This window comes from Euphorbia lathyris, chromosome 4 (genome assembly GCF_963576675.1).
Source record: "Euphorbia lathyris chromosome 4, ddEupLath1.1, whole genome shotgun sequence".
Lineage (NCBI taxonomy): Eukaryota > Viridiplantae > Streptophyta > Magnoliopsida > Malpighiales > Euphorbiaceae > Euphorbia > Euphorbia lathyris.
Genome location: NC_088913.1, coordinates 77,879,725 through 77,951,813, shown reverse-complemented (window position 1 = coordinate 77,951,813; position 72,089 = coordinate 77,879,725). Strand labels below are relative to the sequence as shown.

The following is a 72,089-nucleotide window of genomic DNA, read 5'->3' as shown; positions in this document are numbered from 1 at the left end:
TTAGATCCTATGTGGTACACTGGACAATCAGTTTTTCCTTCTCACCTACTGTATGCTGATGATATGATGATCTTTGCCCGCGCGTCGGTAAAAAATATGAAATGCATCCGTGACCTTTTCAATATGTATGAAGCCTTTTCTGGTCAAGCTATCAATTGGAACAAATCTCAGGCTCTATTCGGAAACTTCATTACAAATTTGCGCAGAAACAACCTTGCTGTGATTTTGAACATCAGGCAAGCCACACTTCCATTTATTTACCTGGGTGTTCCGCTGTTTCAGGGGGCTCCTAGAGCTCGCTACTTAAATCCTTTGCTTGACAGATTCCTCAGTAAGTTCAGTCTTTGGCGAGGACACACACTTTCATTTGCTGGTAGGCTCACTCTCATTAAGTCGGCTCTTACTGGAGCTCTTGTGCACTCTTTTCTCCTGTACCGCTGGCCTGCTGCGCTTATTGCCAAGGTAAATAGAGCTGTGTGTAATTTCCTTTGGACAGATGACAGAGATCGTAGAAAACTAATAACGGTTCCCTGGAAGATTTGTTGTCAAAAAGCTGAAAATGGTGGCCTGGGAATCAAAAACTATAAGCTGTTTAATTCGGCACTTCTTGCAAAATTTAACTGGGAGCTGATTCAAGGTAATGGTTTTATCGTTAATCTGCTTCGTCTTTGGTTCCTTGAAGCTTCTGGTTTGGCTAAAAAATGCTTGACAAACTCCTATATCTGGTCTTCTCTAAGAAGGAACTATGAAGATATTCTAACTGACTCTGTTTGGTGGATTGGAGAGGGGTCAGTGCGGAACTTTTGGGTTGACAGGTGGTGTGTGCATACGGTTGCTGATCAATTGTGTATTCCTGAGAAAGAGCAATCCAATCTCTATGAACCTGTTCACTCCTACAGGCAAAATGGGGGCTGGACTAACTTGAATGTGCTAACTGCAATTGTTCAAGACAGAATTCAGCAGATTGATATTTTACACGGGTCTGATGAGTGCATTTGGGAGCCGTCGGAATCAGGACAGCTAACGGCTAAGGCGTTCTACGATAGTCACAGTGCAGGGACTCGTGTTTGCTGGTGCAAGTTCTTGTGGAATTCGCACGTTCCTCCTAAAAGGGCTGCAACATGCTGGAAATTGTTGCAAGGGAAATTACCGCTGCAATCGCTGCTGCAAAACCGCGGTCTGCAGATTGCGCAACGCTGCGAGCTCTGCCACTCCAGCGATGAAACAGCTATCCATCTATTCGTTAACTGCACGACTGCCAGGGAGCTTTGGCTTTTGATCTTTAATCTGTTTGGTATTGTGTATTGTTATCATTCTAACGCTGCAGACTTCATTTTATGGTTAAAGAACAAGCGCATCACCCGAAACCGACGAAGTAAATGGAATTTTGCGGTTATAACTTGTATTTGGTTCATCTGGTCGGTCAGAAATCGTGCTATCTTTGAAGCAGATCTCCCTTCAATCCAAATCCTCAAGCACAGACTCATGTTACTGATTAGAGAAGGAGGTAGGAATGACGCCACTTCTGCTCGTCTACCTGTGCATCCGGATTTTATAACTGTTCGATGGCTGGCTCCCCTATAGCAATGGATAAAAGTTAATACTGATGGGGCACAGGTAATGCCGGTGCAGGAGGGATCTTTCGCAACTCAAGGGGCTTCATAGTCGGTTGTTTTGCTTTCCCTATCCATTGCTCACCTCCTCATATAGCTGAAATGAAGGCAATTACTTTTGCTGTCAAAAAGGCGTGGGAGAGAAATTGGAGGTCAATTTGGATAGAATCAGATTCGGCCTATGCGGTTCACCTGCTCAAGAACAACCGGACTAATGTGCCGTGGAGAATTCGAAGAGAATGGCAATCCTGTTTACTCACACTATCTAAAATGTCATGGAATGCTACACACATTTTCAGAGAAGGGAATCAGGCTGCGGATCGGCTAGCAAATCATGGTCAATCAGCAACGGATACCTGCTGGTGGAACACTGCACCATACTTCTGTCAGGCTTTTGCGTTTGATGATTTATGTAATGTAGCACACATTCGTTTCTTGTAGAGCTTTGTTTTTTTTTCTTTTTGCTTTCTGTTCCTCCCCCTCTGTATTTTCTATTTTTTATTAATAATATTCGGGTTGTTGGTTGTGTCGGAGGTGCCAGCCTAGCTGGGATGTCTGACCTTCCTTCGCGTCCCCACTTTCATTCAAAAAAAAGTTAACAAAACATTATGTGCAGGGATAAGTTACCAAAATAGGCCTATGGTTTTTGGGAAGTATCGATTTAAGTTCCACGTACAAAATAACACAAATATAAGTTTAACGTTTAAAAAAATGTATCAATTTAGGTCTCGATAACGGATTGTAAAGGGTGAGAAATACCACTTTTATGGAGTTAAGGGGGTAAATAAGACATTTTATGAGTTAGAGGCATAAATGGACAAGTTGAAGGGTGAGAAATACCATTTTTATGGAGCTAAGAGGGTAAATAGAATATTCGATGAATTTGAGAGATAAAATGACCAATTTAAACAAATTAAGAGGGCTGAGAGAGCATTAGACCATTTAAATTTTAATAACTTTTTAATGATGTTTATCTAAATAAAAAAATAATATTAAATAATATTTTAATTATTTAACTTATAATATTATTATTTTTTTCTTTCATATTAAATAATATTTTAATTATTTAACTTATAACATTATTATTTTTTTTGTGTTTCTTTCCTTTATTTGATACTTTATTTTTTATTTATTTTTTTGATTAAAGATTGGTTAGGGATGAAGTTTTTCATTTATTTATATATTCAGGTTTTATAGTATTGAGTCAGGGGTATCAATCTAATTGTGATGTCTGGCTTTTATTTCTGTATTGTCCCTATTTCTATAAAAAAAATAGTTAATAATAAACATTAGCAAAATGGTAGTGTAGTGGTGGGAATTACAATCCAAGGATACATGGTCGAAATTTTAGCTTTGTTAAAATTAAAATTTATATTTTTTTTAAGTAAACATGTCTAAAATCAAATCAGACCAAACCGCTCAACTGGCACTGGCTCAACCGGTTTGCGATTGAACCGGTTGGTTTGAGCTATTTTGAAAGATTTAAAAATCGGACCACCTCCGGCTTCGATCGAACTGGGTTGAATCGACTGGTCTGGTCCGGTGCGGGTTTGATAACCTTGAATATAAGTCATTCTAGTATTCTAAGAATTTTTAGTTTAGTTTTTTGGTCCAAACATTAAACTTTTTTATTGGTCCATTTGTTTTTTAACATTTCAAGGCTTATTTCACAACCATGACATGAGAGAGAAATTTTTTTAGGGTAAATTACACCCATGGCCACTGAACTTTACCAATTTTAATATTGTAACTACTGAACTTCAATTCTTAATGATATGACCACTAAACTTTACATTTTTTTAACATCGGTGACCACTTAACTTTAAGTAACTCCTCAAAATGAACGTCAACGACCTCAAAATGAAAATCTTCAAGAATTAAAGTTGTTCAGAACGACATGTACCATGAAACCATATTTTTTATTTTCCAAAATCACATTTTTTGGAGCTTTCTCTCTCTAAAAATGTACTTTCTCTCTCCTAACTAAACAACACCTAAATGACCTCAAAACGAAAATTTTCAAGAATTAAAGTTTCTTAGAATATCATTAAATCCTTGAATTTTATATTTTGAGGCCGTCAATCTCGTTTTGAGGCATTGAGTTGCCACCGGTGTTAAAAAATATAAAGTTCAGTAGTCATACTGTTAAGAATTGAAGTTCACTGACCACAATGTTAAAATGGTAGAGTTCAGTGGCCATGGATGTAATTTACTCAATTTTTTTAGTTAACCAATCTAAATTCATTGATTTTACTCTCTATTATTAATTGTATTTCTTAGTTTGTATGAAATATCCTAGAGTGATTTATATAATTGAATGGAGGGAATAACAAATTTACATGCTGAATCTGTTTATTACTTTGATTGTTATGACAACAACAAACCTTAAAGTATCTCTAATAGTTTATTAGTTGGCTCTTAAATTAAAATTTAAGAATCTGCAACAGTCCCTTAGTTGGGCTTTTAAGTTAAAATTTGAGGAGAGAAAGTTAAAAACCAACTCCAACTGTCTCTTAATAACTCCTCAAATAACTAAGAGTTTTCGTTCTCTCTATTATTGAGAATCATCTCTCAACTCCTATTCTTCTTCTTATTTCATTTTTTCTTAATAATTTATTACTGGGGAGTTTTTCTTATCTCACTGTTGGTAAATATAATAATAATTAATAATTTTAATAATAAAATAATAAATTAGAAGTGAATATGATGAGTATTATTATAGATGATATATATTAATTACTTTTCAAATTACTAAAAGTATTATTTTTAAAAAGTTAACTAAAAATCTATTGGAAATAAATGAGAGGACAGAAAAAGGACTCTCTTAAACCCAGGTGCACGACTTGAGATTCCGTGCGAACTTACCAGTTACTATTTTTGATGAAAGGAAAAAATCCATGCTTTTTCATAGGTCAGGGGTTGCTATCTGTGAAATCGAATATGACTCTGTGCGGATTAGTTCTTTCGGCGTAAAGACTCTTTTTCTTTTAAGGGAAAGTTAAAAGAGGTTCCCTTCCAGATGATTGAAAAATAACCCTAAGAGTACCATACCACCGGTTACGGAACAAGTCTTACATGTGAAACATGTCATGAGTTATTGTTGATGTAACAAGTAAGATGCGATGATTTTTTCCAGAAAATCCCAGCAAAAAAACATACTATTTCTTCTTCTCTATCGAATCGATCATAACTCCCACCCACATTCTATAAAATTATGGACTACAAATAACAACTAATAAATAGACCAGCAACCTATGAAATCCAGATACTAGTGACTTTATTGATAAAAAAATTATTATTTTATAATGACTATTGGGTTAAAAGAAATACTTTAGTGACAGCTATATACAAAACATCTAATTTAATGACGATAAAAACTTCTTATAGATGTTTTTAATGCTTTTAAAATTGAGTTAAACCCTTGTTTGGTCTTCCATCTATTATCTAAAATTTTGTCATTTGATCACTGATCTATTTCAATTGACAAAAATTTCACCCAATTTGAATAGAGAATTAACAAAATATGTCTAAGTCTGTGTGTCAAAATATAATAATATATAAGGTGAATAACGATTTTGACAAGTCTCCATCAAAATTAGATGAAATTTCATCAATTGAGATAATTCAGTACTAAATGTAACTAAATAATATATCAGGGGTCAAATGACAAAATTTAAAATAGATGAAGGCTAAATAATAGGGAAAATTATACAGAAATTCATCTTTTTAGAAACTATTTACAACTATGTTAACTTATAATTTTAGATTATGTCAAATTAGTAAAATCAGTACTTTTAATATATTTTAAGGATTATAATTTATAACTTAGAAGTCTAGAATATATTTTTGGCTTAATAGACACCCAACCCCCTAAGCCTGTAACTTTTTTTCACCTGGCCCCCTCAACTTAGGGGACAACCTCTCAACCCCCTCAACTCTCCAAAAACATCACATACAACCCCTTACACCATTATGTTCGGTCAAAATATTGATCCGTATAGAAAATGCGCTTGACTGTTGACCACACTAATGCCACGTGTCATTTTTGTCACAATCGCTTGGATACGTTTCACCTCGACGACCACTATCGCCAACCTCAACACCTCGATAAGGCTGCGACGACAAACAACGACAGCACCTCGCACGAATATGGAAAAATTTAATAAAAAAATGACACGTGGCATTGGTGTGGTCAACAGTCGAGCGCGTTTTCTACATGGGTCAATATTTTAACCGAACATAGTGGTGTAAGGGGTTGTATGTGATGTTTTTAGAGAGTTGAGGGGGTTGAGAGGTTGTCCCATAAGTTGAAGGGGCCAGGTGAAAAAAAGTTACAAGTTTAAGGGGTTGGGTGCCTATTAAGCCTATATTTTGTAGGGTTCATGATTTATGAATTGGAATCTAAAATTTTTAAATTAAAGTGTAAAATTATAATATATATAGAAAATAATGATATATTAAGAATTAAATTTGATGATATTACTTAGTTGTAATTTTATAATTAAATATTCATGTATTTGACCTAAATAATAATACTTGAAGCCTTCAAAATTCTTTCATTCTAAGATTAGTACTTAGCATTACTCTGATTTGACCCATACACTTGACATTTACACTCTTATTACGGGGCTTTTGAGGCCCAAATAGATCCTTACATGCACTAAATCTTTGGAAAAATTACACATAAATTCATTTTGAAAAACTATTTACAACTATGTCAAGTCATAATTTTAGATTATATCAAACTAGTAAAATCAGTACTTTTAATATATTTTAAGGATTGGAATTTATAAATTAGGAATCTAGAGTATATTTTCTAGGGTTTATGATTCATGAATTGAAGTCTAAATTTTTTAAATTAGGGTGTAAAATCATAATATATAGAAAATAATGACATATTAATAATTAAATTTGGTGGTATGACTTAATTGTAATTTTGTACTTAAGTATGATATTCATATAATTGACCCTAAATCTTTTTACAATCCAATCGGTCCAATAAAATTTAACTTTCAAAATAACTTATCTAAAAAGTGTTTTAAATATAGTAAAAGATTAATATATATGGCTAAAACAAAATAACGATAAAAAACACTATATATACCCAGCTCGAGATTTAGAGAAAACTAAAGTAAATTAATCAATTAGGCACTTTGAAATTATACACATTCAAGATAAGTTTTATATCTCCCTATATAAAATTTATTTTTCTAGATATATTTAATGCAAATTCTTAATTAAATTTTCATATTTAATTTCTTGTAGTAAGGGCCTGTTTGTTTTACCTACTGTTTGCTGTTGCTGTTTACTGTTTACTGTTACGGTTTGCTGTTTGCTGTTACGGTTTGATGTTGCTGTTACAGTTTGATGTTGCTGTTGGAAAAAGCTGCTTTTTCAAAAAGCAAATATTCTCTACTTTTGTAAAAAGCTGCTTTTCGGGTGTAAAAGGCAAACAGGAGATCACTAACCAAATACCTAATGCTGATTTTCAATTGTAAAAGACAAACAGGAGGTCACTAATCAAACACCTAAAACTCTCCATTTTGAAATGAAAAAGCAAAAGAAACCTAAAAATGAGCAACCAAACATCCCCTAAGTCTTTTTCTCTGATGGATGTTGTACTGTTATATATTGTGACAGCTAAAAGAACAACGAGTTGAAGAGGCTAATATTGTTGTAACATGTAGAAAAAAAGAAAAATATAAAGAGACTAAAAATTAATATTTATTATAAAAATTATAAAAAGCCAAATCACTACTAATGTTAAATAATTTATTATAATTACATAAATTCGTGGATTTTTCTAGGTAAATGTTAATATTTATTATAATAAGTTATTATTTTGAACTTTTTTTTTTGTTATGACCCTTAAAGGAAAAAAAAAAGCTTTATATAAAATTGATTTACATAGCACCACAATCATGTTACTATTATATACATATTATCAATATCCTTTTTTTCAAAGCAAAAATTTAAATACAACACACCCTAACTAAATAAACAAAAGAACACTCCAATTTAACCACTAACTAATAAGAGTTCTTCTTTCTAATGGAATTACTTATCTACACATAAATTTAAACAATATCCTACGCTACATAGGAATGCTACAAATCAGAAGATCTCCTAACACGTTTAAACGATCTCAATTCACGCTCCTCCCCCATTCACTTGGTGGCGCTGAGAAGGTGTAGCATCAACATTATTTGCTTTATCGAGTAGAACAAGACTAGGCACATGTTTATACACACGACCAAATGTCCATCCACAACCCTTATCCAAATTCATCAAATTCTTAACCTCCTCCACGTTATTGTTATTATTTTGTGAAACAATGCATCGACTTGTTCTAACTCTTTTTTGTCTCAATCTAGTCAACACTTCATCTTTATTTCTGAACCCCAACACTTGTGAATTTAGCGTTGCTAACTTGATCCATGATTCTACTGATACAGATTGAAAGCGATAAATGAAGGTTTTAATCGTAAACCAACAAAGATGTTCTTTTCTAACTAAACTAGAAGGAGTGAATCCCTATAAACAAGGTATAAACCTTAAACTCTCAAAGAGAATGAATTTGATTGATAAAAAGTTGCCGTCATTCTTACAAAATGAGGGTTTAAATACTTCCCCTTAATGATAACAAAAAGACAAGGATTACCCCTACTAGGGTTACAATAAGGCTATCCCTAAAAGGGTAAAATAGGTGATACGCCCCGACAACAGTACATTGGTACAGGTACGGATTGTCAGGGTTGTTGGTGAATTACTTCGGGAGGAAGTAAACCTAGAGATCCGCCCAGGGTAGATGTTGATACGCCTCCTTGCGTACTCCTAGATTCGCCCCATTTGCTTGTCTTGGGGATCCGCCCTCCTAGGTATAACCTCCGTGGGTCTGATGTTTGGGGATTCGCCAGAGCGCCTGTATCAGTGATCTCAGTTAGGATGTCCGCATCATTCTCTCCTTCTTTAAAAGAACTCGGCACCGATTCGCCCTGTTTGAACTCCAAAGGACCATCCGGCTTCCATGGGCTAAGGTCACGGATGTTGAATGCTGGTGAGATTTTACCAAGCCAGTTCGGCAATGCTATATGATAGGCATTGGCATTGACCTTCTTGGTGATCTTATATGGCCCGTATTTCCTAGGCCGAAGCTTGCTACTTGCGGCGTTGGCGAGTCTCTCTTTGCCCAAATATACCATAACCTCATCTCCGACTTCAAACTATAGGTCCCTGCGGTGCTCATCCGCCTTAGCCTTTAATTTCTGATTTCTCTCCTCAAGAGTCTCTCTCACCTCTTGGTGCATCTGTACATAATCCTTGGCCAGCTGGTTGGCAGTCACGTTTCCTTTAGGAAGATGGGCTATATCAAGGACGTGATTCGGGGTTTTTGTGTATACCACCTCAAATGGAGATCTCCCGGTTCCCGAATGTACAGAGCCGTTGTAGGCGAACTCAGCTTAGGCTAGAACCACATCCTGGGCTTATCCTTACACTTGCTGCGCAGTAAGTTTCCCAAGGTTCTATTGACCACTTCTGTCTGTCCGTCTGTTTGAGGGTGCGCAGTGGTACTAAACTTCAGAGACGTATCGAACAAAGCCCACAATGTCCGCCAGAAGTGACTGAGGAACTTCGTATCACGATCCGAGACAATGCTCTTAGGTACGTCATGTAGTCTGACAATCTCTTTGAAGAATAGCTTAGCAGTCTCTGAGGCATCATTAGTCTTGCGACATGGTATGAAGTGAGCCATCTTTGAAAACCGATCAACCACGACAAAGATGGAATCCATGCCCCTCTGAGTTCTGGGTAATCCTAGGACAAAGTCCATGGACATATCCTCCCATATGGTTTCTGGCACAGGCAAAGGTAACTGCAAGCCCGCATTTGTAGTGCGTCCCTTAGCGGTCTGGCAAACATATCATCGTTCTACTAAGTAGGCAACATCTCTCCTCATCTTAGGCCAGAAATAGCGGGAACTCACTGCTTCATATGTCTTATCTCGCCCAAAATGCCCTCCCAGGGATCCGCCATGTAGATCCCGAACAACTTTCTCGCGAATGGAAGTGCAAGGTAGGCAAAGTTGGTTGCCCCTCATGAGATACTCATCCATCAGGTGATATGCTCCATCTCCATGTTGGTTCTTACACTTTTCCCAGATACTACCAAAATCAGGATCCGCCACGTACTCTCCTCGAATGTGTTCAAAACAATCGGTCTCCAGGTTAACCGTCTTGATTAGTGACACGCTTCGACTTAAGGCGTCCGCCACCTTGTTCTGTTTTCCAGCCTTGTGGATAAGCTTATAGGGGAACTTATCTATAAAGGCGGACCACCGGGCATGCATGGAGCTTCGAAGTTGCTTCTGACTTCCCAGGTACTTGAGAGCTTGATGGTCAGTGTAGAGGATGAATTCTTTTCCCACCAAGTAATGTTCCCATACTTTCAACGCCCTCACTACAGCATAAAATTCTTGATTATATGTTGCCCACTTTTGCCGGGCCTCACAGAGCTTCTCACTGAAATATGCAATGGGCCTCTTTTCTTGCATCAAGACACCACCAATCCCAATTCCACTGGCATCACACTCAACTTCAAACAATTTATCAAAGTCGGGATACGCCAGCACTAGCGCTGTACTCAGCTTTTCCTTGATCAAGGCGAAGCTCTCTTCTTGGGCGTCCGCCCACTCGAACCCCCTTCCCTTCTTCAAACATTCCGTCAACGGGGCCACTATGGAACTGAAGTTCTTAATGAATCGGCGATAAAACGTTGCTAGCCCATGAAAACTTCTGATATCCCCCACGTTCCTCGGAGTGGGCCATTCTCGGATGGCTCTTACCTTCTCCCCATCAACTCGGATTCCATTCCCACTGACCACGAATCCCAGGAAACCCAGGCTCTCCATGAGAAAGTCACACTTCTTGGTGTTGGCGTATAGCTGGTGTTTCCTTAACAGGTCAAATACTGTCCGCAAGTGCTCCTCATATTCCGCCAAGGTCTGGCTATGAATCAGAATATCATCAAAATACACAACTACGAATTTCCTAATCACCGGGCAAAGCACCTGATTCATCAGCCTCATAAAAGTACTGGGGGCGTTGGTCATTCCAAATGGCATAACTAACCATTCATACAATCCATCTCTCATCTTGAAGGCGGTCTTCCACTCATCCCCAAATCGGATTCGTATCTGATGATAACCACTCCTGAGATCAATCTTGGAGAAGACTCGAGATCCGCCAAGTTGGTCCAGCATGTCATCCAACCTTGGAATCGGGAACTTATACTTGATGGTGATCTTGTTAATAGCCCTACTGTCAACACACATCCGCCAAGACCCATCCTTCTTCGGTGTAAGTAATGCTGGAACGGCGCAAGGACTCATACTCTCCCCATCTCGATGAGTTCCTCCACTTTCTGTCTCATGATGTCATTCTCCTTTGGGCTCATTCGATAATGTGGGAGGCTTGGTAAACTAGCCCCAGGCACAAGATCGATATGATGTTGGATGTCCCTCAAAGGTGGTAACCCACTTGGCAGCCCTTCAGGGAACAGATCTTGATATTCGCCAAGTAGGCGGGTCACTTCAGTCGGCATCTCCCTTCCGTCCCTTTGGGCGGATTCGTGGTTCGCCGTAACCATTACCACATACACCATCTGGCTCTCTTCACATTCACTGACAAAAGATTTGTGTGTGGGACAGCCTACCAAGGTAGACTTTTCATCGGCCTTTGGCTCTCTCGTCATTGGCGTAAGTACGAACTTCACTCCATTCTTCACAAATCTGTAAGTGTTTTCTCTTCATGCATGGATGGCGTCGTTGTCAAACTGCCAAGGTCGGTCCAACAATGGGTGACAGGCATCTATATCGACCATATCACAACAGACTTCATCACTGTAATCTCCAATCACAATAGGTACCCTGCATCTCTGGGTCACCCTAAGTTCACCCACGTTTTTGATCCATCCCACCCTATAGGGGTCGGGATGCGCCTCCGCCAACAACCCGAATTTCCGAATGGCGCTGCTGCTCACAATGTTCTCTTGACTCCCACTATCTATTATCACATTACATCGCCCGCCTTTCACAAGACAGCGAGTCTTGAATAGTCGGTGCCTCTGATCTCCCTCTATTCGGCTGGAGACTAACAAACGTCGTACCACATGTATGGCGTATCTCTCTTCATCCGCCTCATCATCATCTTCTCCCACGGGTTCACAAAATATTTCATCCCCTTCGTCATAGTCATCTTCATACCTCTCCACCATGTTGGCGCTCTTCCTCCTAGGACACTCGTTGGATCTATGGCCCGGTTCATTGCACCGAAAACATTTGAAAGGTGCTGGCCTCGTATATGGGTTGTTGCTCTTAGGTGGTATAGGTGCTTCCTTGTATGGCCTAGTATCTCCGACGGATCCCCTTCCCACACTGTTAACCTTGGCCCCACTGGCACTTGCCACCTGCTTGCCTTTGTCATAAGACCTCACGTGATCTCTTCCCCCAGGCGTATACTCAGTAGTGGCGGATCTCCTGGATCTCCCGGTCAGTTGGGATTCAGCCTTGAGGGCTAAATTCCTAGCATCTTGTACCCGAACCACCATCTGTGTGCCAATACGATCCTGGATGTTGTATCTCAACCCTTCTAGATACCTAGAGGTCTTTTGGCTTTCAGTTTCTGACAAATTGGCCCTTGCTGATAGCCTCAAGAACTCCGAGGTATACTCATGGACACTTCGGGTCCCTTGAGAGCATCCCCTGTAGGAACTGTAGATATACTGCTCATAATCCGGCGGTAAGAACCGCTCCCTCAACATCGCCTTCATCCGTAGCCAAGATCGAATCGGATCTCTGCCCCCTCTTCTTCTCTCTTCCCTCATCTGATCCCACCAAACTGATGCGCCACCCTTCAGGCGATACGCCACCAGCCTCACCTTCCTCTCATCAGGAATCCCAGCATACTCAAAGAAACGTTCAACTTCCGATAACCAGTATAAGAACCCCTCTATATCCAGTTCGCCTCCAAAAGACGGTAAGTCTATTTTTAGCTTAAAGGCATCATCCCTATCAAAGTTCCCTAGACCTAGGTATCCCCTAGCAACCTCCACACGTCGGTTGTCAACATGCCCAACATCCCTCATAGTTCTAACGGTATCATCATTTCCGATACCCTCAAAGTCATCACTATCACTATCAGCATTATGCACAATGACAAAGTTGGGTCTTCTTACCTCAGGATCCCTAGGATCCATTTGGGGAAGCGGTTGTTCAAGGGCTCCTTCCTTTCTCTGAGTCGATCCTCCCGCGGTTGGTCGGATTAGCGCTAGAACCTCCAGCTTGAAGTTTTCTAAGGAGGTGGTTAGCTCCAGAAACCATTGGTCGGTTTGCCTCTGCCGTTCATGGCTGGCTTGGATCTGCTCCGCGAGGTGCTCCCTCAGCTCCTCATACCTCCGGTCACTGGTTTCCATGGAATCTTGCGGTTGTCGGGGTTGAACCATTGCCAAAAGAAGTTTCGGGTCAGGAAACGATCGGCTCTGATACCAACTGATACAGATTGAAAGCGATAAATGAAGGTTTTAATCGTAAACCAACAAAGATGTTCTTCTCTAGCTAAACTAGAAGGAGTGAATCCCTATAAACAAGGTATAAACCTTAAACTCTCAAAGAGAATGAATTTGATTGATAAAAAGTTGTCGGCATTCTTACAAAATGAGGGTTTAAATACTTCCCCTTAATGATAACAAAAAGACAAGGATTACCCCTACTAGGGTTACAATAAGGCTATCCCTAAAAGGGTAAAATAGGTGATACGCCCCGACAACAGTTGTAGACACCGAGTCGGAGGACCTGTTACGAAAACCTGAAAACAAGATGGTTGAAGCGATTGATTCCGAAAGTTTCAAAAATAATAAAATAAATAAGTTACATTCGGTCGCTGTTGTCGATCGGATAGCTCGCGAATGCTTAACGGCACGGTGCGAGTGCTTGGCGGCGGCCGGCGCGCGTTCGACGACAGTCGGACGCCCGCTCGACGACGCAAAGCGCGCACTCGACGTTTGTCGGGCGCACGCATCCAACCATGAATGGTACGCGCTCGGTGTCCGAGCAAGACACGAGCTTGGCGGCACGGGACGCGTGCTCGTCGGCCACGAGGCGTGTGCGCCCGGCAGCGCGAAACACGCGTTCGGCGGTCACGACGCGTGAACGCCCGACGACGCGGAGCGCGAGCTCGACGGCCGCGGGACGTGCACGCCCGACGATGTGAGACGCGCCCCGACGGCCGTTGAGCGAGTGCCCGACCGCGTCGGGCGGAAGCCCAACAATAGGCGGGCGCGAGCGCCCAACCGCGTCGGGCGGACGCCCAACGGCAGTTGGGCGCGCGCGCCCAACCGCGCGTTGGGCGCTCGGCCAACGCTGTTGGGCGACCGCCCAACGGCTTTGGGCGACGCCCGATTTTACTCGGGCGTCGCCCATTATTCCGGGACCCGTTTCCCTATAAAAAGGGGCACGGATCCGAATGAAAGGGAGAACAATTTTGGAGTCTTTCTCACTCTAAACATTTTTAGAGAGAGAAAGTGAATTTTTTTGAGAAAAATATTTTTTTTTCTCAAAAATTCCGAATTTCCTAAAGTTAAATTTTTACTAAAATATATAAAAAAACGGAAGAAGGCAACTCGTGGAATCAATCGGCTTCGACTGTCAGATACCGAATTTAAGGTATTATCCGAGGACTAGACTCTTTTCTTTTATTTTATTTATTTTGTCCTTCTATTTATTTTTATGCTATAGTTTTTATTTATTTAGTTATTCATTTATTTTGTCACGTTTTATTTAATTAGCGTGTTTATTTAATTTTCGTTTCGTGTTGAATAAAATTCGGTTTTGTTTTAAAATAAAAAACCTCGTTTTGATATCCCAATATGAACCATGATCCGATAAAAAGGTAGTTCGGGTATCGAAAAACGTTGAGATTATAAGTTTTTTAAGAGAAATTTCCAAATAATGTCTTAAAATAAAAAACATCGTTTTAGGAACTTCCGGTATTGACTATGATCCATTTTTGGTAGTTCGGAAATCCAAAACGGTTGAATTAGATTTAATTTAAAGCTTTTGAATAAATCTGAAAATAATTGGAATGCTGTTGTAATTTGCCATTTCTGTCACTAATTGCTGTTTACACGGATTTTCCGTCGGTAAATCTGCTGGAATGTAAAAAATGCTGTTTTGGTCCCTCTTTCTTAACTTTTAAGCTTTTAATCCTTCATATGTATATGTATAGTTATGTAATATATATTTTCAAATTATTTTAGACATTTAGTATATATAATTATTTAGGATGTTTGTATATCATTTTTTTATTCCATTTTTAAATATAAGTATATGTATATATATATATTTTCTTTTTCATTCCTTTTGGGTTATATTGAATTTTATTTTAAATATTATTTACTTGAGCATTTTGGAGATAATTAGTAGATATTTTGTGGATAATGGGTATTATTTTGATAGTTAAACTACATTATGTATATGTATACATATAGTTTTTGGGGATATTTGGGCTATATTAGTTATCGTTAAATAAAATTATTTTGGGTGATAAATGTCATTTTCTTATTTATGAGTTTTATTTACTATTTTCACATATTTAAAGTATAAATGTATTATATTTAGTATTTTCATATATGTATTATATAGTCTCTTTTCATTAACTTTTATTTCATGTTCCTTTTTATTTAAAATGTATATATATCTATATTATTTTCTTTATTCTTTTGGACCATTTATGGGTCCATATTTCAAATGGGCTTTACTTGGGAGTGAATTTTGATTTAATGTATTTATTGTTGTAATTATATTCAAGTAAGGTTCCACTAAAGAAAAAAAGGGAAAATTAAATCACAAAAAGAGTTTTTAATTTAATCATTTAAACTAATGAATTTTTAGAGGTTCCTAATGTAAATAAATAGTGTTTTCTTGACATTTCAAATCATTTCCCAAAACATCACGCTTTAAAACCTTAGTCCGTTCCAACGACGGATTAAGCGAGCCTTGTAATTAAAATCGTTTTCATTGTAAATAATAAAGTTTTGAATCGTTTTCTTAAATGATTTGTACAAAATCAAATTGACTTGTATGTTTAACCACGTTTTCTTATTAAAGGTTTTTTATCTCAAGGTTTTCAAACACTCGAGTCGTTCCAACGGCGATTCGGGTAAACTTCATCAAATGAGGTTTTAAAACGCACCTAAATCATTCCAATGGCGATTAAGGTGCGAACCATGTAAATAAACTCGTTTTGGGGAAATAAGTTAGTATAGAATAAACACACGGCATGACATTTAAATAAAGTTGTAAATAAATCACTTCTTTCTTCCCCCTTCTCTGTGTATGTATAATATAAATGGGTGATTCTTTACCAATATAGCTTTTCAATAATATATGCTCAAAACGGTTTCTGAAAAAAGAAAGAAAAGGTTTCAAATGAATTTTAAACTTAAAGAAGTATACGATTAGTCCGTTATCGCCTAACATGCTGAGTAAGAGGCCGGTGGTTCATAACCGGGCGATGTCGGGGTGCCTTGTAGCCTTTTTCTAGAAAGGAGCTAGCCTTCTCGGCTCGTACCTAAGTTTCCCGAACCCACACCGGTCTCCCGCAAGGGATCGGTGTTCATTTTCCCATTCGTGGGTGGCGACTCTTCCATATCTCCGAGCTCCGGTCCTGCCGAGCAGCTTGATTCCACGATTGGTTGCTTTCGGCGCCAATCACCGCTTACGTCGCCATGAGGTGTCCACCCCCCGGTCCGCTCGGGAGATTAGGCCGCGACACCTTGTCTAACAAGTGGCGACTCCGCTGGGGAAGCGAGAAATTTGATTCCGGAAGGCGTGTATTAAGCCCTTAATGGGGACGGATCGTTTTACTTCTTTTCGTATGCATTCATATGCATTATTGCAAACCCTTTGGGTAATTTCCGCGAAACCTCTAGCGAGAGTCCATTCGTCGCTCGAAAGAGGCTAGCGTAAGTTCCCCCTTACAGTAAGGCGCCAGAGGGTCCCCCTTAAATTTGTGCGGTCCTGTGAGGTCCCGCGGTCAGCCGTGTCAGCATATAGTAGCCTTAGAAGTTTCCATAGGATTACCCGTTACTATTTTTGATGTGATAAATGAATCGGTTCGTGTTTTCAAATCGCCATGATACGTGTCTAATCCTAAATTATGTAAAGAAAATGAGACGATGCGTTAATATATACTTGTAAATCGACGTACTAATTACCCTAAACACCGAAACGATCTGAACTAAAGACGACTTAGTCATCTCATATGAATAAACATGTGCGGCCCGCCTTGTCCCTTTCAGTGTCCCGACGAAGGCACATGTTCAGAAAATGCGTTATGACGTAAGCACGTATTAGTATAAATTGGTTTGGTGTTAAGGATAGTTATATCTCGATTCAAAAGACTATATTAACAGTAGCCGTTACTCACATTCTTTAAATAAATTGGGATAAGACGAGATCATAACGAAACGAAAACGAAGAACATTTCTGTTTCAGATGACTCTGATATAACGTGAAAAATTTCGCACAAGTAGCCCGTCCCTTCCGAATAAAAGACGAGCTTTTACGTTATGCCTCGTGTCGTCCTTAAGAGAAATGGACGTATCCGCAGAAGTGACTAAGAAAAGAAAAGCGAAAAATAAACTAAACGACCAAAATCATTCCAAATCTACGATATATATTAATCCCGAGGGTAGTTAAAGAAAATAAACCAATGCCGTTGAATACGGGCCTCGAACGAGTGTATACCCCGTTTAAAATCTCGAAGCCGAATTGAGCCAAACCATATAATTGCGCCATATGGACGAGACTGCGGGTTTTGACTAACGACTCGATCATTTCGACCGTTATCAAAACTGCAAGAAATATGGCCCGATATACGTGTTTGCTTAAATTCGCGCCTAAAGGAAAGAAAATGGTGATATCCTCGCTTCGAACAAACACGCGATTTAACGAAAGGTTGATTTTCTATAACCACACTAAGATGATATATCCCGTAGGATTGGGAAGAACAACGAACTGTTGCTAGCCGAAAGGTTACCGTGCGCTCAAAATAAGACTCGCCGTCTTTCACGTAGCAAAAATGAGCAAACGGATCCTCGACGCTAAGAACAAACGCGTTACGCGATGAGTCCGTTCCCTAAAATAAAATCCAAAAGTGATTTCATCACTAAATAAACGCGTGGTTACGTCTCTCGATAGATCCAAAAGATCCCGTTGTAATCCAAAAATCGAGACACGAATCCACGTGAATAAAAGGGAACGAGTCATGGACGATAACGAACGATTAGACTAGAAGAATAACTCGTACCACGTCTAAAAACTGAGATGCGCTCAAAGGGAGTCAAAACCCGAATTAATGCGTCTCGTGAAAGGACAAAAGACGAGTTATTCCGAAAGTACAATCCAACTTGGTCGATTTCTTAGTCACTGAATGTTGATACGTCAAAACGAACCGTGTTGTCTGATGAATGATTTACTTTTCCGCAATAATCGACGGCATCATGCGTCCCCTGGACCGCAATGTGAGCCCAAAACCAAAATCCTAGGAAAGAGACCTGGACCAACGAGTGTGTGGAGGAATAAGGGTGGAAGAGAGATGTTGTGATACGTGTAATTAGACTGACGTTTGTTCTTCTTATCTTATATATCCGTAAATAAATAAACGCACACACCACGAATCATGCATATAAAATCATGCATACATACTAATGGATACCGTTCGCGCAGACGTCATCATTAAGCGGTTGTGGTTTCGCGAGAGTAATCGGCTTGTCAGACAGTTTGATCAGCTACGAGTAGACAGTTCCGAATCGGTAGTTGTAGCTTCTGAATCATCTTCATCCAGGTATACTCAGTCTTCCGCCAGTATGTCGGTGACCGACGAGAAAGTGGCTGAATTGGAAAACTCTGTCAACAATATCAATGATCAGTTGGCCGCAATCTTGGACCAGCTAGCTGAGTTAGCACTGAAGGACAACAAGAGTGGTAGTAAGCGTGCTGAGAATGAGGTGAACGATGGCCCTCGCTTTGGGAATGAGGAGGATTATCAGGATTATATCCGAAAACAGTTAGAGAAAGAGAAAGCTAAGGAAGAGGAGTGGAAGCAACACATCACACAGGAAGTGCAGGACTTGCGCGGAGGAAGCTCCGGAAGTCAGGATTTCTATAACTTGAAGAATTGTTTGTCGGCAACAGCTTTGCCTTTGAAATTTCGGCTCCCTGACATGAAAAAGTTCGATGGAACGGGAGATCCCACCGCTCACATGAATCAGTATGTTGCGGTAATGAAGCACACGATCCTGATGGAGGATAAGGTCCTAGGGCTGTTTAACACCTACTTAGAGGGGGCTGCCCTCACATGGTTTCATGCGTTACCAATGTTGACAAAGAAGGATTGGAAGGAATTAGCGAAGTCATTCATCGCTTAGTATAGCTTTAACACCATGCTGGAGGTCACTTTGAAAGAGTTAGAGAGCACTAAGCAACAGGCTGGGGAATCCTTTTCCGATTTTGTGAAAAGATGGAGGGCTAAGGCCGCAGTGATAAAACAAAAGCCGCTCGAGCAGGATCAGATCCGAATGGTGGTTGGCAACACTTTGCCATATATCAAGAATGAGTTGCGGTATATGCCATTTACTGATTTCAATCAGATGTATAGTTGTGCCTTGACTGTTGAAGGGGATGGAGAGCCAAAGAAAGCTTATACCAAGTGGACAAAGTCGGGATATAGTGCCGGAGGGCCTAGTGCAAGTACGGAATCCGCAGCAGTGAAAGTGGTTGATCTTAATGCTATTGAAAAGAGGCGGTTCGCCAAGTTCGATCAGACCTACGCGAAAGTTTTCGAGCGTCTGCAGAAAAAGGGATTGTTGAAAGCCCTTACCCCGTATAACAAAGCTCAACCTACTCCGCAGATACAGGCTAGAGGGTATTGTGAATTCCATAGCAGTTATGGGCATACAATCGAGAATTGTGAGAGGCTGAAACATGAAATCCAAGATTTAATTGAGGAGAAGAAGATAGCTGATCCTTCGTCAGCGAACCCTTCCATTAGGCGCAATCCATTGCCTAATCATAGAGTGAGTACAATCGGAGTTGGTTTAACAGAAACTGTAGTGATGGAATCCTTCGAGGAGAATGTAGAGGAGTTGTTGGACTCCGATGAAAAGAGCAATGTGGGAAAGGGGCTGTATGTGTCCTTCCTGGGTGAAGAACAAGAGGATGAACCGATGGGGGAAGGGTCAGACGGTGGAGCACCGTATGATGAAGATAGTGCCGAAGAGATCGGAGAAGGGTCGTCTCGAACTATTGTGCCAGAATTGGGCCTGTTTAGTGGTGGAGGAAATCCCGAGGTGCACTTGCGTGAATATATGCGCGACATGTTTATTGAATCCTTCGGAGTAGATGAAATTGCCCAGTGGTTCCACCATTCGCTGGTAGGCGAGCCTCTGGAATGGTTCCATTCATTACCCGACTCTTGCAAGCATGATTGGGATCGGTTGTCGGATTTGTTTCTAGAAAAGTACCAAAGAGCTGAAGATAGAACTGCGGAGCGCTTTGCGATGCAGATCGGACCCATCAAACGTCCGCTACCGAGGGTTAGTAAGTATAACGGCAATAAGGACCCTATGGAGCACCTTCACTTCTACTTGTCGGCTATGGCACCCTTGGGTTTTAAAGAGGAAGAGATCACTAGCTTGTTTTGCAATTCATTGGTGGGTGAACCGTTAATGTGGTACATGTCGTTGCCGATGTATGTTAAGACCGATTGGGCGGCAATGACGAAAAGATTTATCAAGGAGTATACAGTATGGATGCTGACGGAGCAAACCCCTGATTCCCCGTCTTACCAAACGCCTGATGCGGTATTAGCGATGCCTAGGTATGGTGGATACCAGGATCCTGTTGAGCACGCGAGGTTATTCCGCAATCATATGTATGACGCCGGATTTCCACAATGTGAGTTGCATGAACATTTTCCAGAAACCTTGATGGGTGAAGCCTTATTATGGCATAAGGTCTATCAGAGGAAGAAATGGGTCATTGGGTACCGCTTAGAAGTGCTTTTGTGGCGAGATATGAGATGTATGTTCCATGGACGGGATCCCTGGACGATCTGGATAGGATTAGGCAATTCCCCGAGGAACCGTTTGTGGATTATGCTAGAAGGTGGAGGCACCGTTATGAGCAGTGTCATGAAACAATGAGCGATAAGGTGCAGCTTATGTGCATACAACGAGGTTCTATTCCGTTGGCCGCCAGAAGGATGAGCAGAGTGTCCCTCCGGGACTATGAAGAACTGATAGGTTGGGCCTTGTATGGATCGGCGGATCCCTTTTACTTGAATCCGAATGTTCCTCACGTCATGGATTTAATGGTTGTGGACATTTGGGAGAGTTCTTCGGACGAGGAAGGTGCCAATCGGAGGGTTCCTATTAACATTTGGGACGAATCAGATGATGAGCCGGAAATTGCGGTAATGACGAGATCAGGCCGTGTGGCCGAGGGGAAGGCACCTATGATAGAAACCGAGATTGGAGAAGGGTCGGCTCCTAAGCCCGATGACCAAGTTCTTGAGCAGTTGAAGAAGATGCAAGCTAAGTCCATAGTCTGGGAAGTCTTATTCCATTCTAAGTACCATCGTGAGAACCTGATGAAAGAGTTGCAGAATCTGGTTATTTCCACTGATACTGAGCCGGCAGCGCTAGTGGGAGCAATTATGGCCCGAAAGAAGGCTGAAATCACATTTACTGACGAGGATCTCCCAGAAGAGGGGAAGGCTCATAATAAGCCTTTGTACATCCGAGCAAAAATCAACGGGAAGAAGACTAGCTGTGTGATGGTCGATGATGGATCGGCCATTAATGTTTGCCCGTTGAAACTCTTGTCAAAGTTGGGAGTAGAGAGAGGAGATTTGACAGCTTCTGAAACTGTGATTAGAGCATATGACGATAGCCGTAGGCACATTGAAGGAGTCTTCAAGGCCAAGTTGAAAGTGGGGCCGCATGAAGAAGAAATTGAGTTCACGGTTCTGGATATCCCGGTAACCTTTGCTGTATTGTTGGGACGCCTATGGTTCCATAAGTTGGGAGGTGTGCCCTCCACGCTCCATCAAATGATCAAGTTTCCCTTCGGGGAGGAGATAGTGACAATCAGAGCTGAGAAATTGAGCTCGGTGGCAGCGTTGGGAATTGAGCCTCAGCTTTTCTCCGGGTTCCAAGTGTCCGGGATTTACGAGTCAAGCATGACCACCGACGTGGTGAAGATGATGAAGGGAGGTTTCATCCCAGGAATGGGCTTAGGAGCACACCATCAGGGGTTGCCAGAATTTCCGGACTTTAAGAGTCAGAAAACCCGGAGGGGTTTGGGATATGAGCAGGGAGGTCCATCCAACGCAAGTGGCGAAGGAAAAGTGGGCTTGAGGAAGTACTTCGTGAATGAGGGGCATGGAAAGGTGTATTCAGGGACCCCCGAATCATGGATTAGCACAGAAGGAAAGATTCTGCCGGGATTCGAAATCTTCAATGATGTGGCCTACTGGGGCAAGGGAAAGACGAGCTGCTTTGTCGAGGAGATTATGATGCTGGATTTAAATGCCGAGGAGCAGGTCATCACCATCAAAACAACTGCAGGAGCAGGAGATGAGCCTAGTACCTCCAAGGTTCATGAGGAGCACGAGAATCTTGATGATGAAAATTGTATTACTGCTTTGTTTGAATCAGATGATGTAATCACCCATGCTATCAATGAAATGAATTCTGATTTTGCTTACTTGCTTGATGTCGATCATGATCATTCCATGCATTCTCATTCATATAACATGCCTACATTTGAAATCAATGCAATAGAAATGTCAACTTTCAATCTTGGTACGGATGAAAATCCTAAACTTATACAAATTGCTCAAGCATTAACTATTGAAGAGAGAAAAGAATTTGAGAGAATAATTAAAAAATACGAAATTGTATTCGCTTGGACATACGAAGACATGCCTAGAATTGATCGATCAATCGTAACTCACCGTATTCCAACATATCCCGAGGCGAGGCCCGTAAAGCAGAAGCTCCGACGCATGAGACCGGAATGGGCAGATAAGATCAGAGAGGAAGTGAAGAAGCAGTTAGAAGCAGGTTTAATCGAAGTAATCGACTATCCCCCTTGGGTCGCAAATGTGGTGCCCATCGCAAAGAAGGATGGCAAAGTAAGAATGTGCGTCGATGAATTCGCGTTGCCTCATATTGACGTATTGATCGACAGTGCAGCTTCAAGCGTCTTACACACGAATGTGGATGGTTTCATGGGCTACATGCAAGTCCAGATGGCCGAGAAGCATAAAGCAAAAACCTCGTTCACAACTGAGTGGGGAACATATTGCTACAGGGTGATGCCGTTTGGTTTGAAAAATGCCGGGGCAACTTACCAGCGAATGGCCACTGCACTGTTCCATGATATGATACACAAGGAGGTAGAAGTCTACGTGGACGATATGATGGTCAAATCAGAGACAAGAGAAGGGCATTTTTCCACGCTCGAGAAGTTTTTGGGCCGAATTGCAGAATTCAAGCTAAGGTTAAACCCGAATAAGTGCTTTTTCGGCGTTTCGTCGGGGAAAATCTTAGGCTATATAATCGGAAATAAGGGAATCGAGGTGGATCCTGATAAAGTGAAGGCTATACAGGAGATGCCGGCGCCGAGAAATGAGAAGGAAGTGAGAGGGTTTCTGGGGCAGGTTCAGTATATCAGTCGGTTCATAGCGAGACTCACCGCAATCTGCGAGCCAATCTTTAAGTTGCTAAGGAAAGACCAACCCGCTACTTGGAATGATAAGTGTCAGCAAGCTCTGGAGAGCGTCCGAAACTATTTGTCTAATCTGCCAGTGCTGAGACCGCCTAAACTGGGAAAGCCGCTTCTCCTCTATGTAGCAATTGAGGAGCGATCTATTGGGGCAATGTTGGCTCAAGAGGGAGACACCGGTGTGGAGCACGCGGTGTATTATTTGAGTAAGAAATTCCTGGAGTACGAGCTCAAGTACAACATGATCGAAAAGACATGTGTGGCAGTAGTATGGTTGACAAAGAAACTGCGGCACTATTTCCAATCGTATAAAGTGATCATTATTTCTCGGATGGACCCCGTGAAGTATCTATACCGAACTCCATCCTTAACGGGGAAGTTAGCCAGATGGTTGTTGCTTTTGTCCGAGTTTGACATTGAATATGTGATGAAGAAGGGAGGGCCGTGGCAGAATTTCTGGCCAACCAACCCCTGAATGCAGAGGAAGAAGAGATAAGCTATGATTTCCCCGATGAGCACTTGAACGCAATCGAAGTTATACCGTGGAAAATGTTCTTCGACGGAGCAGTTAATTCGAATGGAGCCGGAGTAGGAGTACTACTTACCTCACCGGAAGGAGAAAGGATCCCGATGGCCAAGAAGTTATCCTTCCCTCTCACCAATAATATGGCCGAATATGAAGCGTGCATTTATGGTTTAGAGTCTTTAGCGGCACTGGGAGCATCATATGTCGAAATTTGGGGTGACTCAAAGTTGATCATCGAACAGGCACAAGGAAACTGGGAGGTAAGAGAAAAAAGACTACGTCCGTACCTCGATCAGCTAGAAGGGTTGGCACAAAGATTCAAGGAATGTCGTTTCTATCATATTCCTCGAGCACAGAACCAGGCCGCGGATGCCTTGGCCACTTTGGTGTCAGTTTGGGACAATCCCCGGAACCTTGCCTCGAAACCGTTGGTATTGAGGAGATCTCACAAACCATGCTACGAGGACGTAATGCTGTTAGGGGCTGATGAAAAACCGTGGTATTTCGATATCGTGAACTTCATGAAGCATGGAACATATCCGGCAGAGTCAGAACCGAGGGATCAAGCTGTGATTAGAAGGTTAGCTCGGCAGTTCGTCATCCACAACGACTTACTTTACAAAAGGCACATCGATGGGTTACTACTAAGGTGCTTGGATGCAGGAGAAGCCCGCGAGGCAATGGAATCAGTACATTCAGGAATTTGTGGAGCCCATATGGGGGGAGCAGTACTAGCCAAGAAAATTATTAGGCAAGGCTTCTATTGGCTCACCATGGAAAGAGATTGTAACGAGTATGCAAAGAAATGCCATGATTGTCAAATCCACGGCGATTGCAGTCATCTTCCGGCCATGGAACTACATGTGCTAGCACCTATTTGGCCATTCGCTGCTTGGGGCATTGACATCATCGGCGAAGTAAGACCTAACGCTTCAAATGGACATAAGTTTATTGCTGTCGCCATCGATTATTTCACCAAGTGGGTAGAAGCAGAGTCATTTAGCAAACTGGGATCCAAGCAGATGAGAAAGTTCATTGCAAAACACTTGATCACCAGGTTTGGAGTGCCTCATCACATGATTACGGATAACGGGGTCCAGTTTCAGGGGGAAGTAAGAAATCTTTTCCGAGAATATGGCATTGAACATCACTGGTCTTATCCGTACCGTCCACAGGCTAATGGAGCAGTAGAAGCAGCTAATAAGAACCTTAAGAGGATTCTCGTAAAAACGGTGGAATCACATCGAAACTGGCATGAGCACCTCCCACTCGCGTTGTGGGCTTATCGCACGATAATTAGAACCTCAACTGGGGCAACGCCATTCTCTTTGGTGTATGGAACAGAAGCGGTCTTGCCGATTGAGATCGAAAAGCGATCGTTGAGAATCGCAGTGGAAGCAGAAATCCCCGAGACGGAATGGGTGAAGAGGCGATGTGAGCAGTTGGCTTTAGTTGACGAAAAAAGGATGGAAGCGCTTTACCATGTATAGTTATACCAGAGAAGAATGGCTCGGGCTTTCAATAAAAAAGTCAAGACCAGCCCTATCAAAGAAGGAGATTTGGTGCTGAAACAGATCCGTGTGACGCACACCGACCCAAGGGGGAAGTTTAGGCCTAACTGGGAAGGGCCATTCGTCGTGAAGAAGATACTAAGCAAAGGAGCGGTGAAGTTAACTACAATGGACGGCATGGAATTCTCCGAACCTACCAACCTGGATAGGCTTAAGAAATACTTTTCGTAAAAAAAAAAAAAAGAAAGAAAAATTCCCGATAGGTTGAAAACCCGCAAAGGGCGACCTATGCAACAATAAGGGAAATCCCAATGGGTGAAAACCCGAAAGGGCACTCATTTAAAAATTTCGGGATAGTAAAAGGAGAGGAGAAAAATCGCCGGGATCCGAAAACCGAAAGGCGGGTCCTGATAACAATAGTTATGACTTGAGCAATTACAAAAACAATGTATAAGAGACTAAGTATTTCTGTTGTTTGTAAATAAATAAAGGCATGAATATATTTGACGAGAATGATTGGAATCATCATAATCTACTGAATGCATGGTAATATGAATCACGAGTTATACATTTCCTATCCTACTTTTCACAAAAAGCCTACCTAATATCCACCCCACTCCCTATACATCAGCTATATATCGGGGAAACTCTAATGAAAGCTACAAAGCAATACATAACGAGCCTAATACGGAGGGAAATCCCAATAGTCCTCAAAATCTCTCAAGTGGGATGCCCGCTCCGCAGATAGTGCCTCCTCGGCAGCTCGCGCTCGCTCATCAGCAACTCGTGCTCTCTCATCGGCGACCCGTGCTCTCTCCTCGGCGGCGAGGCGTCCGATCGACTCATCGCGCGCCATCTCCTCAACAGCAAGGTGACTCTCAGTCTCCCGTCGCATCATCCCTGACCAGTGGTCATTTCTCTCCTGATACACCTGACCGACCCGGGCGTCGGCCTCCCGCACCAACTCGCTCTGCCTCCGCTCGTGGGCATGCAGATCGCTCTAAAGCAAAAGAAAGGAAAAACAGATAAAAATAAGAAGCAGCGTAGGCACGAACATAAATCATGCATACATTCCACTACACTAAAGTAAAATAATGATACATACCAGGTGATCGGTGCAGCGCAAGCTGAGGCGATCTCGGAGATAACCAGACAGCCCCACGTAATCCGTGCAGGTCTCCCTCATAATCAGAGAAGCATCTGAGGGATCAAATGGGACCCTCGAGGTGAAGATAGGAGGAGCTGTCTCAAATCCCGCATAAGCTGCCCCGGACTCGTCATAACAAATCGTGGCAAAATCTCGCCCGTAGTCTGGTAGGGGCACACCTAGGGATGAGCTCTCTGCTCGGGCAGCGCTAGAGGACTCGCCGACATAGTAAGGCTGCTCGCACATGGGTGTCTGAGCTCGAGTGCCATCAAAGAAATCAGATAAATAGGCACTCCTCCAGGATCCCTCCTGCAAAAAAAAACACACAATAAATACCGGTAACCATCTCATGAATAAAGGGTAAAAAAGCGGAACCACTCACCGGGACCTCCTCCTGACCAAAGACTGCCGCAACAGCCTCCCTCGAAAATACATCTGCCACCGGATCCACCTCCATCGCTGCCGTCGGGGCATCCCTCGCGCTCAGCAGAGTAGACAAGTAAAGCTCACGGCCCCCGGCGTGAACCCACACCGCTCTACCAACGAACCGACGAGACCAGTCCCGATGAACGATCGATAGGGGCATGGTCCGCACCGCAAACATAGAGACGGGGATCTCACCCGGTGTCCAATGTGCGTCACTAACTCCGGTGATGCCTCGGTCCCCTAAATACCACGCCCGCACGCAGGGGCCGGTGAGCACACACTGCTGCTCCTGGATCATAGATACATATGTATAATCGGGACCGAAGTCGAGGCCGTCCCACTTGAACTTAATCTAAAAAATGCACAAAGAGAAAGTCAGAAAGACTCAAACAAAAATCTAGCACTAGGCAAAATCTACCTGTCTGAGGGTCAGCGAGTCTATCCAATCTAGAAGTCGCGGCACCGTCCGTGTCCTCTCGGCACCCAAGTCGAAATCTCTCCACCGGGTCATGAGAGGCGGCCTCGGTACTCTCGGTCGAGGTCGAGACCGGCTGGGAAGAACATGCCTCTCATACGCCCACACCTGCGGTAAAAACAAGGATTAGGAGTGTGAAAGACGCAAAGAAGATAAGACGGGCAAGTCAAAAAGGCGTCGCGTACCAGCAAAGCGAAGGTGTAACCACCGAAATCCTTGCGCTTCCGGCAAGTCAGATCCAAAAACTTGTAGAGAAAGGCTAAGCCTGCCCCCGCCCAATCATAGGAAGCCGCCGCATCCAGATCGCTGAGTGCCTGAATGAGACCCGCGTGTACCTTCCCGCCCTTCATGCGGAAAATCGTCTCACTTAGAGTATATACCAAGAAACTACGAACCGCCAAGTCGGTATCGTCAGTCTCGCAAAAATCTCGTCGACTCAAAACGCTCGCGGTGGAAATAAACTTCGCCGGAGTAGATTTGGAGCATGGGCGAACTCCCGGTCCAATCAAAGCAGCGAGCCTAGCGAGGTCGACCCGCGGTCGTATCATGTCGAAATGAAGGGGAACGGGAGTGCTGCTCCCTCGTAATCCGGTCAACAGTGAAAAATCTCTGGGCGAGATGGTCATCTCCCCGAAAGAAAGGTGGAAAGTGTGGGTCGAGTCAACCCACCGCTCACATAAGGCCCGTAGGCCAAAACGATCACATACCCCGTTGGTGCGGGGCAACGCTGCAATAAAAGGCTCGAAGCCCAACTCACGCACGCGGGCTCTCGCCGCGGCACCCAGCCTAGCATACCACGAGTGAATCTCGGCGGTGGTCCCAGAAATCTCAATAAACTAGAAAGAACAAGACAAGAAAATTTAAATACAGTTCCTAAAGCATGCAATTAATGGGGACGCGTTAAGACTAGGCATTCTTTCATTATCTAACCTAGAGACATCCGGTCAGTTAGGACCAGCTTGCTGTAAAAATCTCTCCTTTAGGGTCGTCCATGTAAGGTTTAGTCAATTCTTTAACCCACTCTCGTCTGCATAGACGAAGGGCATAGATAGGGTTTACACTCACATGCATTAGTTAAGTTTGCACTATTCACGTTTTTTTTACTACTCACGTGCATTAGTGAAGTTTTTGCTATTCACGTTTTTACTATTCACGTGCATTAGTTAAGTTTTTACTATTCACGTTTTTTTACTATTCACGTGTATTAGTTAAGTCTTTACTATCCACGTTTTACTATTCACGTTTTACTATTCACGTGCATTAGTTAAGTTTTACTATTCACATGCATTAGTTAAGTTTTCACTATTCACGTGCATTAGTTAAGTTTTTACTATTCACGTTTTTACTATTCATGTTGTTTTTACTGTTAGCATGCATAAATTCGTAGTGTCACTATTCATATGCATATAGCGCGCATTCTTACGCAGAAGTAAACAAGTGTTACTTATAAGTGAAGAAATTCATGTTTTCTAGCTAAAGTCCTCTAAGGCAATCTAAAGGTTAGCATGCAAATCATGTTCGGATAGGAATGCTAACGCCTAGAGTTTGAATCAAATAAAGGTGAGAAATTACTTACCTCGTTGCAGCGTGTCCGGCTCAGATGCGTTGTAGGGTCGTGGAAGGGATCCACTCTATCTAGGTTTACGTAAACCTCGTCCATGCCTCTAGTGCCATCTCATTCATCTAAATCCATCCCGAGAATAATCCAAAATCAAAGTCTAGAGAGAGAAAGAAGAGAGAGAAGGTGTGGGGTTGAAATGAAACCCCACCACCTTATATAGTAAGAGGGAATGGCATTCCCGTAAATAGTGAAAAATGTACGATTTGACATAAAGGTAAAAAGTAAATAATTAATTACTAGGTGCACAGACCTCCGATTCGCAGTCCGTTTCAGCCTGCATTTCTCCCAGACAGCAGCCAATATTGTTAAGATATGAACTCCAGACAACAGTCAATTTTTACAGAACAGTGACACCAGTCAAAATACAGACGACAGTCAACAGAAAAACAATCATTAGTCTATATCATTTCAGACTAAAACATGTTCCCATTGAACCTCCGAGATGATAGCTCTAGTGAGAAAATACAGACAATAGTGTTGTACGAAAATCCAGAAACAATCCCCGCTTTTGAGCCACCTGACTCATGGTCGCAGACCTAAATTGCTTTTGAGCCATCTGACTCACGGTCGCAGACCGGAGTTGCTTTTGAGCCATCTGACTCAAGGTCGCAGACCTAAGTTGCTTTTGAGCCATTTTACCCGCGGTCGTGAACCAGGGTCGCTTTTGAGCCATCTTACTCTCGGTCGTAGACCAGAGTTGCTTTTGAGCCATCTTACTCAAGGTCGCAGACCTGAGTTGCTTTTGAGCCATTTTACCCGCGGTCGTGGACCAGGGTCGCTTTTGAGCCATCTTACTCAAGGTCGCAGACCTGAGTTGCTTTTGAGCCATTTTACCCGCGGTCGTGGACCAGGGTCGCTTTTGAGCCATCTTACTCAAGGTCGCAGACCTGAGTTGCTTTTGAGCCATTTTACCCGCGGTCGTGGACCAGGGTCGCTTTTGAGCCATCTTACTCTCGTTCGTAGACCAGAGTTGCTTTTGAGCCATCTTACTCAAGGTCGCAGACCGGAATTGCTTTTGAGCCATCTTACCCGCGGTCGTGGACCAGGGTCGCTTTTGAGCCATCTGACTCACGGTCGCAGACCGGAGTTGCTTTTGAGCCATCTTACCCGCGGTCGTGGACCAGGGTCGCTTTTGAGCCATCTTACTCGCGGTCGCAGACCTGAGTTGCTTTTGAGCCATCCCATTAACGGTCGTGGACCGAAATTGCTTTTGAGCCATTCTTACCCATAACCAACGTACGCTAGATTCCGAGAAAGGAACATTCATCAACGGCCACTCCAAAGGTGACGATGGAGGGAATCAGAGAACGACACCGGAGCGCGCAGCGCGAAGGTCAGGTATGCTGCCTCCTACTCTTTACGTGTCTTTTACTTTTATATGTTTTACATTGCATGTGTTATGTTAGCAAAAAACGTTTTCAAAACACACACATCACTGTCAAAATAGAAAAGTAGGTGCAACTGTAGACACCGAGTCGGAGGACCTGTGACGAAAACCTGAAAACAAGACGGTTGAAGCGATTGATTCCGAAAGTTTCAAAAATAATAAAATAAATAAGTTACATTCGGTCGCTGTTGTCGATCGGATAGCTCGCGAATGCTTAACGGCACGGTGCGAATGCTTAGCGGCGGCCGGCGCGCGTTCGACGACAGTCGGACGCCCGCTCGACGACGCAAAGCGCGCACTCGACGTTTCACGCATCCAACCATGAATGGTACGCGCTCGGTGTCCGAGCAAGACATGAGCTTGGCGGCACGGGACGCGCGCTCATCGGCCACGAGGCGTGTGCGCCCAGCAGCGCGGAACACGCGTTCGGCGGTCACGACGCGTGAACGCCCGACGACGCAGAGCGCGAGCTCCACGGCCGCGGGGCGTGCACGCCCGACGACGTGAGACGCGCCCCGGCGGCCGTTGAGCGAGTCCCCGACCGCGTCGGGCGGAAGCCCAACGGTAGACGGGCGCGAGCGCCCAACCGCGTCGGGCGGACGAACCGCGCGTTGGGCGCTCGGCCAACGCTGTTGGGCGACTGCCCAACAATTGTTGGGCGGCCGCCCAACTATTGTTGGGCGGCCGCTCAACAATGTTGGGCGGTAGCCCAACGTAGTGTTGGGCGGCCGCCCAACAAGCCTTGGGCGGCCGCCCAACGGCTTGGGGCGACGCCCGATTTTACTCGGACGTCGCCCATTGTTCCGGGACCCGTTTCCCTATAAAAAGGGGCACGGATCCCAATGAAAGGGAGAAGAATTTTGGAGCCTTTCTCACTCTAAACATTTTTAGAGAGAGAAAGTGAATTTTTTTGAGAAAAATATTTTTTTTTCTCAAAAATTCCGAATTTCCTAAAGTTAAATTTTTACTAAAAAATATAAAAAAACGGAAGAAGGCAACTCGTGGAATCAATCGGCTTCGACTGTCAGATACCGAATTTAAGGTATTATCCGAGGACTAGACTCTTTTCTTTTATTTTATTTATCTTCTCCTTCTATCTATTTTTATGCTATAGTTTTTATTTATTTAGTTATTCATTTATTTTGTCACGTTTTATTTAATTAGCGTTTTTATTTAATTTTCGTTTCGTGTTGAATAAAATTCGGTTTTGTTTTAAAATAAAAAACCTCGTTTTGATATCCCAATATGAACCATGATCCGATAAAAAGGTAGTTCGGGTATCGAAAAACGTTGAGATTATAAGTTTTTTAAGTGAAATTTCCAAATAATGTCTTAAAATAAAAAACATCGTTTTAGGAACTTCCGGTATTGACTATGATCCATTTTTGGTAGTTCGGAAATCCAAAACGGTTGAATTAGATTTAATTTAAAGCTTTTGAATAAATCTGAAAATAATTGGAGTGCTGTTGTAATTTGCCATTTCTGTCAGTAATTGCTGTTTACCGACGGATTTTCCGTCGGTAAATCTGCTGGAATGTAAAAAATACTGTTTTGGTCCCTCTTTCTTAACTTTTAAGCTTTTAATCCTTCATATGTATATGTATAGTTATGTAATATATATTTTCAAATTATTTTAGACATTTAGTATATATAATTATTTAGGATGTTTGTATATCATTTTTTTTATTCCATTTTTAAATATAAGTATATGTATATATATATTTTCTTTTTCATTCCTTTTGGGTTATATTGAATTTTATTTTAAATATTATTTACTTGAGCATTTTGGAGATAATTAGTAGATATTTTGTGGATAATGGGTATTATTTTGATAGTTAAACTACATTATGTATATGTAAACATATAGTTTTTGGGGATATTTGGGCTATATTAGTTATCGTTAAATAAAATTATTTTGGGTGATAAATGTCATTTTCTTATTTATGAGTTTTATTTACTATTTTCACATATTTAAAGTATAAATGTATTATATTTAGTATTTTCATATATGTATTATATAGTCTCTTTTCATTAACTTTTATTTCATGTTCCCTTTTTATTTAAAATGTATATATATATATATCTATATTATTTTCTTTATTCTTTTGGACCATTTATGGGTCCATATTTCAAATGGGCTTTACTTGGGAGTGAATTTTGATTTAATGTGTTTATTGTTGTAATTATATTCAAGTAAGGTTCCACTAAAGAAAAAAAGGGAAAATTAAATAACAAAAAGAGTTTTTAATTTAATCATTTAAACTAATGAATTTTTAGAGATTCCTAATGTAAATAAATAGTGTTTTCTTGACATTTCAAATCATTTCCCAAAACATCACGCTTTAAAACCTTAGTCCGTTCCAACGACGGATTAAGCGAGCCTTGTAATTAAAATCGTTTTCATTGTAAATAATAAAGTTTTGAATCGTTTTCTTAAATGATTTGTACAAAATAAAATTGACTTGTATGTTTAACCACGTTTTCTTATTAAAGGTTTTTTATCTCAAGGTTTTCAAACACTCGAGTCGTTCCAACGGCGATTCGGGTAAACTTCATCAAACGGGGTTTTAAAACGCACCTAAATCATTCCAATGGCGATTAAAGTGCGAACCATATAAATAAACTCGTTTTGGTGAAATAAGTTAGTATAGAATAAACACACGGCATGACATTTAAATAAAGTTGTAAATAAATCACTTCTTTCTTCCCCCTTCTCTGTGTATGTATAATATAAATGGGTGATTCTTTACCAATATGGCTTTCCAATAATATATGCTCAAAACGGTTTCTGAAAAAAGAAAGAAAATGTTTCAAATGAATTTTAAACTTAAAGAAGTATACGATTAGTCCGTTATCGCCTAACATGCTGAGTAGGAGGCCGGTGGTTCATAACCGGGCGATGTCGGGGTGCCTAGTAGCCTTTCTCCGGAAAGGAGCTAGCCTTCTCGGCTCGTACCTAAGTTTCCCGAACCCACACCGGTCTCCCGCAAGGGATCGGTGTTCATTTTCCCATTCGTGGGTGGCGACTCTTCCATATCTCCGAGCTCCGGTCCTGCCGAGCAGCTTGATTCCACGATTGGTTGCTTTCGGCGCCAATCACCGCTTACGTCGCCATGAGGTGTCCACCCCCCGGTCCGCCCGGGAGATTAGGCCGCGGCACCTCGTCTAACAACAGTACATTGGTACAGGTACGGATTGTCAGGGTTGTTGGTGAATTACTTCGGGAGGAAGTAAACCTAGAGATCCGCCCATGGTAGATGTTGATACGCCTCCTTGCATACTCCTAGATTCGCCCCGCTTGCTTGTCTTGGGGATCCGCCCTCCTAGGTATAACCTCCGTGGGTCTGATGTCTGGGGATTTGCCAGAGCGCCTGTATCAGTGATCTCAGTTAGGATGTCCGCATCATCTACTGAACCATATTCTTTCATCACCCATATATGAGTCACATTCTGCAGAGTTCATTCAATAATTGCAAGTGATGATTCCCCAAATTCCGTTATAGTTATATCAGCATCGTGTGAATTTTCAAAACATCCTGGCAATGATATCTCGCTAAAAGTCTCATCCTTGAGATCAAACACTATAATGGTATTGATAGACAATTGAATGGGTGGTTTATGGGAGGCAAGGAAATGAATCCGTCCATTCACAAAAACTTCTGAATGCCGAAAGAAGTTTGCAGCAGGAGTAATAAGCCTCCTCCAACAATTAGAATTAAGCGAGTAAACAAAACCAGCGCCACTGGAGTTGATCAATAAGATTTTGTAATCTTGTGTCTTTTCATCAAATCCAAAGCCGGAAACAGACCAACCAAAAGATGAGTTGGAGTGAGGCAAAGGAATTGAGAGAAAATGTTGAATTGAAGAGTTGAGGATGATCAAGTTATCTATGTGAACACTAATGCCTTGACCAATAGAGATACAAATTAAACCATTGACAGAGCCGAGGATTCGAGGGTTGGTTTGAGTACCAACAAGATGAGGAAGATGGAGTGACATGGGGCGAAAATTATCTTGATTGTCATTGTTAAAAAGAAATGAGTAACTTCTAGTTCTATTATCCCACTGCTGTAAATATATTTCAGTCTTGGTTTTGGTATTGCGGACGTGGGTTGAAATGAAATGAGGAGTTGTAAGGAGGGAACACCATGATTTACACACGGCCCTGCACTGGATAATAGACTTTATGGGTAGCCTCCATAAAATCTCCTCTGCCAAAAAAATCATCTGATAAATAACTCATCATCTTTCTCAAATTCAATACTTGATGTCTTTTGACTTTGAATGAAAGTTATACGGATAAAAGAAACCTATTTATAATATATAATAGGCGCAAGCAAGCAGTAGCTTAATGTTGGAGTTATTATAAGAAACTGATTTTCTAAGGGCTCTAATGGTTACACTAACTTGATGTTAGGAGTTATATTAGAAAACTGATTTTTACTAATAATTGAGTCAATATATAATTCCATTAATAACAATTAATAAAAGTATAACGGTGTCCGCTATGGTTACTTTACTTTTTACAAAGTACCGTTACTTGGTGTGGTTTTCACCATTGGATTAATTTTCTGCTCCATCATCCAATGGTGAAAACCAAACCAAGTAACGGTACTTTGAAAAAAACAAAGTAACCATAACGGGCACCAAAGTATAACTACTAAAACGTTTTGTAGTTAATATTAAATGTTAATTCCATGGTATTTAATTTTTTTGTAACCACCATTCAGTTTTTATATGTTGTTAATAAATTATCAAAGAGTTAATTACAATTAAAAACAACTTCAACCACTAAAACGTTTTATATCATTAATGATGAACATAGGTTTGATGAGATCAGTTTATCAAGCAATAACAGAAGTGTGAGTCAAAATCTAATCTTGTGTTTTGAATTATCACCAGAAAACCAAGAAATATGACGAACAAGTAGAAATATCATCAGATGAATTGTTTATATTTTTTAATTATTCATGTGTTGATTTTTTTATTAATTAAAAACATATATTGATTAAAAAAATTGGCACCTTACAAAATATGAGACCTAAAACCCTTGCTTTAATAGCTCCGCGGTTAAGTCTGCTATATATATATATATATTAGCTATTTTCTTATATTTATTATATGTTATGCATAGAAATCATTAAAACACATAAAATTAGCTTAAAATTATAAAGGCAAAAAGCATCCTAAGGTCCCTGATCTTTTATTGTTTGGTGCATTACGCCCTCGATCTTTTATTTAGACACATTGAGCCCCTGATCTTTCACCATTTGGTGCATTAAGCCCTCGATCTTTTATTTAGACACATTGAGCCCTTGATCTTTCATATATGGGTGTATTAGGTCCTTCCATAAATCAATTAATATATAGGTTTATTAAGGGCATGTTTGGCGTGACAACAAATGATGTTCTAAAAATAACAAATTCTAAAATAAAAAATATATTATACAAATTAATAAAAATAATTTAAATAAAAAATAAAAAATTTATTGAACACAATAAAACCTTGTTTTTCGATAATTATGTTCTAAAAATAAAAATAATATTAAAATTGAAGCACAATTTGTGAAAATAAGAAGGGTAATTTTATCAATAACAAGTAACTACAAACAACTGTTCATGAAAAGAGCTTTTCATGAAAAGCTCCAAAATGTTACAGTGTCCAGAGAAAATGCGAAACGCTGCAGTTATATAAACCTAACCAAACATGCCCTTAATAAACATATATATTAATTGATTTATGGAAGGACCTAATACACCCATATATGAAAGATCAATGACTCAATGTGTCTAAATGAAAGATCGAGGGCTTAATGCACCAAATGGTGAAAGATCAGGGGCTCAATGTGTCTAAATAAAAGATCGAGGGCTTAATGCACCAAACAATGAAAGATCAGGGGCCTCAGGATGCTTTTTGCCAATTATAAATATCATATAAATTTGAACACAAATAAAAGGCGGTCCGGTGCACTATACGTCCCCACTTAGGCGAAGATCCGGGAAGGGGTCCCACCACAAGAGTGTACTGGGGGCAAGCCTTCCCCTACCAATTTTTGGGCAAGAGACCGCTCCTAAGACTCGAACCCGTGACATCTCAGTCACACGACAAAAAATTATAAATATCATAAAATCTGAACACAAATACTAAAAAAATTGTTATAATTTAATTATTATTGACTCAAATTTGTACATTAAATAAGGATATATCAAAAATAAAATTACGTGTAAAAAAAGTTAATTTTTTTTTTTTAATCAAAGATAACGATAAATTAATGAGCCAAATCTTGGCAAAATTGTAACAATGAAACAGAAACAAAACTCGGTAATAAATTAAAAAAAGAAGGGCAAGTGGATAAACGAGAAGACTGTGCTAACACATGTGTCATCCCATTCGCTTGCCGCCGTATCCATTTGACTGAGTAAGAGTCATTTGAAGTGAGAATCGATCGTATTTGAATAATTCTATCCCCAAATTCAGAATCATCAACAGTTGTAGAATTTATAGCATCAATCACTTATTTAGCATCAGATTCGAAGACCACATTCCTTATTCCACCTTCTTCTAGCCATTGCATAGCCTGTAATAAAGCTTCGGCCTCACATTCTCTTGTTGTCGGACAACATAACAGACCCGCACATCTCCCTGTTACAAACTTCCCATTTGCATCCCGTACAGCTGCTCCCATCCCTGCACGACCATCAGCGTTAAAACATGCGACATCAACACAACACGAGAGAACTCCTTCCGATGGCGGATGCCAAGCCGTGCAATCAGCAGATGAAATAGATTTTATTGGCTGATATCTGCTATATAAGATAAAAAAAAAAAGAGCAAAGAACCACTCTCCACGAGCAAATACTGACTGACCACTCTGGTTAAGTTATGAGCCGCACAGTTCGTTGAGCGTTTAACAAAAGAGATAGATACATTATCATTATTTTAGTTATAAATAGTAAATTGCATAAACGATATTTGTAACTAGAATAAAAAATATTTCTAAAAATTTGATAGCATTTAATCCGAAATTTAACCATATATGTTTAAATTTCAACTAATAAAATTATAATTCAATATATGTACCATATTTGGACAATAAATAGTGATAGAAACTTTACAATATAAGTCAAAACATGAAGTTGCTAATACAATGAACATAAAAATAAATAAAGTAAATGTGATAATAGCAATATCATGAGATGGAACCTTTGTCTCCCACACAGTAAAATTGAACTCACTTTTAACCTATACTTTTTATTTTTCTTTTTTGGTTACATTTAATCTATACATTATTAACATGTGGTAAAAGGCAAAACAAAAAAATAAAATAAAAATGTTTAATGGTCCCCCAACCCAAGTCCTTTATCTTTATTTTCCTTAAAATACTTTTGGAAAAGTAGCTGTTTTTTTCTTTCTATCATCTTTTTATATTGCAAATGGAATTAAAAAGTTATGGAAAGAGATATTTGTTTATATTCTCTTTAAGTATGGATGTTTGTTTATCCTTTAATGCTAATTAATATTAATTAAGAGAGGTTTAATCAACCTTTGTTATTGAAAGAGTTGGTTAGTTACCTTTCTTGTCAAAAGAGAATAATATGCACGCTTGTGAAATTAATTTTATGGATTGTCAAATGTCATTTCATAATTTATAGAGATATATATATAGTTAAACTATATAATATATTCCTTTCATAAAGGGCGGTCCGGTCGCACTACGCGTTCCCGCTGAGCGAGGGTCCGGGGAGGGGTCTTACCACAAGGGTGTACTGGGGGCAAGCCTTCCCCTACCAATTTATTTAGCAAGAGACCGCTCCTAAGACTCGAACATTATATTATAAAAGAAATTACAAAAAAAAGGACACGTTTTACAACTTTATTTAAGGCATTTACATATTATTATATTACCATGTGATATGAACTACTATTTCTAAAAGATACCAATACTCTTGCCATATATATACATATAAAATTTTAATTTTATGTTTTTCAAACTACTACCATGCTGTTGATATTATTTGGTAGAGAGAAGATTTTATTTTCATATTATTTGTTACTTTAGATTTTGCATATAAATTTTTCCTATTTTACTTCTATTGATGAGTTTAATATTAATTACTTTTTTTGTTTTCTTACCTTTTCAAGGTATCAAGAGTAGTATAATTTAATGAATGTTATAAAAAATGAGGATTATTAATGAAGAGCGATAAGAATATTTTAGTCTTTTTATTATAAATTTAAAGCAAATCAATCATTTTCTTAAATACGTGTGATTTGGTCAAATATGACAAATAATATGAGCTGGATGGAGTTTTTTTTTTTTTTTGTTTTCTTGTTTTTTTCACCATAATTACTTTTTTCTTCTTGTTGTTTTCTTAGTTTTCTGCTATTGTTAGTGTTTTTGTTTTTGCATTAATTCAAATGATTGGATTTGGATAGATCAAATTCTTTATCTAATTTTGTTAAAATAGTAATTTAATCACATAAAAAATATCACTAGTTCTTTTAATCTTGCTAATTATTATAATTAATAATTATATTGAGAATAGATATAAAAGTTTAAATGTAATAAATATCGGCAACTATACACGTAGTGTCTAAGGAGAAAAGAAAGGGGCAAGAAAGGAAGAAACGGAAGAAATAATCAGATGGTCAAATCGAGCTAAACCAACTAAGAGCGTCTTCAAGAAACTCTTAGTCGTCTCTTTAAAAATAATATAAATAATTTACTCTTAGTGATGTGAGGAGTGGCTAATACATATCATCTCTAACAATACTTTTTATATTCACTCTTTATTTATTATTTTATCATTAAAATTAGTAAGCATTATTATATTTACAATAGTAAGGGGAGAGATTACTCAATAATAAATTATTAATAAAAATAATAATAAAGAAGCACGGGGAACTCAATAATAGAGAGCATGTAGAGGCTCTTAGTGATTTGAGAAGTCACTAATTAAGAGAATGTTCGAGTTGGTTTTTAACTCTTTCTCTTTTCAAATTTTAACTTAAGAGTCTAACTATGAGACTGTTGGATTGAAGATGCATAAATGTCTAGATATTGCCAAGATAGAAATCGAAAACCATGTTGAGCAACCAATCGAATTAGACAAGTGATCATCACCATTCATCACCTAATCATTATTGATCCTTGAATTCAAGATCCAATGCAATTAACATGATAGATTCTTCTAAAATAGATCTTCTCTTTCCTTATATTTTTCTTTCTATTGTATATATACATATGTAAGTTCCCTTTTTGAATAAATTAGAAGAAGTGTAGTCTTTCCTATTCAATTTTCCAATCAATTTATGATGGTATCAATGCAATGATTCTATTGCTAAAACCTTGTTCTTCTTTTCTTTTCATATGTTAGTTTCTCATTTCATTGATGCTGGTAGTACTCCTTTTAGAGCAGATGATACACCATGATCTTTCTATTTTCTTCCAACTAATGACACTCATACATTATCCCTAGTTACACATATACTGATTTGATCAAACTATCATCAATGGACCAGATCATTCGAATTTGCTCTCGTGTCTAAAAATAAGTATGATTTGTTTGATGGTATTATTGAAGCTCCACAACATGACGATTCACTTTATGTTGCTTGACAACATTGCACCACCATAATATTATCTTGGCTATTACATGCAGTATAACAACCTATTGCTTAGAGAATTATCTAGCTTGATAAGACATCAGATGTATGGGAGGATCTATATGATGAATTCTCTTAAGAGGTTCATTGAGGAATTTAAAGCTAAAACAAGACATTCCAGTCTGAAACAAGGAGAATTGGCAATACATGTATTATACTCAGTTGGAGATCTTGTATAATGAACTAACAAACTTTAAACCATTTTCAAAATGTAATGGATTTTATCATGCTTTTACAAGTTTCAAAAATATATAAAACACATATACCGATCATTTAAGGATCTAACATATGCAATTATAATTAAGGTTAGGGAAAATTAATTACCTTTCACCAAGGATTGAGAGTAGTCTCTGATTTCTGCGTCAAGGATGAAGAATACAAATGAAGAACAAATGGACAGAAGAGAGCTTTTTCTCAAAACTTTGTATCTGTGTAAAACGTAATGTAATGTTCCTTGGGGATACGGGTTGGCCGAAATATGCTATAGGATAGGTGGGAGTGGATAGTTTTTTCCTAAAAAATCTCATCTACTTATCCTTTAATATTTCTTTTAATTAATCTGTTAATTTAAATAATATTAGAATTTATACGTATAACATCTAATGTTATATTATAAAGTTTTAAGTATATTAATTCATATATATATATATATATATATATATTCTCATTTTACATTTCCAATTTAATCCAATTAAATTGAAACTAAACTTCAGATTGAATTTGCCCATATTCATTTCTCCGTTTGGGCCAGACTGAAACTGAATTCAATCCAATTGAATTTCATTGTTCATCTGAGCCCAAAGACTCAGTTCGGTCCATCTTTAAGCAAAACCTTGATTCCTTATTAGTTTCACTACGCGAGCAATCCAGATAGGTATATCTAGAGGTGGTAATTAGACTGAACTTCCGGTTCGTTTAATCATATCATCGGTAGGTTTTAGCTGACCTCTACGACTATCCAACTTAGATATTAATCTCATGTTTAAATATTAAGAATCTAATAGTAACCTCATAGTAATCCTTTGCTAAATGATATCATGTTGAACATGAGGCATGGTATAGTCATTCTCATAGAGAGTTCAAACATTCATTGATATCTCAATGAACTGATTAGTTCGAATAAGCAATACCAATTGCTTCATTCGGGTGTGGCCACACTCTTCTCAATTCCATTAATCAAGTGGTTGGTGATATCTGTTCTCCGTGAAGAGAGTAGCAATCCACACACTTCACTCATGGACCCCAGCATGATTCAATACATACCTGGCTAACCCATACTTGGCACTAATTTATTGGCCTCTTAGATAATAACAAAAGTATGCAGTGTCTCATCTAGGTCCCATAGTGATTTTGGATCTAAGGGTTCATATATGACTGTTACATGAGAACCATCTGTGACTTTGGATAACCATGTGGTCTTCTCATAGCAGATCAATCTAGAATTTACTCCATAAACCCCAACGCCCTTGGTTTGATAGTCTATGTCTGTGACCTATGAAACACCATCACTCTAGAGTTTGTATTGCATCATTGTTGGTAGCTTGTAGTATTTGATTTTCACTCACCCAGATTTTTCATTCGTTGTTAATAAGGTTTCGCATTTCAAGCATGCTCCTTCTAATTCGCATTAGAGTGCGATTAAACGCATTTTGCATTATCTGAAAGGGGCAACCTCACATGGAATTAGCTTTACTGATGGACACGTGTCTCACTTACATTGCTATTCAGACACCGATTACGGAGGAGATATCGATGATTGGAAGTCGACTGATGGTTATGCAGTGTTTTTAGGTCCGAATTTGGCTTCTTAGTCCTTTAGGAAGCAACATAAGGTTTCCCAATCATCTACTAAGGCGGAATATCTGGCCATTGCTTCTGCCACATCAGAGCTCAGTTGGCTACACATGTTACTTCAAGAAATTGGGTTTCCTATTTCCCTTCCACTGGTCTTTTGGTGTGACAATATTAATGTTATTTATCTAATGGTAAATCATGTGTTCCATAATTCGACAAAGCACTTGGAAATTGATTTTTATTTTGTTCGGAAGAAGGTACGACCTAAGGCGTTAGTTGTTCACTACATTTTTATGGAGAACCAAATAATGAATATTTTTACAAAGCCACTAGCGCTGGAGTCGCTTTCAGTTATTAAGAGACAAGTTGAAAATTGGTGCCCACCTTCTTCAACTTGAAGGGGAGCAATGAGGATATAAGTCTCGGTTTAGTCATTAAATTGAAACCACGAGATAATCAGCTAGGATTTTGTAAAGTCCTAATCACATTGTATTTCCTATATTGCTGTAATGGTTACGAATTAGACTTATATAGTTGAGGATATAAATGTATAGTTCACGTGTTTAATTAAGTAATAATACTAAAAGTTATTATTTGCTTTATGCGTTACTTTTACAAACTGTATATACACACATATAAGTTTTTTTTTTAATCAATGATAAGAAGTGCAATCTGCATCATAATAATAACAACGAACTCTGTGAAACCTTCTATAATTTTGGTGAGGTTCGTATAAAACCTTTGTAAGACTTTTATGAAATTTTGAATTAAGCATCAATTTAGCCTTTGAAGTTGACTAGTAGAACCAATTTAATCCAAAATCATGTTTAGATATCAATTTGGTCCTTCAACTTGGTATTTAGGATCAAATTATCTCAAATAACACGTATCAATATGTGAATGGTAGTTATTTGATACATGTTACTTTTTTTTATCCCAACCTATGTCAATTTGAACTTATTGAATTCTAGATGCCAAATTGAAACGCAATTTAAATTAATTTTTGTACTAAATTGATTCTATTAGTATAGTGAAACACATGTGAAAATTTGGTGAAATTTCTCAATATTTAATGTGAAACTCCTATCAAATCTTGGTCAAACTTTGGTATGAAAAAAATGATAATTTAAATCAATAATGGCTCATTATTTATTTATTTAATAATTATTACATTAGATTGTTGGGTGACAAGAGTGACTTCATTCAATTTTGGATGAGCATGCTATGCTGCATGCCAAATCATTCTTTTTCAACTTTTTCTTTTTTTTTTCTTTATCCAATTAAGATAACCTTTTTCTCCTCCTTTTCGTACATTCTCATTGTTTTTGTTCTTTTACACCCAATTTTCATGTGATTATTTCTATAACGGTAAGTTCAAATATTTTGCTGATTTTCTCGTATTTGTTTAGGAAAATAAATCAATAAAAATTATAGTAATCAACATAAAAAATATATTAAAAAGGTGAAGGAAATGATTTAATTTTTATTTTTCTAAGCTTTTTGAAAACGCGTGCTCCATTTCTTTTTGTCAGAGATTAATATAAGATATATGATTGAGTCTTAACTATAAGTTCGGACTTTTAGTTTCATCAGTTCCATGATATGGTATCAGATCCTTTAGGACCAAACGGTCAAGAGTTCGAGTCCTAACAACCTCATTAATGTGTGAAATTAAAAACACATGACAGGATGGACCTGTGTTCTGCAGGGGATGTGTCAGAGATTAATATATGACTGGATTTAACTTTTAGTTCAATCGGTTCCATGACACTTTTTACCTTTTAAAACAACAATTAAACATCACTTTTCTCCGATTTTTCTGATATTGTAGCAATCAAAAAATATTTTATTTTTTAATAAAATATTTTTTTACCCAATATTCAAATTTACCCGTAAATGTTCTATAATTAGGAGTGATTATTTAAATAATATGTTGTTGGATTCATATGGCTTCACATGCAAAGACTCACAAATGTTACCTAATGTGCAAACCATGTGATTAACACACTGCCCACATTGCTCTCCCAATTTTTTCTTTTTCTTATAGATTTTGCTATAATATGCTGACACAATTCAATATTTTTTAGACTAAAGTTCAATTTTGTCTCTAATATATATTTTTTATTATTAAATCTGATTAATCAATTCAAGATTTCTCACTCTTTTCATGATCGCTCTCCTAATTAAAGTCTACTATATAAATTAGAACTCGAACTAAAATCTTTAACTTAAACAATTTGAGTCTTTAATCGTATAATTTTTCAATCACTTTTTCGTTCCAAACAGTAGAAAATGTATTTGATTTGAAAGAAAGTTTGAATAATAGGGTACATAAAAAAAGCTAACTTTTTTACTCAAAGATTCTTTAAGCAAGGAAGAGAAAATATAACTGAAACTACATTTTTTTACTAATTTTGAGTAATAGAAATGAATATAAAACATTTCTATAATACTAAAATTGATCAAACACCAACATTCACAGATCACCCTACACCTCAGCAAATTTTTAGACAAAAAACACACATATATATATATATGTATAGATGAAAAGAGACTGTAAAATGAAGCTGTGGAGGAACTTCTAAGATCTGTTTGAACTTGGATGAGCTGAAAACAACTCAGTGGTGCTTGGCGGCGGCCGCGGGCGGGCACTGGTAACACTTAGCAAAAAGACCAAATGTGTTAACCTGCCTGATAAAATTAGTCATGCTTGCCCAACCTCCTAATCCAAACCCAACTATAAGTACCCATACCACTATAAATCCATTCAATAAATACATGGCTGTCCAGCTTGGGAGGAAGGAAGGTGGCTTCTCTGCTGCATTCTGCATAAACATTGTCACATTTTTTTCAATTTTAATGCTAAGGAGCCAAATTTTGCAAGAATGATAGTGTACCATGATGTTAAAATATGGAAAAGTACGCGTTTTTGGCGAACCGGCAGATAAAGGAGAAATTCTACAGTGGTCCAGACCATTCAAGAGACGACATGTCAGTTGTGGTGTTTGACGTCTCACCACCTGAATGGTCCTAGACTATTTGGTATTTCAATTTGGTTTGAGCGGTCAATGTGCCCAAGAATGTACAACTTAGCATTCTTGTTAAATTTGTGTCGGTATCAAAAATTGACACGTCACACAAAAAGAGTCCGAAATCACGAGTTAACAACATGTGTCACTTGTGTACTAATTGAACAAAAATATGTGAAGTTGTGAACTAAGCTGATAGATACTACAAGCTAGGAGCTATAAGTTGAATGGTCAAATTGAGCCTTTATCGCGAGCAGGGGCGGAGACAGGAGGTGTCAGGTGGGACCCCAACCTCGGGAATCACCACTACTAGCGGTGGTTTCAACCTCTGTCTCCAGTAAATTGTGGGTTTGTGGTGCAAAATGCACCCCAAAAATTATCCACTGGGAAAAAAAATTGACCCAAAAAAGTGTAGTTAGTGTAAAATTGGCCCCTCAAGCGGAACAATCCTGTATTCGCTACTTATCACGGGCCTGGCTAAGTAAATAATGAGTGCAAAGAGTTGGCATGCCAGCTATTTTAAAGATATGGGTAGTACAAAAAAAGTGTATGAATGTACCATATAACTGAATGACAAGGAAATGTCACCAACCTCATCTTTGTCTCATAAATTTCCAAATTCCAGCCAACTGATTAAAACTTTGTGGGGCTATCTAGAATTGCAAGTCACTTCCAAATACTAATCTAAGGTTTATATATCTTAGTTGGCAACATCAATGGCACAATTATGCTTATGGTTAGCATTCAAGATAACATATTTAATAAAACCCGTGGCGGAGCCAGAAACAAATACTCGGTAGATCAATAGACGAAACTATGGCTAAACATTAGCTAATTCCGTTAATTTCTCCCGTGGGGGTCGGGGGGGTGGCCCACTGCCCCTGCCAACAACCCCAATAACCTGTACCTAGTAGTGGAAATTTCCCACCAGTAAAGAAACATACCTATCATCAGATGTTTCTATCTATGACATTATAAGTTTTAGACAATGCCAGCCTGAAGCATTAAAACTAGGTGTATTAGGTAGAGATTATGGACCATTTACCTGCCGAGCTGAGGCGGACCGGTAAGTGAGCATATGGGCTAAAGCAGGGATGATGTAAACTGTGAAGCTGACTAAAAGAGCCCCAACAGCTGAGTTTATGGGACCAAAGAAAGGGAATATAATTGCAAAGAACCATATTGGTACCACTACTGGCAATCTTGTTAATGCTCTCAAGAATATGCTCTTTGTATCATGCATTCCCACCACTTTTTCCCACACGAAATACAGCGGTGTACACGCGAATCCGAATGTTATAAACTGCATTATGCAAGAAAAAGTACTAATCAGATATATGTCTGTAAAGCACAATCTAGTCCGGTTTGTGAAATGAGAAAATGTGCAGAACCTGATGAATTAGCATGAGAAGAACTGCAGCATCACGCCATCCGGAGTTGGGAAGAAGCGAAAAGGCGTTAGAATGAGTGAGGAGTTCGTCTCCGAATGCCCAGTAAACAGCAGTAGCTGATGGAATTGTTAAAGTGAAGACATAGAGAGTTGCAAGCAGATATATGTACTTGAACTTTTGAGGCTTCCACATTGCATGCATAATTTCCCTGTAATCAAGCAAATAGTATGTTCAGTTCAAAAACTGAGAAACGATTCATCACTTAGTTTCGGGTTTTTTCCAGTTAAAATGCCAATTTCACCAACTTTCACCTACTTTCACCAACTTTCAACTTATTCCAAAATGATCTCAACTTGGTATTTGTTATTAAATTAGTCCAAAAAATGACATGTGTCAATATATGATTCGTGATATATCCATCTTCTTTGGACTAATTTGACATAAAATGACATATTAAAGGACCAAATTGATAAGCAAAGTTTTATCTAGGATCAAATCCAAGTTTGAGAGGACAAATTAACCCTTTATAACTTTTTCCTAGAACTCTAATGATCCTTTTTTCCCTTGTTTGACATATTGTTTTTATTCAATCCCAAAAGGCAAACACTGTAGGATCCAAATTTCACTGTATGCAACCACATCTGATTCCACAAGTGAAAGTGACAACAATCCAACCCCACATACATTGAAATATAATTTCATCACCATAAAAAGGAAAATAAAGAAGGAATTAATCACATCAACATGACAACATGTCAAAAATCAAGTCCTAAAAATATCACTTTCAAAACTGTAATTTTTTTGTAAACATCAAACATGCCAGCCTGTACAGTAACAGTAATTCTATCCATTTATTTTCTACAATTTAGTAACCAGAAACCTAAATCTAGTAAAACATTTTGTGCAATTTTCAAGTCTTAATACACAAAATCTTTACAAGGTCCCATTAAGATATGGCATTAAGTTATGGAAAACCAATCAACTCCATAGGATTTGGCAATTAGTACTACCTAACAATAGTGGAAAATAAGGTACATATAAAGCATAATATGAAAATAAGGTAAATATCATACACTGTGACAGCATGACCACCAAAAGTGTAGAGGATATTAGTGGCTCCTGTGAAATAAAGGACCAATTTGTTTGGACCGGAGTGCGTTACACCTTCCGCCTGTAGGGTAGCGATAAATTAGTGTCTGAATAATCTCGAACCGATTGGCAGTTGATTTAGGAGTTACCTGGCCGTGAGCAATGGAGGCAATGGTCATATACCAAGCAGTATATGTGGTCATTCCAAGGCCAAGAAAAGACCAAATTCTGTAGTTGTGAAATGAAGGGATGAAAACAGTAGTGGCACAACAAGCTCCAAAGATATAAGTCCATGTCCTCTTGTCTAATTTGTCATTTATATAGTATATGTTACTGTAATCACCACATAAAACAAAGGAAATCAGAGGATTAAAAAAAAACAAAACCCCTTTTTCTTCAATTTCAATCTTAATGTCAAATAGATTATAAAAGAAAAGACCTTGCACAGGCTATAAGTTGTATAACTGAACCAAAGAGGAGAAAAGTGCAGTTAAAGGCCAAGCCAACTGCTTTCCATGTTGGACCCAGTAAACCATCTAGCACTTCAAACCACTGCAGAACATGGAAAATTTTAGAAAAAAAAAAAAAAAAAAAAAACCTGAGAAGATAATAAAAAATTGATCTTTTCCTTTGAGAATATAAAACAAATTGGGGTTTTTTTCTTGGAAAGTTAACCTAACCTGTATGACATGGTTCTTGAAGCTGACATTCTCTTTCTCCTTTCTGCTTCGGTACTCTACATACAGAACACTTATGAGATATGCAGTCCAGCTCCCCATAATTCCATAAAACACTTGCAATATTATCCCTGAAAGCATTCCCATTTGAGAGAAAGAGTAGGGCAGTGTCAATAGAACCTGAGCAACCTGTAATTAATTTCACAAAATCAAAGTTCATAAGAGCAAAATTTGACGAGTTTTAATGAAATTATGAAGTGGGTTTTTGTTAATTTTTAGTACCTGATTTGAAGCACAACTAAACCAGGCATCATAAACAGACCCACCATGCCAAAGCAAGCTTTTGACACTAAAAATGGAGTCATCATCTCCCTTGTTATCTTCTTCTTTCTCTTCATTTTCACCTTCATTGAAACTAGACACCATTTCTTCCTCAGCTTGTTTCTGTGCTAACATTTTTGCTCTATGGATCTGAAACAAAGTGTGAAGCAACGTATAAAAAGGAAGGATTTTGAATCAAACCCAAAACCAGGAACCTAAAAACAAACCGCTTGGGTCTGAAAAACAGAAAATAAAAAAATCACCCTTTTGATTTGTAACGGAAGAAGATGACTAGAGACAGAGAATTCCACTAAAAAATGTACCTTTTTAATGACAAATGTGAATGAATCCCCCAAATCTGTTGCTTCTTGAACACCCTTTTAAAAGACAAAGCGTTTGTCTCGTTTTTACACCAATAAAAATTTGAGTGCTCTACACCAAACGGCTGTTACAGCTTTTATGCTGCATATATAACTATATAGAGTGGCTATAGTCTGCAAAATCAGGGCAAAAAACAAAATAAAATTCAAATCAAATCCTTATAGTTCCAAGATTAGTTTGTTCAGTATTAATTGTCCTTTAACTCACCCAAAATAAAAATCCCCCCCTTTCTCTCTCTCTCTCTCTCTTAAATGGGGGAAAATTCGGTTCCTCTTAATTTATGTCTGAAAAAGGGAAAGAAACAAGAAAGGGGAATTTCTGAAAAGAAAAGGGGAGAAAGACCTGAGGATAATAGTAACTATAGGGTGGCTAAAGCTATCATGGGGTGCTGCTGCTGCTTTTGCAGATTAATAACTTCTTCTCACTGCAATAAATGATTTTAAGTAAGAAAAGATCGTATCTTTTTCATGTTTTTCATATCTTTTCTCTGCTGAATGAAGTTGAAAACAGAGATGGTGGTGTGGGGAAGAAGGGAAGAGGAGTTTAGTTTATACTAGTGTGTAGTGTGAGTACTTGTTTTTGATGGAGGTTTGTTTGGGGGTCTATGATATGATACCCCTTTTTAAATGAGTTTGGTACAGATCCATGTCAAAGGAAAATTCAATTTAATTTAATTAAAATCCTCCATTTTTATTTTTATTTTTATTTCATGTTTTTTGCAGTTATGTGAGTGGGAATTCTATCTCCTCCAGTCTTTTTCTTTAAAAGGGTATCATTGTCTGTGATCTTTACAACTTCAACTGCAATAATTTTTCCAAACGACGTCGTTTGGCTGTTGCTTCTACTAGAGACATTTTAGGGATTAGTCCCAAATTGGAAGGAATTCGTTTTTAGAAAAAAATAGTATTAGGATATGAAATTATAGAGTTTCCAAATAAGATTAATACAGTGTACATTACTGAAAATTTAAAAAAAAAAATTACTTTAATTGTTATTTAACCTATCATATCAAATATCTTAAATAAATTTATTGATAAACTGTAGTTTCGTAAAGTTTTTGTTGATTATTTGTAACTATATTAGTAACATAATAAATATTTTAGACACTTTGACAAAAAAAAATTATAATTAACTTATATGTGACGAACTAAATGGTTGACATTTCAACAGGTTTTTTTTTGTAATTATATTAATACTAACTAAATATTTTATATATAATTTATGTTTAGAGTGTTGATATGACAGTTAAATTACAGTTAAACTATAACTTTTTTCGATAAGGTATAATAAAAATTAATTTTGGTTGAAAAATTATTGTTAAATTTATACCATTTAACATGTTAAGGTTGAATCTACACTTTCCTTAACTGTTAGGATCATATTTAGCACTTATCTTAAATTTTATTATAGACCTAACGTAAACAAAATTAATAATTTAAATATGTAACATAATATTAAACTAATAGTTTAGCATACGAAACAGAAATAGTATGTCATATAATAAAATTTCTCATCCAACTTGATATATTTGATCAATTTCAATAGTTTTTACATGGTTGGTGGTTGACTAAATGAATTTAGTCAATCATTGTTAAATCTATACTGACTTTAATCCCAATTCTAAAATTTTAATAAGACTAAATGTACGAGTCAGTCACGTAGTTATTAACCAAATTTAATCAATTATTCTATTTATCCTTTTTATCTACCTAACAAGTTTACCAAGTCCAAAATTAATTTTGCTTATCAAATTACCAATAATTGTAACCAACAAAAAGTTAACCAATAATTTGACATTTTTAAATAACACCAACCAATGTAAAAAATCACTAATTATATATTTATATATATTTTTCTAAAAAAATATATATTGATATGTATCATTAATTTTTTTTTATCAGGATATGTATCATTAATTGACTAATTGAATAGGAAAAACTAAATTAATACCAAAATGGTATATCTAACCACACACAAATTTGAAGGACCAAATTTATTTATTATCACAAGATTTTTTTTCTTTTTTTGGCATATTTAATGAAAAGCTAAGTAGGTAAAAAAGTAACAGAAAATAGTAAAAAAAGAAAATTAATTAGTTAATGTCCAAAATTGACATATGGTGCCACTAAGGATAAAATTGAAAAAAAATAATGGAGATGTAATTTCTGATTTGAGGTTAACAACTCTACTCCTACTTTTTAATAGAATATAATTTAAGTATCATTCAATTTTTAAATTCAATTATTAACATATTTAAGTTGATTTCTTTTAATAATTACATATGTTTTTTTTTTTTGAATTACTATACCCAGCCTCAAATTTCCACTCCTAACCCCGTGAAAAGACCGAAATACCCTTTAGACAATTTTTAGAATTCTCAAATCCTCTCAAACAACCTAAACTCTCTTTAATCTAATCCGAACTAATTTATCAATAAAAACATGAATTGGTAAAGGAAAGGGACCTATAATACGTATTTCCGTTTGATTTTGATGTTTTTTGGACGTTTTTTGCATCGAATTTTGCTGTTATTCAAAATCGGAATCGGGACATGGGGTGTGTGGAGATCACGCCGTCACCTCTGGTGGGGCGTATGAACATCACGCCGCACCATAGGTGAAGGCGTGATAGCCTCACGCCTCACCACAGGTGACAGCGTGATATTCATACGCCGTCACCTGTGGTGCGGCGTGATGTTCATACGCCTCACCAGAGGTGACGGCGTGATGCCCATACACCTGTGTGGCGTATAGGCAATTTTTTTTTAATTTAGTTGAATTTAATTAAATTTTTGTTATTTTTAATTTGTTTAATTTAGTTTAACTAAATTTTTATATTGTAAATTTAATTTGTTTAAGTTTAGTTGTTGTAAATTTAATTTTGTTTAACTAAATTTTTATTTTGCTAATTTATTTTGTTATTTTTAGTTAATATTTATTCATGAACTTATATTATTGTTACGGGTTTTAATTAAGATTGTATGTTATTTACAGGTTTTAATTAAAATTGTGTAGTTTGAACACATAACAGGTATTTATGGGTTTAATTGAATAGCGGAGTAATTTTTTTTGCCCTCCCGACACGCGGGCGTGTGGTTATCACGCCACACCGTGAGGTCGGGCGTGTGGCTATCACGCCTCACCGTGTGGTCGAGCGTGATAGCCCCACGCCTCACCGTGTGGTCGGGCGTGATAACTACACGCCCGACCACAAGGTGAGGTGTGGGGCTATCACGCCCGACCACACGGTGAGGCGTGATAGCCACACGTCCGCGTATCGGGAGAGCAAAAAAAATAGCATTTTCCCACCCAAAACCAATGAAAGGCCATTTTCGTCCTTTCATGGGGCTAGGGGTGGGAATTTGTGGCTAAGTATAACAACACCCTTTTTTTATGAAAAGGTGTAGCTATTGATTATATTGAAATATTGGCCAAATGGTTACAAACAATACTCCATACACTACAATGAAGTATATGGGTGACTCAATAGTACTTATCTATGCAGCAATGGAATAAGCTACTCTATTATCCTTTCTACGCATAAAAGAAAAAGAACAGGATCGGAAAATAGTGCTCCAAGCAATAACATCCTCATACATAAACAATAGGGTAGACTTTGGAAACACTCTAGACTGAAGTACATCCACCACAAACTCCGCATCTGACTCCACAATTACGCCATTAAAACTACAGTCACGAGTCAATAACAAACCTTCTAGGATAGATTGTAGCTCAGCCTCTTCAACCTTTGTGCATGGAGATATAGGAACCCTGCAGATGCCATAATATGTCCCACAAAATCCCGAGCTATTAAACCTACTCTACACACATGGCCATTATCCCTAAATTTAGCATCGCAATTGATTTTTACAACACCATTTTGGGAGGATACCATACTCTTGTAGGGACAAAGGTTAAAGATTCAGAACTAGATGCAGAAACATGTGACGTTTCGTGGACAATAGGGGCGGAACTAAATTCTAGAGTAAACTCCCTGACTTTAGCAATCAAGACTGAATAGTCTGTCCAAACAATGTCATGAATCATCCTATTTCACCGGAACCACATCCACCACAGCGCCATTACCATAAATAGCAGCTCACCTTGCGGAAGTTCATCGAAACAAGTAATCATCCATGCATTAATGCCCGGTGCAAGCACCTTGTCAACCCACAAGGACATTATTGTCCTCTAAACAGACTCTAGCAAGTGCACTAGATATAAGTAATAAAGTGATAAATAGAGTATCGTCTCCACAGGGATTGATGACCAAATTTTACTAGAAAAACCTTGCAGAACAGGGTGTTCGTGGTGTATGAATTCTTTATATTGAGAGATATTGTGAATGGGTAACCAAGTAAATGATTCAGCTTATAAAAATGAGTATTTGATAAAGATAAAAGATATAACAGGTTAGGTCCCAGCAGAACATGTTACTTTCAGTCTCTAAACATCCTATTTATTCATGAATGATGTAAAGTGAAGTCAAGGTCTCTGTTTTAATGCTCACTTAAGTCAACTCTTGTGTGTTCTTAAGATTCTAAGACGTACTACAACCTTAAGCGTCCCTAAAGTTGGTTCTTTCTTGCATTACGATTGAAACAACATTTTTATTAAGAAAACCCTTGATACAACCTCCTAACATTCCTGCTTCGGGGTTTGGACGTTTGAGAAATAGTTCCGTGAAGATGAAAGTAGTTCCCTATCATTCATCTAACACTAACATACATGCATACAACAATGGAATGATAACTTTCTCAAACACGGCATAATATATCACCATTCATTCATAAATTGGAAGGAATTCGTTTTTAGAAAGAAATTAGTATTAGGATATGAAATTATAGAAATTTAATTATAGAGTTTCCAAATAAGATTAATTTAGTGTACATTACTGAAAATTAAAAAAATGTTACTTTAATTGTTATTTAACCTATCACATCAAATATCTTAAATAAATTTATTGATAAACTGAAGTAGTTTTGTAAAGTTTTTGTTGAGTATTTGTAACTATATTAGTAACACAGTAAACATTTTAGATATTTTGAAAAAAAATTATGATTAACTTATATGTGACGAACTGAATAGTTGACATTTCAACAGGTTTTTTTTGTTTTTTTTTTTTGTAGAAACAGGAAAGGAAAACAAACAGGCAAAAAGCTAACCCGGGATCAGTCTAGGCAGGTTGACCCCAATCCTATCCTCTAGAAGAGTAGACAAAAGAAAAGTGGGAGGAACAGAAAGGGTAGAAACACTAAACATCCCCTCATGCCCAGCAGCTGCCAAGCGATCCGCCACCCGGTTTTGTTCCCTGTAGATATGGCAGAAACTTAAAACCTCAAAGGCAGGACGAAGCCTCAAAATAGCTTTGATAATATTTTGGCTGTTAAGACAAAAAGCCTGGTCATCAGAAATCCTGTTGATTGCCTCCAAATTATCAGATTCCACAGATAACCTCTTAACACCCAGGCGAATGGCAAGCTTGATACCCGAGAGAATACCCCAAAGCTCCGCTAAAAAGGATGAGCCCATCCCCAGGTTATGGGCAAACCCAGCCAACCAAGCGCCACCTGCATCCCGAAGAACTCCTCCAGCAGCAATTCTGCCATTGCTAAGGCAGGAGCCATCCGTATTCAGCTTCACTACCCCTTCTCTAGGCTTACTCCAACCAACTAAGTGGACCTCTTTTTCCTGGGAAGGTCTGACAAGGGGATCTCCTTCAAAGCTCTTCGTAATAATAGAGAGCTTTTTCGAGAAGAAATCAAGTAAGTCAGGAATAAGGACAGTCTTCTCAGCAAATAACTCCTCGTTCCTCCACTTCCAAATTTGGTGACAGATGATAGCAAAGAAAATGTCACTGTGCTCCATATTGGCCAATAACTTCCCACTGGCACCATCAGAGAACCAGTCAACCTCAGAATGAGCCATGAAGGAATGGAGAGTGTGGTGAGGGGGAATCTCCTCCCAAATCTTTTTACTTTTAGGGCAATCCCTCAGAGCATGGCACAAGGTTTCCACATGGCCTCTGTATGTACTACAAGCTCCAGACTCCGCCAAGTGCCTTCTGTGCCTATCCGAGTTAGTGAGCAATCTGTTCTTGACTCCCAGCCACAGGAAACTCCTAATGCGGTAAGGGATTTTAAGGGCCCAAATGGTTTTCCAAATCTCCGAGGGAGGATCGACCCTATTAGGGGTAAAAGCTTCATAGGCAGACTTACAAGAATAAGCGCCATTGTTGGTCAAGGCCCAACAGTGCCTGTCCTTATCTTCCTCTTGATTACTAATCTTCACTCCTCTAATTCTAAGGAGGATCTCCAGGCTAAAGAAGGTGTCAAACTTAGACCAGATCCAGTCTCCCTCCGAGTCCACCACATCAGCAACTTTCCAGGGACGGATAGGCGGGGGGGGGGGGGGGGGGGGGGGGGGGGGGGGATCTACACACTTCTACCAGCGGTTTATCACCAATCCAAATGTCATACCAGAAACTAATGGATTTACCATTACCCACCTCCAGGCCAATCCCCGTGCAGAACTCGGCAAACACAGTGTTAAGCCCTTTCTAGAGGAAGGAGCAGCTGACAACCCTCTCCTTAGGGCCATTAAATTTTTTGTCTTTCCGATACTTGCCGCAGAGAAGGCGAACCCAAAGAGAGGAAGGGAATTGCCACATTCTCCAGAGAAGCTTCATTAAAAGGACTTTATTGTTGTTCTTAGCTTGCCTTATACCAAGACCCCCCCTGCTTTTCGGCTGGCAGACGTCCTTCCAATGGACCAGGTGAATCTTTTTCCCTTCTCCAGACTCTCCCCAAAGGAAATGCCGGTTAATCTTATCAAGCTCGTTAAGAACCGGCTCTGGAAGCCTACAGGCTTGCATGATATGGTTCGGAGCCGCGCAGTTGACAGATTGGATTAAAGTAAGGCGACCTGCAAGGGAAAGAGAATTAGCTTTCCAGCTAGCACACAAACCGTTAGTTTTGTCCAAAGTGTCTTTAAAGGAGGCTTTGGAAACCCTGTCACTGTGAAGAGGGACCCCAAGATACTTCCCCAACGAGTGAGTCAGGGGGATGCCAGAGAGCTCACTAAGTCTTCTGCATAAGCCATTGTCCATGTTCTTAGAACAAAGCATTCGAGATTTTTGGATGTTAATCTTTTGGCCAGAAGCATCACAAAAGCAATTAAGGATATCCATCACCACATTAATTTGCTCCTCATTACCCTCCACGAACATCATCACATCATCAGCGAAGAACAAATGGGTAATAGGAGGGCAATGTTTGTTGATGGAAACAGGGTGGAGAGTCCCCTTGCTCACCGCCTCTTGGATCAGGTGAGACAGTCTTTCCATAGCAATAACAAAAAGGAAGGGGCTCATAGGATCCCCTTGTCGAATTCCCTTGGAGGGAGAGAACTCACCAGACATGTCTCCATTGATCATAACCTGGAAAACAGGAGAGGATATGCAATTCTCAATCAAATTCCTCCAGTTTTCCGGGATACCAGCTTTCACCAAACTATCCAGAAGAAAGCTCCAGTTTAGTCTATCATAAGCTTTCTCCAGATCCAGTTTGAGAGCCACGATCCCTTTCTTACCTTTCTTCATCTTCATGGAATAAACTACCTCCTGGGCAATAACAACATTATCCATCATTTGCCTGCCAGGAACAAAGCTCCCTTGATTTTGGCTTATAATATCCGGAAGGATCCTCCAGATTCTATTAGCCACAATCTTAGTAATAGCTTTGTACAACACATTGCAAAGACTGATAGGCCTCATCTGAAGAAAGGAAGAAGGCTTATCAACTTTAGGAATCAGAACGAGGAGGGTTTTATTAACCAGCCTGATATAATTAGAACCACAAAAAACACCTAACACAAAGCTGTAAATGCCCTCTTTCACAGTGTCCCAGTGTTTATGGTAGAAACTAGCAGGGATGCCATCGATCCCAGGAGCCTTAGTAGAACCGATGCTGGAGAAAGCCAGATCAATTTCTTTCAGATCAATAGGATGGAAAGCTTCCTTAATAGCATCCTCCCCCAACCTAGGAAAGGAAGTCCCAGAGTGGGAACTCTCCAAGTCCACCGCTTCCTCTTTAAACAGGTCTTTGTAGAAATCAAGGGCAAGGTGACGAATGTCTTCCTCCTTAAAAATCCAATCACCATTGGCGTCTTTGATAGCATCGATCCTATTCCTCTGTCTCCTAATGATCGTTGAAAGGTGGAAGAACCTCGTGTTTCGGTCCCCGTCTTTTATCCAAGCCTTCCTAGATTTCTGGAACCAAAGAAGCTCTTCCTATCTAAGCACTGCTTCCAACTCGTTCTGAAGAGATCTAAGATGACCATTCAGGCTGTGGTCGAAGCGGACCTCCAAACAATGTTGAATGCCTTCCATCCTTCTCAAAAGTTTGTTTTTCCTTCTGATAATGTGGCCAAAGATGTTTTTATTCCATCCTGCCGCATTCCTCCTGAACCCCTCAGCAGCAAGGAGGACATCAGAGTGAGGTTGCCAATTGTTTTTAACGAAATTCTTAAACTCGGGGTGAGAATCCCAAGCAACAAGATACCTAAAAGGTCTATTACCTTTCAGCCGATTACCTTTAACCATCTTAATGAGGACAGGGCAATGGTCAGAGTGACGGAAAGGGAGATTAAGCACATTGACCTCAGGAAATCTATAGATAGCAGCAACATTAGCGTAAACCTTATCCAACCTAACAAACACACTATTCCTTTTCTAGGTAAACTTGTGACCGGCAGCTCCCAGGTCCGAAAGCCCGCAAAGATCCATAGTATGCTTGTGATTAAGACACCGGTTCACATAATGATTACCCCCTCCTTTCTGATCACTCATAAGGGCTATGTCATTAAAATCCCCGGCCACCAACCAAGCATCCACCATGTTAGAGCTAATAGAATAAAGGATCTCCCACAGCCTTCTCCGGTTAGTCAAAACAGGATCGGTATAAACAAAGGTAACAAAGAAAGGTTTATTACTAGGGTAACACACCTTACTATGGATGAATTGACTGTCCAAACTAACAATATCAATATTAACTTGACCTGGCTTCCAAAAGAGCCAAATCCCCCCTGCCCGGCCAGTAGCCTCCGATCTGACACAATTCCAATTCTTAAACTTTCTAACCACCTCATCTGCTTTGGAACCACTAACCTTGGTCTCCAGAAGAACAAAACAAGAAGGATTAAATTGTTTAATAAGATCATTAACATGAATGCAGGTTGCCTTGCTCGCCGCACCTCTAACATTCCAAACAAAGAAGTCCATCAGAAAGGAAGACTACTGACACAAGCCCATACCCTAGATCAAGTATTTATTCGGGGCTCCAGAGAGCCTAGAAGAGGTACTAGAAGGCCCCCTTTTATCCCAAGAATCTAACCCATTAAGGTTCTTTTTAGGTTTCGCTTTGGGTTTCTTCATATTTAACTTATTAACTCCTATAGCTTTACCAATAGGAACATCAACAAGAGGATTCAAATTACTAACCTCATTATTCAACACTTTCCCTGCTGAGAGGAATGTCTGGGTGCTCCCTTTGGCATTCGCTTTAGAGACAAAGAGAGGATTAATAGAGTTACCCAGACTGGAGGCAGGCTCGGCCGATTCCAGACCTGGCATGCTTAAATTTATCTGCTCATTGGAAGGATCCGAGGCCTGTCCTTCCTCCATAGACAAGACACCGAACCTTGACCCCGAGCCGGATGCTGAATCCACACCAGCCTCACCACCCTTCTTGATATCAGGGGGCCTGACCTTGATCTCAGGAGCAATCTGGAGAGATGTCATCTCTTTACTGATATCCGGAGAATGACTTGTAGTAGCATTAGCACGTGGCTTCTTTCTCACTGACCTCTTGGCAAGCATCCATGGGCCAAAACTCCTTTCTTCCCCCTAACTCTCCTCAGCTCTGCCTATGATAGGTTGCACCATCTCCTCCACCACCTTCCTCTTCCTAGGACATCCATCAAAGGTATGGCCAAACATACCACATTCATAGCAGATATTGTGTATACCTTCATATTCAATATGAAAGACCTTATTCTGAACACAGAATTTAGAAAGAAGAGGCTTAACGAGATCAATGTCAATACAAACCCTGGCAAACTTGCCCCTTACTGCCCCAACGGTAGTCTTATCAACATGGTGGACTTTCCCAATAAGGCTACCAATCTTATTCAATAATCTATCACTGTAGTATTCAATAGGTAAGCCTGGGAACCTAACCCAAGTAAGGATCCTGTTTACAGAGCAATCATGGGGATCGAAATTTGGGACCCAAGGTCTCAGCACCAAAATATGATTGTATATAATACAAGGTCCACCATTAACAACAGCATTAAAATCCTCAGCCCTTGTAAATTTGATGACATAATAGTCATTTTCAAGGTCTGTAATGGTAACCTTTCCTTTCTTTGCCCATTGAGCCTGGATCCTCTGGGCAAAGTAATTGAAGCTAATCCTTTTCCCCAGAACAGTGACAATTAATGCCAATTTCCACTTAGATCTTAGGACACGCTTGTCTTCAGATGAAAGACGGATCCTAGGACACAGCGGGTTCTCTGGCTCTCCATCCTCAATATCGGAGTCGGAAAGGAAGTCCTCAGAATCATCCTCGATAGTATCCTCCTCCATTATGGGTTCCTCCTCAACCACCCCCAAAACCTTATCCCTCCAGGAGGAATTTCCCCCATCCTTCTGATAAACACGATTATCTACTGAATTCGCAATTTGCTGCTGGCCCTGGATAGCACTAGGGCAGGGGGTCAAAGCCTGATCCCTAACATGCCCTGGGTGCATAATGCTCAACTCCCCGGACGCAGGACCCGAAGTAGGATTTCCCGCGGAATGTACAGTCTCTGCAGGATGCACGGCCTGTGAAACTAATTTGGATTGCGCGTCCAGCGGTGCCCGAATGGCAGGCGCGGCCAGCAAGGCAGAAGCAGCCTGCTCGCCAAGGGCGGCCAGCGCAACCTGCAGCGATGAGGAGACAGGCGCCGGCAGCTCCGGGACGCGGGGCACATCCTCACCATCGCCGGCACTCTGCGCGCCCATCCCAGATCCGGGCCCCCAAGCCGGCTTTCCCGCGACACTCCCCAGCCCCCTATCCGAAATAGGAAGCCCATCCCCTTCCACCTCAATCACCGCCGATGCCCTAACCCTAGCCCTCTCCGACACCCCCTCTCCTTTCCCAGCATCGCCTAACCCTAAATCCAGCCCCTCCCCAACCCTACAGGCCAGCCGATCCCGATCCACAGAGCGGCCCCTTACCCTCTCCCCACTCCTTCGACGCTCATGGGAAAACCCCACCGCAACCCCATCGCCCCCTTCAAACACCCCGACCCGTTCTGGATCGACGACCCTCGCCTTCCCCGCCGCCCGATCCCCCAACGTCGACGACAATCCACCGGCCGCGCCTCCCATCGCCAAAGAACTCGCCCTCGTCTTCTCTCTCTCACGCTCTTTCGTCATCTTATTTGAGGACATTTCTATAAAAGAAAAGATAAATGATTAAGAGCCGGGATAACAGGTTTTTTTTTTGTAATTATATTAATACTAACTAAATATTTTATATATAATTTATGTTTAGAGTGTTGATGTGACAGTTAAATAATAGTTAAACTATAACTTTTTTCGATAAGGTATAGTAAAAATTAATTTTGATTGAAAAATTATGGTTAAATTTATACCATTTAACATGTTAAGGTTGAATCTACACTTTCCTTAACTGTTACGGTCATGTTTGCACTTATCTTAAATTTTATTATAGACCTAACGGAAACAAAATTAATAATTTAATATGTAACATAATATTAAATTAATAGTTTAGCATACGAAATAGAAACAGTATGTCTGGCATATAATAAAATTTCTCATCCAACTTGATATATTTGATCAATTTCAATAGTTTTTATATGGTTGGTGGTTAACTAAATGAATTTAGTCAATCATTGTTAAATCTATACTGATTTTAATCCCAATTCTAAAATTTTAATAAGACTAAATGTAGGAGTCAATCACGTAGTCATTAACCAAATTTAATCAATTATTCTATTTATCCTTTTTATCTACCTAACAAGTTTACCAAGTCCAAAATTAATTTTGCTTATCAAATTACCAATAATTGTAACCAACAAAAAGTTAACCAATAATTTGACATTTTTAAATAACACCAACCAATGTAAAAAAATCACTAATTATATATTTATATATATTTTTCTAAAAAAATATATATTGATATGTATCATTAATTTTTTTTTATCAGGATATGTATCATTAATTGACTAATTGAATAGGAAAAACTAAATTAATACCAAAATGGTATATCTAACCACACACAAATTTGAAGGACCAAATTTATTTATTATCACAAGATTTTTTTTCTTTTCTTGGCATATTTAATGAAAAGCTAAGTAGGTAAAAAAGTAACAGAAAATAGTAAAAAAAGAAAATTAATTAGTTAATGTCCAAAATTGACATATGGTGCCACTAAGGATAAAATTGAAAAAAAAATGGAGATGTGATTTCTGATTTGAGGTTAACAACTCTACTCCTACTTTTTAATAGAATATAATTTAAGTATCATTCAATTTTTAAATTCAATTATTAACATATTTAAGTTGATTTTTTTTTTATAATCACATATGTTTTTTTTTATGAAAAGGTATTATATTGAAATATTGATTATATTGAAATATTGGCCAAATGGTTACAAACAATACTCCATACTGAAGCAGGACAATCCTCAATGATGTATATGGGTGACTCAATAGTACTTGCCTATGCAGCAATAGAATGAGCTACTCTATTACCCTTTCTACGCACAAAAGAAAAAGAGTAGGATCGGAAAATAGTGCTCCAAGCATTAACATCCTCATACATAAACAATAGGGTAGACTTTGGAAACGCTCTAAACTGAAGTACATCCACCACAAACTTCGCATCCGACTCCACAATTACGCCATTAAAACTGCAGTCACGAGTCAATAACAAACCTTCTAGGATAGCTTGTAGCTCAGTCTCTTCAACCTTTGTGCATCGAGATATAGGAACCCTACAGATGCCATAATATGTCTCGCAAAATCCCGAGCTATTAAACCTACTCTACACACATGGCCATTATCCCCAAATTTAGCATCACAATTGATTTTTACAACATCATTTTGGGAGGATACCATACTCTTGTAGGGCCAAAGGTTAAAGATCCATAACTAGATGCAGAAACATGTGACCTTTCTTGGACAATAGGGGCGGAACTAAATTCTAGAATAAACTCCCTGACTTTAGCAATCAAGACTGAATAGTCCGTCCAAACAATGTCATGAATCATCGTATTTCACCGGAACCACATCCACCACAGCGCCATTACCATAAACAGCAGCTCACCTTGCGCAAGTTCGTCGAAACAGGTAATCATCCATGCATTAATGCCCGGTGCATGCACCTTGTCAACCCGCAAGGACATATTTGTTGATTTCTAAATTTCCTTAGATGTTCAACACTGCACAAAGACATGGAAAGAGACTCGTTAGAAGAATGATAGAATTTACAATTGTCCGTTACACATATTCCCCCTCTGTGCAGTTCGGCAAAGCACGATAGAGTGCCTTTTGCCAGTTTCTACAGAAAATGCAAAAAAATTGATGGACAATGCAGTTTTTAGATTCGAGTGCAGATAGTAGAATCTCGACTGGGGCCTTTTCAGGCGCATCTGTCGTAGCATGTCTTCTCTCCTCAGCCACAATATTGCCAGAAATTGCAGAGATGGTAGAATAAAATGTCGTCTGAAGATTTGTTGCAATTTATAAAAGAAGGGGAGAATGAAGAGTTTCAAACCTATCTAAAGCACTTTATTACTAAGATGTAATAAACACTTCAGGTAAATATGGCGCATTAATGGAAGAAGTCATAAATGACATCATTACTGTCAAAAGTAATGATAATATTAAAATGACCAAAGAAGCCTTAAAGGGCATCACAAAAGACTCCTTGAGGGGGGGGGGGGGGGGGGGGGGGCTCCTGATATAGTTTCAAATAATATTATGGGCCTTAGAGAATAAGCTTAGACCTATTATTTGATATATCCGGACAGCCCATCCAATAAGAAGGGCCTTTCCGGAATTAGCACAAGAAAGGAGCTTCGGACTCCAATAAACACGCTCAAATCAATACATTGCGGAAAAAGTAGATTATAAACTAATGATAAGCTGACACGTGTATAATGGCACAATCAATGATGTAAGTAATTGTCTATAAATAGCACGAAAATCATTATATTAGGTACACAATTCTATACTACTTACTTTCAGTAAAATAGCTTTCAAAGTTACGTATTCTCATACTGACTTAAGCATCGGAGATGGTTTGTCGGTCTCTGGCCTCTGCCTGACGGTTTTCTTCCTTCTCATGTGAATCCAGCCTTATGATAAACAAATAATCCATATCCCGGTATCACTTGAGAACCATCACCAATCCTCCATATTAAACCATGTTTAAGTAATTTCCAAGCTTCCCACACACCCTTCTAGAACAAAATCGATTACTGCATGGCATAATTGTTAGGAAATCCAAGTTACAATAATACTTAGCCTTAAGCACCCTCACACATAAAGACTCCGACCTAATTATGAGTCTCAAACACTGCTTAGCTATTAATCAATGTTAAAAGACCGAAGCCAACAAAAACCCAAACCCCCATTCTCTTTGGACTGATAGACTGTATCCCATGATAACCAATGCATATCATGTTTTCCTTCTTTCCCACGCCACCAATACAAACTAATAAGTCCCTGAATTTCAACACAAAAGGAGTTTGGAAGTAGAAAACAAGACATAATGTACTAGGGATCGATTGAATCACTGATTTAATAAGGATCTCTTTCCCGCCAGTCGATTATGCCAGCCACAGCAATGATGCCCCTGCTCTCCTCATTATTTGCACATCCGACATGGCCTCCTACGCCATGAGGACTAGAATTTGCCTATTATTATATGCATCTCTACCCTTATGGCCATCATATATAGCCACCTCAAAATAGGTTGGTATCGACTCCTCCTACTCCATGAGGACTAGAATTTTCCAATTATTATATGCATCTCTACCCTTATGGCTATCATACATACCCACCTCAAAATAGGTTGGTATCGACTCCTCCTCCTTCTTCATTCTACACAACAACATAGCCTATGATAGAAAAGACATATGATGCCTATATGAAGAAGCTAAAGAATTCCCTTGATCAATACGGTGTTCCCACACAGAAATCTCGCCTTTTTGTCAAGAATCTTGGAGCATCTAGTCGATAGGAAATTTTGACAATCGAATCTGCACGAGTTTGAAGGAGACAATGATGCTACCACCCATGTTAAGGTTTATAAAGATAAAATGGATGTGGACAGAGTAGATGGGACCCTACTGTCTAGACTATTTGGCATCACCCTAAGGGGACTCGCTTTATACTAGTATGAAGCTTCGAAGCCTGGCTCTATTCACAAATGGGAACAACTTCGAAGAACCTTGTATGCCATCAAGAATAATCATGGGGACATCTTGCAAACATATGTGGAGCACTTGCACAGAGCGTGTTTGGAAATTTAGAGCTTGGATTGTCAAATTGTGATAGAGGCAATGATCTCCAACAGAGGTTCCAAATCCTTCAAATAGAGTTTGGTCTTAAGAAAACCCCAATACCTAAATCAGTTGCTTGAGATGGTGAACCAATTCATAGAACTAGATGAGGTAAAACAACTGACTGAGGAAACGGAAGACATGGAACCCGTAGTAGAGAAGTCGGTAGCTTGTGTTGAGAAAGCCAAACGAGCCAAAAAATAGAAAGAACCCAACTATGTAGCCTTCACAACTCTCAATTCTCCAAGGGAGAATGTACTTATATGTATGAGAAAGAGTCTTGATTGGAACAAGATCCCATATGTGGATAAGAAGAAAGTAAAAAGGTACGGTAAGGATCAAAATGTCTACTGTCGCTTCCACCGAGTAAATGAACATAACACATATAATTGCTTCAAGTTGAGCAAAGAGATTGGGAAGTTGGTCGAGAAGGGGAAGCTTACCCGATTTGTGAAGAAATATAATAATAAAATGGCCGAAGAGTTGGAGAGAAAGAAGCCTATAAGGATCATCCATGTCATAGTTAAAGGCCCAAGATTCAAAGTTCCGTTAGAGCATGAATGATGTAAACTAACGATGATCGAGTCGGGGATGGAAATCGCTAAAACTTCTATGGAAACTGTAAACGAGACTTTAATTTTATTTTATTTTTTTTACTTAAAAACACTTAAAAAATATCAATTTAACATCCATAAATCACGATAAATACACTCTTCCAATAAATCTTAAATTCATCACTGGACCGAATCACTGAGCAAGTGAAAACCGATGTCGTTAATTAGTCAATGTATCCCTTAAGCCTAGGGCTGTGCATCGGTTTAAAACCGAACCGAATACCGAAATATCTAAAAATCTTGTACCGAACTGAACCGACGTAAGAACATAAACCGAACCGAACCGAACCGATTTTTTCCGGTTCGGTTCGGTTTTTCCCGAATTAACCGATTTAATATAAAACTTTACAAATAATCTAAAAAACACAAAGCTTTAATTCATATACTAAGTAAGAGCATAAATCAATGGTTATATTAAATGTTTTTTTAAGGTAAATAGATGTTAGATTAGAATTTAATGGTTATATTAAATTCAAAGTTAAAGTAAATAGATGTTAAATTAGAATTTAATGGTTATATTAAATGTTTTTTTTTGTAGAATTATAAATTAAAAAATTAGCAGGTTGTGTTATCATTAGGTAGGTGTTGTGTATAAATTTAAGAAGAATTAGAATTTTTTTTCCAACCATACATGTATAAAACGACATAGTAGCAACTAATCGGTGCGGTTCGGTTATTTCGGTTTTTATTAGAAACCGAACCGAACCGAACCGAACCGAACCGAACCGATATTCACCAAAATAACATACCGAATCCGAACCGTGTAATAATAAAACCGAACCGAAAAACCGAACAGTATCGGTTCGGTTCGGTTTTACGGTTTCAAACCGTATAATGCACAGCCCTACTTAAGCCTACCTAACAAGTTTTTGGACTTAATAATTCTTATCAAATTAACCAATAATTGTAACAAAAAAAATTAACCAAAAATTTGACATTTTCAAGTAACACCAACCAATGTACAAAAAAAAGCAGTAATTGTGTATTTATTTATATTTTTCTGAAAAAAATATTGATATATATTATTAATTGACTAATTTAATGAGAAAAACTAAATTAATACCAAAGATGGTATATCTAACCACACTGAGAAAATTTAAGGACCAAATTTATTTATTATCACAAGATTTTTTCTTTTCTTGGCAGATTTAATAACGTTAAGTAGGTAAAAAGTAAACAGAAAAATAGTAAAAAGAAAAATTTAATTAATTAATTGATGTCCAAAATTGACATATGGTGCCACCAAGGATAAAATTGAAAAAATAAATATAAAATGGAGAAGCCATTTCTGATTTGATCTTAACAACTCTAATCCTACTTTTGAATAGAGTATAATTTAAGCACCTTTTGGTATACTTGTTGTATCATATTACTATTTGTTGTTACTGTTACAATTTATTGTTGAAAAAAAAAAATTTGATTTTCATGTATAAAACAATAACAACAGTTCACTAATCAAACACCTAAAACTCTCATTTTTAATATGAAAAAACAAACAGAAAAAAAAAATGGAGTAAACAAACACCCGATAAATATTATCCAACTTTTAGATTCAATTATTAACATATTTAAGTTGATTTTTTTTTTAAATAATCACTCATAATTTTTTTTAAATAATCACACAATATATAGATCTTTATAATCCTCAATTGAATTAAGATATATATTATCAAGGGATAAGCACCCAATTTAACCTTAACATTTAGAGTGAAGTGCAAATTCAGCTTTAACGTATAAATGGTGCAAATTTAACATTTCCAAACAAGACCAATTTAAGCCCTGCGTTGTCGAAATTTTGAAAAGACTAGTTTGACTGGTCTTTAACTGTCTATGGGACCTTCCAAACAAGTTTATCGATAAATTAAAACATTTTCTTATATTTTTTTGTTGGATTTTATAATTATATTAATAACACATTATATTGTTAGATAGTTTGACAAACAAAAATTATGATTAAATTATATGTACAGTTAAACCTCCTTAAATGAATATTCGATAAAGTAATAACCTCGATTATATAATAAATTCTTCCGGTCCCGACTTGGGCCAATGGACTAAAGTAATAACCTCGCTAAATGCATTAAGTAATAAAAAAATATTTAAATCCTTAAGGGCCCAATGAAAATATAAAGTAATAATTATTAAATTATATACTATATATATATATATATATATATATATATATATATATATATATATATATATATATTGATCAATATAAATACCCAAGAATTAAAAAAAACAAGACCTATAATTGTGCCTATAATTATGCCTATAATTATTTATGTGATTTGTAATTATGCTAATGTGATCATTACAAATCAATCAAATAATATATTTCCTAAACAAGATAATTACATATCTAATGAATAATTTATTAATTTATCGATAAATGAATAATTTATTCATTTATCGATAAATAAATAATCCCGCTTAATGAATATTTTTTTCCGGTCCCAACGATATGCATTTATAGAGGTTTTACTGTAAAAGATTTAGTTTTTAGTTTTTTAACCGAATTTTTTGTAATTTTGTTAGTAATACACTAGATATCTTAGACCTAATTGATATTTGGAAGGTCTGAAGTGACCGTTAACCAATCAAACCAATTTTTTAAATTTTCGATAATGTAGGCTAAAATTGATCTTGCTTGGAAACGTTATGGTTAAATTCTCATCATTTTATATGTTAAGGCTAAATATACATTTCCCTTAAAATGTTAGGGTTAAATTTAGTCTTTATCCCTATTATCAAATGAAACATGTTCTTATTCGATCAATTAGAGAAAAGTACATGGCTGTTAGTGATGTGATTTGTGAGGATAATGGCTTCTATAAGAAGACATGTATTCGCTCGGTGGTTATAGACCCAATTCTATCGGTGGAGGCTTACGCCCGTCGAACATTATGAAAATTCTAAACTGGAACGTTCGAGGTTTGGACAATCCTTGAACGATTTGTGCTTTGGCTGGGAGTATTAGGAGCCAATATCCCGACATTATTTTTATAATGGAATCTCGAATGCATGGTAATGAATTTTCTGGTTTAAAGCGTCGTTTTAATGGTTTTGAAATGTTTGTTGTTGATTCAATTGGTCGTTCAGGTGGTCTATTGTTGTTTTGGAATAAGGACATCAATTTATCTATTTTGGGTTATTCTCAACATTGTATTCACTTTAGTCTTGTAAATGACAAGGGAGTGATTTGACGGAGAGGTAGTGATGTCTTCAATATTGAATATAATATTTGAGCTGTTTTTCGATGACCTGAATCACAACAAATGGTCAAGGATGGGCCGGAATCCAGTGTCCCCTCTCTGATGCTTAAGTCAGAAGTGTTCTTAAAAGTAAGAAGTAACTTGAAAGCAGTTATGAAGTGAGTAAAAGTGAATGTACCTGATGCATAATTACCAATGTTATTTATAGATGATTTCATACTTTAAGTGTAAGCGTACTTTACACGTGTCTGTTCCTGATTGGTTCAGCTAAACACCTTTTTACGTGTAGACCATTAGTTAGCTCCGGATCTTAACCTTTTTATACCATTCCATAATTTCCGGTGTAATATAGGGATTAGGAGGGTGGCAATAAAATCTGAAGCTCCCATTGGTCCACGTGTAAAACTGGATGTCTTCTTCTCAAAGCTTTCCAACTAACTGTCTTGGTTATCCTTCCCAGCTCTTTTGCGATATGGGCCTTTGGCTTAGGCTTAATATCTCGCTTTGACTAGGCCTTCATTCTAGTTGTGTTTTATTTATCCATATCAATGGGTATATGGTCGGCCCAAAGCTTCAAACGAAAGATGTACTTGGGATATGATGTGTGATGTTCATTCACGTGAAAATTTGCCTTGGGTTTATTTTGGTGACTTTAGTGAAATTATGTATTCCCATGAGAAGGATGGTGGCCGTATGGATAATTATCGGGAAATGGAAGGTGTTCATAACTGTTTGGATGATTGTGATCTATTTGATCTGGGTTTCAGTGCTAGAAAATATACATGGTCCAATGGAAGGCGTGGTGGGGATTTTATTCACGAGTGTCTAGATCATGTTGTGTGCCAGGTCCATTGGGAATTGCTATTTTCGAATGCCCTTCTCTTAGTCCTGGCACGGGTACCTCAAATCACTCTTCTATATTGCTAAACACAGATGGTGTGCGTATTCAAAAGGGAAAACCATTCATATTTGGAAAAATATGGATCAGAGATCCTCATTGCCGTGATGTTATTTAGAATGTTTGGGATTTTTCAGCTTTAGCTCAGGAGGATGTTTGTGTTAAATTGCAGCATTGTGGTTCTCAGTTAAAGTAATGGAATCGAGATTGCTCTGGTTTTATTGGAGTAAAATTGAAGCGACTTTCAACTGAATTATTAGAGGCTAAGGGCGATTCATGTCCTATTGTGAGAGAAAAAGAAGTTTCATGCTTAATAAAGGAGATTTTGAAGTTACATGAGGATGAAGAAATTATGTGGAAACAACATTTTAGAATTTCTTGGTTATAGGAAGGTGACAAGAATAGAAAAAAATTTCATTCAAAGACAAATGCAAGGAGAAAATCAAAATTTTTAAAGCAGTTGAAGGATAGTAATGGTGTGTGCCATGACAAGGAGGGTGTGTTTGAGGAAATTGTGACTTCTTATTTCTCTGACTTATTCACTAGTACAAATCTTATTCGCTGTGTAAATATTTTTGACTTGGTTGATTTAAATCTCAGTTCTGATCAATAATATGCATTATCTCGCCCTTTTATCGTAGAGGATCTAAAACAAACTGGCAGTTCTAAAGCATCGGTGCCTAATGGTATATCTAGTTTCTTTTATAAGACTTATTGGCATGTGGTGGGTAGTCAGGTTGTATCTCTTGTCTTAAATCTTCTCAACGGTGCAACTTTCCCCTCTCTTTATTGTGGTGAAGCATTAACGAAACGAATCATTTCGTTAATGTAGCTCCTCGATGAGGTACATCCCGACCTCATTGAGGTGCTCATTAAACCAGTATAAACTGGTAAAAAATTTCATTTCATTTCAGATTCTAACCCCTCTTATTTTTTTGCAACGTTTTTAAGGTGTGCCACCTTCCACTTTCGGCCCTTTTCCGGCGATTCATCTAACAAAACACAAAGATTCCAACTCCAATCCATTCCTACACACTTGGTACACGTTTCTATACCCTCAAATCCCACAAACACCTCCTCAATCATAAACCCCTAAATTCAAACCCTAACTCTTCAAGGTTCCACCAAAAAACCAAAACACCGCAAATCACCTAATTTTATTCAATTAGTGTGTTCACATGGGTCCTACGAGGGGCAGTAAGTGCACCAAAGCCATCATCACTGTTGAGCGATTTCCGCAAGTGCACGGTATACGCTTGTAGTAATAAAAGATATCGATCCCACAGGGAACATTTTTTAACAAAAACTTATTTTGAATCGGTTAAATTTACTTTTAGGTTTATAATATGGGAAAATCATTTTAATCGGTTTTGGTTTTGAAATTTCTAGAATGAGAATTAGATTAGAATATGAAGATGTTAGAAAGTATCTGATTAAAAATGAATTTGCAAAACAGGAACGTTTTAGTACTTTAGAAAAGTAAACAAGTATATTTGTTTGCATTAAGCAAAGAAAACAACTTTAAACTTTGTACGAATTATAAAGATGAAATAAATGACGGAACCTCTAATTAATTGACTTTGAACGCGACAAAACCCTTTGGGGATAGTTGCCCTTAATCAAATTAAAACTCTTTCGAGATAATAATTTGCCTAAGTGTTCAACAAAGTTTCCTTGTAAAGATTTGAATTAAACTACGTTTTAATGAAAACACCAGCAGTCACTTTAGTGGATTGGTTACCATAAGTGCTGCATAAAGATCTATCGAATAGAACGGACTTTATTAGATGAAATATAAATTGATACAAGTTTACAGAGAACATGGAGCATTGAATTCTTCGACGGCGTGCAAGTGAACGGGTTGTCAATCCTTTCCTTGGGTTTCGTTAGAGTTTGTCAGGCTCAGGGGTGAATCCTCTACTCAATCTTCTCGTTGAATCTTTATAATAGAGACTGGGTCGGTCCACTACCAAAATGTAAACTAAACTGGAACAATGTCTAAACGTTACTGAATTTGTTATTATTTAGTAAACAATGTGTGTACATCATATTGCTTTTGAACAGAATCGAAATCTAATTTCTGAATCACTTGATTCGGAATTTCTGCATAAATTCTACACTAATCTCTTTCTTCTACACATATCATTATATATTTCAACTCTCCATCAACTCTTTATTTATAGATGTTGAAGAGTCTTGATTGAAGTGTCGTGTCCGTTGTGAAGGATCGTGTCCGCTGCGAAAGGACGTTTCTATCCACCCGAACGATCGCGTTTCGTCGAAAACGAAAGTGTGCAACTAGGCTTTTTCAAACTCCTGCTCGTACCGAGAATATTAAATTCTCTACCGAGAACGGGGGAGCAACAACTTGTACTTCGGACGAAGGGAAGGAGAGGCTGAGGGACACGTGTCGCGACCGTGAATATTGGGGGCCGCGGTCGCGGCACGGAACGTTTTTTGGTTTTTCTGCTTTCGTTCGCGTCCTCGATTTGGCGTTATTAATTTCTGTCGTCTTCGACTCCTTTTGTAGGGTTTTTCTTCTGTTTTCGGGCTCTTTTCGTTCCTATTTGGATTCTACCAAATATTTATGTACCTTACAAGAAAGAAACATATTCGGGAGTAAAAGTATTCTAAACAGTTATAAATAGCATAAATTGGTAGCAATATTGATGTAATTATCGATGATATTTTAGGTATATTTTTGGCTTAACAATCACCTCAAATGCACCACCGAAAGTGGACAATCCAAGTGCTCAACAGACTAGTCCATGATTCACCTTGTGAGAACGATATGGGTGCCCATTCCTTTTAAAAATCGAACAA

The 72,089-nt window shown here is 38.5% G+C and overlaps 1 protein-coding gene across 2 annotated transcripts; it reads right to left on the bottom strand.

The window, feature by feature from the left end:
- Positions 1 to 44,393: 44,393 nt before the first annotated feature.
- On the bottom strand, positions 44,394 to 49,502 carry LOC136226310 (auxin transporter-like protein 2). Of its 2 annotated transcripts, none has more exons than XM_066014705.1 (10): positions 49,110 to 49,502; positions 48,845 to 49,015; positions 48,483 to 48,671; positions 48,204 to 48,389; positions 47,963 to 48,075; positions 47,673 to 47,856; positions 47,508 to 47,605; positions 46,435 to 46,642; positions 46,089 to 46,346; positions 44,394 to 44,839 (listed from the first exon to the last, which is right to left on the bottom strand). In XM_066014705.1, exons 3-10 carry the CDS (start codon positions 48,654 to 48,656, stop codon positions 44,633 to 44,635), a joined length of 1,428 nt encoding a protein of 475 aa, XP_065870777.1. In that variant the 5' UTR covers positions 48,657 to 48,671; positions 48,845 to 49,015; positions 49,110 to 49,502; the 3' UTR covers positions 44,394 to 44,632. The 2 variants fall into 2 exon arrangements, with proteins under 2 accessions (XP_065870777.1, XP_065870778.1); XM_066014706.1 differs by having other exon boundaries at positions 49,245 to 49,502.
- Positions 49,503 to 72,089: the final 22,587 nt, after the last annotated feature.

What these genes read in the sequence shown, in the direction of transcription:
- LOC136226310 (XM_066014705.1), bottom strand. Translation starts at nt 48,656, where the DNA reads ATGTTAGCACAGAAACAAGCTGAGGAAGAAATGGTGTCTAGTTTCAAT. An exon ending in TTAGTTGTGCTTCAAATCAG is followed by an intron (nt 48,390 to 48,482) that starts GTACTAAAAATT and finishes AATTAATTACAG; the next exon opens with GTTGCTCAGGTTCTATTGAC. An exon ending in GGTCCGCCTCAGCTCGGCAG is followed by an intron (nt 44,840 to 46,088) that starts GTAAATGGTCCA and finishes ATGTTTATGCAG; the next exon opens with AATGCAGCAGAGAAGCCACC.